Source organism: Cydia pomonella, chromosome 1 (genome assembly GCF_033807575.1).
Source record: "Cydia pomonella isolate Wapato2018A chromosome 1, ilCydPomo1, whole genome shotgun sequence".
Classification (NCBI taxonomy): Eukaryota; Metazoa; Arthropoda; class Insecta; order Lepidoptera; family Tortricidae; genus Cydia; species Cydia pomonella.
This window is the reverse complement of record NC_084703.1, coordinates 15711003-15770003: the sequence shown is the minus strand read 5'-3', so window position 1 is coordinate 15770003 and position 59001 is coordinate 15711003. Positions and strand designations below refer to the sequence as shown.

General features: G+C 37.4%; 1 protein-coding gene across 3 annotated transcripts; it reads right to left on the bottom strand.

The window, feature by feature from the left end:
- Window positions 1–762: 762 nt before the first annotated feature.
- Window positions 763–58682, bottom strand: LOC133516593 (multidrug resistance protein homolog 49-like). 3 transcript variants are annotated; one of them, XM_061849604.1, is made up of 26 exons: window positions 58360–58682; window positions 39445–39484; window positions 38815–39011; window positions 37830–37974; window positions 36588–36688; window positions 33227–33398; window positions 33012–33136; window positions 32473–32671; window positions 32174–32398; window positions 26795–26981; window positions 26563–26705; window positions 25185–25393; window positions 23644–23738; window positions 23230–23397; window positions 22857–22972; window positions 21991–22131; window positions 21356–21538; window positions 20731–20934; window positions 17966–18095; window positions 11917–12112; window positions 9474–9636; window positions 5882–6076; window positions 5327–5536; window positions 3003–3149; window positions 1378–1486; window positions 763–1267 (listed from the first exon to the last, which is right to left on the bottom strand). In XM_061849604.1, the coding sequence occupies exons 1-26, from the start codon at window positions 58383–58385 to the stop codon at window positions 1179–1181; spliced, it is 3915 nt and encodes a 1304-aa protein (XP_061705588.1). In that variant the 5' UTR covers window positions 58386–58682; the 3' UTR covers window positions 763–1178. The 3 variants fall into 3 exon arrangements, with proteins under 3 accessions (XP_061705588.1, XP_061705596.1, XP_061705604.1); XM_061849612.1 differs by lacking the exon at window positions 58360–58682 and adding an exon at window positions 53927–54401; XM_061849620.1 differs by lacking the exons at window positions 36588–36688; window positions 37830–37974; window positions 38815–39011; window positions 39445–39484; window positions 58360–58682 and adding an exon at window positions 33910–36585.
- Between the last annotated feature and the right edge of the window lie 319 nt (window positions 58683–59001).

Here is a 59001-nt window from a genome sequence, read left to right as displayed (position 1 = left end):
ATTACAAAGTCTCTACCTTACCACACTGGTGATTTTCCGACATTGAACAGCCCTGAAGATATTAATATCCTGATGAGTCGCAGCAAGCCAGATTCTCTCTCTGAGTGTTCCACCTAGCATGCTTGTATAAATAGGTATGTTGATGGGTAAATTGTACCCCCTTAGTTAGAAAGTGCCAATCGGCACCTGAAAATGTTTACTTCACGTTGGTAGATAGACTACATACTACTTAGAGGATTTAACAACTGGAGTGACCTTTAAGAGCTTACCCCTCTGTCGAAAACCACGGCCAATGGTCATATGTATTGTGTGGACTGACGTTTATCTGACATGGCGTCTCCAATTGTTAAATCCTCCAAGACATACTAGGATATGCTCTTGATTGTTATAGTCTTACTTTTAAAACATATTCAGATACTCTGGATAAGTTAGAATCACTGCAAATTAGTTTTTTACAAATTATTATTTCTAATAAAATTAAAAACGTGTATAATATTATCGGAAACTATTGAAAATCTGTTAAATCCCCCCCTGATAAAGCGTTTTCACCTTGTCCGATCCGAAATCGGATGTAGGATCTTACAGCTAACTGGATGCTTCGAAATGGCTGAAATTATCGGAAGCGCCTTTTTTATCGTTTTTAGTAATTTATTATCCTGCCTGTCACTGTAAAACTTTTTCTATGTATTCTTTTTCCCGCCTGAATATTCAATATCCAGACACCTCGATTTTAACCCAAGGTAAGAAATAAAAACTCTCAAATAAAATAAAACTTTTTAAATAAATTTTAAAACTTAACTAAAGCAGTTTTTCGTTTTAGTATCAATAATTGACAAAGTTAAATTTTGTTTTTTTGTTACCAATAATTTAAAAAATGAAATGTACCTACCCAATAAATTTTGTTTTAAAAATCTACAATAATAACAATTGATTTTTAACTGAAGAAACTTTACTTTATTAAAACATTAGAAAAAAATGTAAGTACAAATATTTGTATTCAAATTTTCGAAAACTATTGCTAACACTCCTCCTACTGCAACTTAAACTTTCTAAATTTAATAACATATAATGTAAAACAAAGTAAAATAAAATAAATTATTTTGTACGTATATAAAATCTATAATTATATCACTTATTTATGTACATAGGTATTCATCTATTTTTAAATGATGCGGCAATCAGGCGAGCTGTTGTCCTTTTTCCATTCGGAAGTAGAAGCCTTGCATGTCCATAAGTTCAGTGTGAGTGCCTTTTTCAATGATTTTACCTTTTAAAAGCAATATAAACATATTTTTAATGTAATGATATATATAACCTTATATTTAAATACATATGTTAAAATAGGAAATTCAGCGATATAACCCAAAGTGTCCTTACCCTTGTCCAATACACAGATGAGATCGGCATCCTTGATAGTGGAAAGCCGATGTGCGATGGTTATGCAAGTTCGTCCTTTCGCGGCCTTTTCCAAAGCTTCAGTTACAGCCTAAAGTATAAATTGAAAAAGTTAGCGGGATCATTCGATGGAGAGGAATTAAAAATAAATTGTCAAGAAGTTGCATGTTTTACAAATAGAGACTAGTGTGTAAGAAAACGCCGAACTATACATCAGTTGAATTGAAAGGAAGTAACAAGTTTATGGGAGACAGAGAGGATATTGGATGTAAACACAATGCTGAATGTCCGCCGACTCCCAGTACTTAAACGTGGGTCATAAGGATTATTATATGTATATATATAAATGCATGCGTCCAGAATCGTCGAAAATACAAAAGATAGAAAGTTGAAATTTGTACACTAGATTGCATTTATAAAGCGTACAAGAGATGAGAAGCGAACGTAAAAGAAATCTAACCCCTAAAGGGGTTAAAAAGGGTTTGTATGGCGTTCAAGTTTTATTTTAAGCTAGAAACTTAAACTTCGTGAAAAGGTATTATATTAAAATACAAAAAAAGATATTTCAGCGTTTTGGAAATTCATCCCCTAAGGGCGTTAAAAGGGTTTGTATGGGGATCAAGTTTTATTTTAAGTTAGGAACTTGAAACTTCATCAAAAGGTATTATATTAAAATAGAAGAAAAGTAAAGCGTTTTTTGGAAATTCATTCACTAAAGAGCTTTTAAATTGGGGATGAAAGTTTGTATGAGGATCACTTGAAACTTCGCAATAGGACATTTTAATAAAATACAAGAAAAGTAATTTCAGCGTTGTTGAAAATTCGTTCTCTAATAGAGTTAAAAAGGGGCTAAAAGTATGGGAAAGTACGATCTGAGTAGGGATTAGAAATTAGTAGAAAGAATGAGTATCCAAAAGTACGAAAAACAATTTTAATGCTTATGAAAATTCAGCCAGCCTGTATAGGCCCCTGTAAATCATGTCATTCACGACACGTGCCTTGACTCGTAATATCATGTTATTGAAGGTTAGATTTGACAAATCTGCACGTTATCGTGGATGACACGAACTATAATAGGGTTAAAAAGGGGTTGAAAATGTGTGTTGGGGAAATAAATTCACGCGAACGAAGTCGTCGGCAACTGCTAGTTTATTATATTTATAGTGTTCTGACTTCAGAGTGTTTGCAAACAAGCATACGGCCCGCCTGATGGTAAGCAGTCACCGTAGCCTATGGACGCCGCATGCGCGTTGCCGACCCTTTAAAAACCTGTACACTCCTTTTTTTTAAAACCCCATACTGTATACCCTCGGGAAAACCTCATTCCACAGCCGGAGCGTCCGCGGTAGGAAATTCCTCTTAAACCGCACAGTGCGCGATCATTTAGGCTCTAAGGTATGAGGATGAACACCCACGACGGCGAGCGGTGCGGTGATGGAAAGTGGCCGTTGGCATCATGTCAAACAATTCTTCAGAGCACAGCCCATTGTACAAGCGGTAGAACACACACAAGGAGGCAGTCTTTCCTTGTGAGTTGTTGGCATATGTGTAGATATCATGCCAATCGACAGCGGCGGTCGCTGTCGGCTCAATAGCTCTGACGTTACCCGTTCGCTGTTGGCGTCGAGCGCGGAGGTGGCTTCATCCAGTAGCAGCAGGCGCGGGGCACGGATGAGCGCGCGAGCGATGCACACTCGCTGCTTCTGCCCGCCCGATAGCTGCGCGCCGCTCGCCCCAAGGTTCGTATCGTATCCCTGACACGAAATGTATATCAATCATACAAGCAAGACTTCGCATTTATTAGATACTTACATTTGTGACTACTTATTAATTCTTTAAGATATTTATACTCCAAATGCCAATTACAATAGGTAATTGGTATTTGGAGCAACGAAACATATTAGATGAACGTAGGTACCTAACTAAATAATGAGTTACACTTTACTTTTCATATCAATTGAAACAGGCAGTATCTTGAAGATATACCTACATTTACATATCATTGTTGGTGGGTAGGTAAACATAGTTGTTTTTTGCTTTATTTTTGCAGATTTGAACTAAGGGAACAAGTTATGCCATTTTTGACTCGAAATGTATAAAAGACGATGAAAGGTATTAATAAGAGTGATAGAAATTGAAACTTGGGGTGGTCATGGGGTTGGTCATCGGGTTGGCCATAGGGTTGGATATGGAGGTGGTCATATCAGCTCAAACAAATATTACCCAGTATTTAATTAAGCTGCTTAGTTTTTAACTTACAAGATTTAGTCTACATAAACATGAAAATATATCAAAAGCCTAAACATAAATTGTTCGAGAACTATTTATAGTCATCATAGTGAGTGATATTGACGACCGGTTTGGCCTAGTGGGTAGTGACCCTGTCTACGAAGCTGATGGTCCCGGGTTCAAATCCTGGTAAGGGCATTTATTCGTGTGATGAGCATGGATATTTGTTCCTGAGTCATGGGTGTTTTCTATGTATTTAAGTATTTATAAATATTTATATATTATATATATATATCGTTGTCTAAGTACCCTCAACACAAGCTTTATTGAGCTTACTGTGGGACTTAGTCAATTTGTGTAATAATGTCCTATAATATTTATTTATTTATTTATTAGTTGTATTGCTTTTAGGTAATCTAATTACTATAGGTAAGGAAGAACGGTTTCTATACTTAAAAAAAACGGTCAATCGCGAGTTCGTTTTACACGCACCGAGGGTTCCGTACAAACAAACTTGAATTATCTCGTGTAACTAAGTCTATACTATACTAAGTCTTATTCTGTACAGCGCCATCTATCGGCAAATTGTCTAACTAATTTCCGCGATGTAATGCACGTATGATGGTTTGTCGAAAATAATTCACTATAATTTCGAAAATTGTTCTTTTATTTGGAAAAAGGCAATATAATCTTATAGAAATTTCATATTCAATTTTTTTTCACTATGAAAAAAAAAATAAAAAAAATGGTTTAGAATGTACAATGTAGAAATTTTGCCCCCTCTTCATATTGGACATTTTCCATAGTTAATAAAAATAAAATATAAAGATAATACTTTGAATGTATCCGTGTTAGCGTTGTTCATAACTATTCCAAATTTCAAATCGATAGCTTAAGTGGTTCTCGAGATATTTAGCGATGTGACAGACAGACAGACAGACAGACAGACAGACGGATGGACGGACATGAGTCGGACCATAAGGGTTCCTTTTGTACCTTTTTGGTACGGAAGTACGGAACCCTGCAGGGCTAAGATGGTCAGCTCTTTAACATTTCTCACTAAGCCTGTCACGTTCTAACAAGTAAGTAAGAGCGAAAGTGACGGGCATAGTGATAAGTGATAAAAATGGAACCATGCTGCCACCGCTGAAAAGGACAACAACTTGTATTCTGATAAAAATGCTTGTTACTGAATAAATCATTTTCATTTTTCATTTCATTACGTTATTCCATACATTTGTTAATGAGTAAAGTACCTACGTATCGATTTAACCAGCGCTTATCGGGATAATCCTGATAAATATGTACATCCAAATCTAGCCATAATGTGTAAATCCAACATGTAAAACGCGCGTAACAAATTAATAATATGGACAATAAAGACCAACACGCCGGAAACTCACTTAGTTTAGGTAAACGACCAAGTACGGCTCTTGTGCTAATTCGTGATTTGTTTTATTATCTTGCCTACATAAACAGAATCCTTAATCATCAAAACTATACTGTACTTGATACAACGAGACTTGTTAGCAAAGCGCCCTCTCTTTTGCACTTTGTTCAAAGGAAACGGACAAAAGAAGGCCTGCAGTTGTAAACGATTGTACCTACCTGAATATTATGACAGGTTTCAATGCCTGTGTAGATTTTTTATTTTATTTTATTTGATATTTTATTTTAGGTATAAAGATGAAGGCAGACTAACCTGTGGTAAAGAGATGATGAAGTTGTGTATGTTGGCTTGCTTGGCGGCGGCGACGATCTCGTCCATGGAGGGCTGGCGTGAGTTGTCCCCGTAGGCGATGTTCTCGGCCAGTGTGCGGTCGAACAGCACGGGTTCTTGTTGAACCACGCCTAGCTGCTGCCGCAGCCGCGGAAGCGTCAGCGACCGACGGATATCTTGCCCATCCAGCTCCTGGCGTAAAAAGGGTTTAACACATTGAACCTATCATAATTTGTTTGTGGCCTCTAGTTGGTAGAAGAGTAAAAAATTTAATGTCGGGGCTATTTGAAAAGTTAAGATTACTAGTGGGTACAGTTATAGCCTATTTAAAAATGTTGTGTAGTACTTAAAAACCATCAATCATATCAGTTGGTGCAACCGGCCCGAAATCGTGTATTATTATTATCTTCACGTAAGACTGGGCATAACACAATGGTTTGTCAAGAATATCCCTAAATAATATTAAAGATGGCATAGGTACCGTAGTTACAGCAATCGCAATTTCTATTGCGCAACCTTCATGTGAAGTAAACTTACGATAGTGCCAGAGTCTGGATCGTAGAACCGCTGCAACAGTTGCAGCACGGTGGACTTGCCGCAGCCTGAGGCGCCCACCAGCGCCACCGTCTTTCCCGCCTCCACCTGCAGGTCCAGCCCCCGCAGCACACGTATGTGTGGCCGCGTCGGGTAACTGAACTCTGCCTCTTTGATACCGAATTTACCGGTAGCAGACTATTGAAAACCAACACATATCCATATTAGGTATTCATTGTTACACATGCACTAACAGTGCCTACATTATTGTCGAGGCTAGGAAGTATGTAGGGACGAAGAGATGGGTCATGGCCCATGGGTCACCCAATCTACCCACTCAGGTAAATATCGGGTAAATACGTACGGAATCTACCCATCAAATGATTCATTTCATTTTAGACTTGTCAATTTGGGTAATAGTGGAGATATCTACCGTAGTTTTAATTAAGGTCTTTCTTCTAAAATGAAACGGTTTAGTGAAATCAGACGCAACTGGTGCTAGATGGCCAGCAGTTATAATAAAGGAATCACATATACCTAATTATAACAAATGAGAAATAAATTACTTTACTTTAACAAGTTATAATACCTATATTTTGCACAAAAACTAAAAATATGAAAAGTATTTCTAAAAATGAGCAATATCATGCTTGAGGGAACTCACTGATTAGGTACTTTTCATTGTTAATAAAACACAAAATAAATTAAAATTAAAAAACATGATGTCCACGGCCCAAATACGCAAATCCATCTCGCTTACGCTAAGTGAGAGTGAGAGAAGAACTTCCGTACCCTACCCTACTGAAGCTTAAGCTGTGGTGGCCGAATAGATCTGATGTCCTACTTTCAATCCGGAGGTTGCGGGTTCAAATCCTGGCTTATACCAATGACTTTTTCGGAACGCATGTATGAAATTATTATTGCGCCTCTATCGTGTCCCACCAAAGGCAATTGATTGTAATAGATAGGTAAAGTCTAAGAAAAATACGTGGTAGTGTGATTTCAAAATAGATGGCGCTGTACTGCGCCATCTAGTTTACCTGTCAAATTCGCAACACGAAATTGTCTCGGACTTTACGCATCTTAATTAATGTATATTTGGACCTGATTTGGATCCACCAGGCAAAGGCCTCCCCCCTCTTTTTTAACTCCTCCCGGTTTTGAACTACATCTGGCGACTCTCAAAAAGGAGTTCATGTTATCCCGCCATCGCCGACGAGGTCTGCTGTACGAAATATCAGTGTTGGCCAAACGTTAATTGCACCCTAAACCGTAATCGCTCGTTACGGTTTACGGTTCACTTTGTAATGGTTAATGGTCAATTGCATTAACGTTTCGGCCAACACTGCGAAATATCATTTGATATTTAGGTACCACTAGCTTTTCGGTGAAGGAAAACATCGTGAGGAAACCTTCCTAACTACATCCGCGAAGAAATTCAAAACTGTTTGTGAAGTCCCCAATCCGGATTGGACTAGGGTGGAGAGTTGGAGACCATACCCCAAGCCCTGAGAGGTGGCCTGTGGCCAGCAGTGGGACGTCAATAATTATGTAGGTATAATCTCGGTCCGCGGGGGTCTGCTTGTTGGTTTCTAGGAATCTGTGATTAATCTACTCATATCGAGAAAATTTGTATGTACAAACCGCTGGCATAAATGTACTAGACAGGCTATCGAGAACAAATTGTGTCCGCCATTTTCGGCGTTTGACGTCTGTCACTAAGCTAAAGAATAGCGTAGCTAGCCAGAGGCGAAACTATTATGACTCATTTTCTGCATACATATGCACTGTAAAGAATCTAGATAAAATGTGTTTATTTCCTTACAAGTGTATTGAAATTGTTTTACATAAGTGACAAATCTGCAAAATGTATTTTGTGCGCCAAATAAAATGGGGTACCACCGCGAGTGTTAAAAGTAACGTTTCAAAATAATCTAAATGAGCTTAAAACAAGAGATTTTTTGCAGTAAATTGTTATTATATTGCGTTTACTATGTTTCTTGATATTATTAGAATACATTTTCATAACGCACAAAGGCACTTTGATTTTCATTATTTTTTTAAATTTTCGTTACATGTGTGCGAGATGCCAGTAGTGGGAGACGTACTAATCATATCATATCAGCCTTTTATCGCCCACTGCTGAGCATAGGCCTATCTTCCTGTACGCCACTTATCCCGGCCCTGAGCCAATCTCATCCAGAAGTGACCCGCAATCTTCCGAATGTCGTCCACCCAACGAGGCAACGGACGCCAGGCACTCCTTTCGTCTGAAAGCGGCCACCATTCCGTTAACATTTTGGCCCACCTGCCATTACTCTGCCTGGCAACATGTCCCGCCCAGCTCCATTTTAATTTGGTAATGACGTGTCCGACGTCTTGCACCTTGGTGCGACGTCGGATCTCGACATTCCTCACTCGGTCTTGAAGTTTGATGCCGAGCATGGCGCGCTCCATGGCTCTCGAATTTTATGCACAGAGGGAGCGTCCATGTCTCGGCACCGTAGGTCATGGTGGGCAGGACACATTGGTTAAATAGGCCAGTTTTCAGGCATTGTGGAATGTTAACGGGTTTGAGGATGTTCGCCATTTTATTTAGACGTACTAAACGCAATGAAGTGCCGGCACTTCATTGAAGTGTGGAAACATTTTGTTAGAGATGCTAACTCTAGTAGATCTCAATGGTACAAACTAAAGTAGACATTTTTTTTACAAAGGTTATATATAATTTTTTATTATGAAACTAACTATTTTTAACTGAGCTTCCCAAGTTTTGACACTACACTTTTTTATTCTCATTTACTGTGCCCTTCATTTTGATCCATCTAATGTATACATATCTACTATAAATGTTTTAAACCATTTCCGGAGCTCAGAGATACTTATAAACGTATTGCGTAATTTGACTGATGTATTTAATTCGAACTGACCGCATCACAATCTTTTGCTTATGAATATAAAGTATAAACATATACTTACTTTACTCTTTGGTATAAACCTAACTTATTCTTAATTAAACTCACACTGTATAAATACATCAAAAAGAAGAAAAACGAAAGTACCAGCATATTTACCCTGGTACCCATAATACCTAATGCAGGTACCCATATTACCAAATGAAACCTTTTTAAGCTTATAATAAATTTAAAAGTGGATAGTGGTAGCATCGAACGCAGACGTTTCTGCTTGTTAAAAATTGAAACCTTTTTCTCTAAGTTCACTTCCTCAATTGACGGTGCGAAGCGTTTAAGTTTGGTGCGGATGCGGAAGAGCGCCCTGCTTCGACTTCGCACCGCAAAATAAGATAGCGGCAGTGATATAAATCTAAACACGGGCCTTACGGGCTATAAGAATGGGTTACCTACACGAATTCGAGCCAATCGTACTGTTTAAGGCCACAACGCGATTGGTTGACAAGTTCACATCACGCGTGCAATTGCTCGCAACTACGAGTAGTTGCGTTGGACTACACGATTGGTTCGAATTCGTGAGTGACACCGCTGATCTAGCACCATTTTAGTGCCCGTAAGGCCGATCCTTAAATATATGTCAATGGATATTAGCCTAATTTGTAACTAGGTATTATGTTACTAACCCAGTGCGGGGAGTCCACGACGCCGGGCTCCGTGGTGACGTGCGGTTGGCGTTGGATGACGGACAAGATTCGCGCTCCGCAGTCTTTGGCTGCCTGGAAGCTAGGCGCGTACACCAACGACTGTCCCAGCATGTACGCTCCGTACATTACTGCCTCTGTCACCCTGCCATCGTTGAGTTACGATACATTAGGAAAATCTACTATACACTAAACTAAGAGACTGCCATCCTAAGAAACTGTGTATTTTCAGCAGAGCGAAGGACCGTGATCGCGATATCCGAAGTGATCTATGATTTCACAAAACACCGTTGGTATTAGACACACTTTTGATATGAACGTCAAATGATTTAATTATTTATAGTTAATGATGAAGTTATTTAACTTAAGCGGCCCGCATCGATATTCAGCAGCGCGATGTAAATAACTTGTTAAGTTAATTAACTTCATGCGGCCAATTTGCCGTAAATACGACAATTTATTAGGGTTCCGTACCCAAAGGGTCAAACTGGACCCTATTACTGAGACTTCGCTGTCCGTCCATCCGTTTGTCACCAGGCTGTATCTCATGCACCGTGATAGTTAGCCAGTTGAAATTTCTACAGATTATGTATTTCTGTTGCCGATATAACAACAAATACTAAAAACCCGGACAAGTGCGAGTCGGACTCGCCCACCGAGGGTTCCGTACTTTTTAGTATTTGTTGTTATAGCGGCAACAGAAATACATCATCTTTGAAAATTTCATCACGGTTCATGAGATACAGCCTGGTGACAGACGGAAGGACGCACGGACGCACGGACAGCGGAGTCTTAGTAATAGGGTCCCGTTTTACCCTTTGGGTACGGAAACCTAAAAACAGAATTTAAAAAAAATATTTAAGGGGGCTCCCATACAACAAACATATTTTTTTTGCCGTTTTTATAAATAATTGGACGGAACCCTTCGTGCGCGAGTACGACTCGCACTTGGCCGGTTTTTCATATATTTGAAATATCTGTATATTGAAATTGCATGGGGAATTATGTTACATGTACTCACATGAATGTTGTAGGTACATATTTTAGTAATTAGGGTAGTGGCACCAAAAGATGACTGACTCCATGAAGAAGAACGTTTAGCTTTAAAATCAATTAATAATTATCTCCTGACGTACTTTACACTCTTAATAGTATTTTTTACTAAAATTGTGATTCTTCCCCGAGGCTAACATTTTAGTTCTAAAACAATAAATCTACTATGCGGTCGTGAGCGGCCACCGCGTACAAGTTTCGCGCCCGCCCCATAAACATCGTTTGTATGGAAATCTTATTAAGATGGCCGATTCAAAACAAGCCTTTAGTTGCGTTAAAAAAGAATAATACATATATTGATATGAATTTGCTTCGTATATATTCTAGACTATTTTTTTATTATTTTTTTTTTTTGATTTATAAAAATATGAAGCTGTTCAAATTATGGTTCCAATATAGTGCGTATAAACCGATAGATGAACGGTGTTCAATTTTTAGGCAAAACCTAGTTTTTACATATGCCGTTATTTTCCGCAAAAAAGGTAGATAACATTTTCATGTCTGTGAACGTTTGATTGTTGAGTTGAATTTTAACCCAAAAAAGTAACATTTTATATCTAAAACGGTTATATAAATCTTTATTTTAGTTGGTTCACCTACTTCTACAGAACATGAAAGAAAAAAATTAGTAGTTCAACTTTTGACTTTTATTCCTAAAACATGAACACCCAAAGATTTAGTTAGTTCATTTACCGAAATCAAGACCAAAAGTTGAACCAACTGTTTTATTGGTTCATGTTTTAGGTAGTAATCTATAAGATGAAAGTTTTGACTTAATTTTACTTTAAGTTATATTGCTTTATTTAGGCAATTGAAACCATTCGTTTCTAATCTCAACTTCATTATATGTTAAATTGTTGAATCATATAAAGAAATAAAAATTACTGTAAAAGCGTTCTAACATATAGAAAAAAAAACTCTAAAGTTGTGGTAGTGGCTTAGTTGTTCATCTATTGGTGTCACTATCCTGACTCGGTTCAACTTCAAACATTTACTGACCTCGGATAAATTTGTGAAGGTATTCATTGGCAATATAGGGGTTGCAAAAGCGAATTAGGAAGGAAATTGGTGCTTGGTTGAATTTTTCAGTGGTCATGCGCCAATATATAGCCAATCTGCAATAATTGAAGAAACATGTGACGTATTTTAATAAGTGTTTACTAATACTACCTAAACCTATCTACTGATTTTCTCTATTCTAAAACTATAAAAAATTCCCGGAGTACTATTTTGACTCAAGCAATTATAAATAAGTACCTTTAATTATAATTTTGCTTTAACTTTGCTTTCATATTACTGAGGTGCTAAGTTTGGGACAGTTTAGCACATAACCACTTATATTTGAGGAATATAATAAAGTACAGTATATTACAAGAAGACGCTGGAGTAAGGAAGGCCCTCGTGCACGACGAGCGTACAGCCGTACACCACGACGATGCAGAAGGCCATGAACGGCACGTACACGCCCAGCCCCAGCACCAGTCCGCGCCACCGGCTCTTCCGGGCTATGGCGGAGCATGACACCTCCAGCTCTGCCTCGAACTTCTTGATGAAAATTTTCTCAATGCCTATTAGGACAAAATAAAACTTCAAGTATCGTCTTTGCATTGCTCGTTCTCAATATTTTCGTTTATAACAGGGTCAAATATTATGATTAAATATGTCAAGCGAGCTGTCCGGCCTAAATTAGATCCATGGCCGTTTCACTTGTGTCGGCGCCCGCACGCACCATCGATGGAGTTGCGGTAGCGGTATCGACGGTTGTTTTATTAGTATTAGCGAAAAATAAAAGTACTAACTTTGTCAATTATTACTACATTATAAAATGAGCAAAGTAGGTAAAATAGGTACTAATAATAGGAGAAAAGCAAATAAAAAACGATAAAACACAACAGTCTAATCTACGAGGGTTGGTCTGAAAGTTACTAGATGATCTAACTATACTCGTGGGATTTGAATAATATTTATAACATTATGAGGGATATATCAGTCAGTACTTATTGAAGTGGTGTAAAATGATTTTAAGAAAACGCTTAGTTTATTTTTACTTCAACGTATCGAAGCCTCACCGAGAGTCATGGAGATCGGTTCTCAAGACTATAATTTTATAAACAGTATTTGTTTTAAAAATGATTAGATTTTGTAGGTGCTGCTTGTGAATCTCGATCGTTTTTATGTCTAAATCGAAGGCGCTTTGCACTGTTCATTACAGTTTGCCCGTCTCTTTTTGTATGAGTGCACCGAATGTAGTTTATAAAACATTTATTTAAATTTTTCTTGTTCACACCCCAAAAATTCCCCTTATATTCAAAATTCATTAGTTTAAGCAGCGGTGCAATGGAGACGCACTCCGACGGCGCCGGGCGCGCCCGCTGCGCCCGCGCCCGCGACTCAGCGCCGAGTGCTAGATAATCGGCTCGTAAGGGGAGGTTAGGACTTTGAACATTTATTTATTATCCATTGAATGTCCTCAGAAATTATATATTACTCGTAGCACTTAGAGATATATTTAATAACATATATAATAGCTGTTACAAGACTGTTACGACTAAATAGTAAAGTTAATAGGAATAACAAGAGTTGGATTAATAATAATATTAAATTTATGATTAAAGAGAGGGATAGATTATTTGTGATTTGGAGCAACGATCCAAAGAATATGGTTAAATGCTTAGCGTATACGAGGTATAGAAATAAATGTACAAAAGCTATAGCTAAAAAAAGGAATGACTTTGATAAGCAGAGTATTCTAGATTGCAATAATAATATAAAGAGGATATTTGATTATGAATAAATAGTACATTTCGATGCTAGTGCGGAAAGTATGTCATTACTTCACGAGTACCGAGATATCTTGCCATGAGCCGTAGGCGAGTGGAAACTCAGGTAAGACTCGGGACGAGTGAAGAATGACATTTCCGCCACGTGTATCGAACGACGTTTTTTAATACAGTTGCGAAAAAATAAGAAAAACAACAAGTACTTTTTTTATGCATGTTCTATAAGACAGAAACAATTGTTAATATAAAATATTATACTATAAGTATCGTTATTTACGATTATTTGTGTATCGTATATTTAAATTGTATGAAAACAATATCGAATGTTGCCTTTGGAAACTTAAAACATTCTTGCAGTAAGAAAAATTGCCTCTGCTTTGACAGGCGTTTCGGCAGCTATTCCGGTCCATTCAGACAACTTATTCAGAACGGTTTTTCAATATTCAATATTAAAAAATAAACGTCTTATAATGATGAAGAGGTAAGTAATAATATATGAAATATGCTTATATTTATTATTTTTACTTTAACAGTAGGTTTTTATGTTGATTACGACTTTTAAAGGAAACTGACATTAACACTCATCAATAAGTAGTAATGAATAGGAACAAGTGGAAAAGTAAAAAGCACTAGTTCGCGAAATCCAACATTCCGCACGCTAAACAGCTACGTAAAGTAGCACTTTTTGAGCAACTGTATTAAAAAATGATTTTAAAAATGGGTTACGCAGAAATTACTTCCCAATCTAAGTGAACCCACATGTATAGTTATGGATAATGCCCGATACCATTCCTTTCGCATTAATAAACCACCAACATCTGGCGACAGAAAGCATGTCATTGCAGAGTGGCTGCGTTCGAATAAAATTTCATTTCCACAAAAAGCATCCAAAGCTAGATTGGTGGAGATTTTGAGACGTCACAAACCTGAACCAATATATGAAATAGACACGATTCTCTCCACATACGGACATAAAGTGATAAGATTACCGCCATATCACTGTGATTTAAATCCTATTGAGATGATTTGGGGCATTGTAAAGTGGCAACTAAAAATGTGTCTATCGATAATAAGGCTTTTCTAAAGCTTGTTGAAGATAGTTTTCAGGTATAAAACTTATTTTAATGTTGAGAATTTAGTTAAGTTATGTAAATTATTTAGAATTCAGTCTATATCATTAATGATTAAAATTTTTAATAAATGATTATCGTATAGGAAGTATCTCAAGAAAATTGGAGCAATTGCTGTGACCATGTTAAAAAAATTGAAGACGATTATAGAAATAAAGGTCCTATAATCGAATTGGAGACTGAACGTTTTATAATCGAGGTTGGTGGTCCTGAAAGCGACACAACATCTGATGAAAATCAGAATTCGTCAGAGTCAGAAAACTAAGAATATATAAATATTGAATATTTAGAAACAGATTTTGACGAATAGGTAAATTGAAAGAACCGAATTCTCTGTAAGCAATGTTTTGACATTATACGAGTATCAACATGAAGCCAATGCCCACTACCCCGACCATACATGACGTACGCACATTAATTATTGCCATACGTAAGCTGTTTGCAGCAGAGACATGTCAAAAGCTTCGCTTGACAGACAGATGAAGTGTGCGAAAGGGAAGCCATCACGTATATGAACAAGCCATGAGTGCGAAAGAGGCAGACTATATATGAGAAAACGTAACCATTTTTGAGTTCGAAGTCGGCCGAGTCGGCCAAGATCATATTGCCGTATGTTTTGACGTGAAAAATATAAGAGAATCAAAAAGAAAAATATATATTAAGTAATTTAGTGAAGATGGTGTCATGTTGTGTGCCGGGTTGTAGTGTTTCAGGACCAAAAAACCCATGAAAATACTCATTTTACAGGTAATTATGATATTCCTAGCGCAATTTTCATAACAATATTTTATAAAATTATCGGCATAAAAAGTGTAAAAAGGCAATTTATACAGTTCATTATAAGTTTTTCTTCAATTGTGTATTAATATTTCATCATATTAGTCAATAATTTAGAATATTTTGTGTAAAAACCTAAACTGTTACTTTACGCTAGGGCTTGACAAAATGTTCATATGACTGTATCGGTATTTCGTCGGTATATTAGTAGGTATGGAATTAGTTATTCACAAGACATCATTATGATATTAAACTTTATAACCGACTTAAAATAATAACGATTGTTATAATACCTTATTTGAAGGTGCACATGTTTAGCGATAAATTTAAACTTCACTTTCCAACACAGTACTTACATTTTGACCACAGGAATAGGTTCGAAATTCAAATTTTCTTTTGGTAAGTCAACTCTTTGCGCCTACTGTTAACACTTAGCATATGCTTGTGTTAACGACATTGCACATGTTACACCACTCACACCCGCATACGACAGAAACCTGCTTTATCAACGCGAGTCACTGCTTGCTTTACCGACAGCGCCGCGTTCCTTAATGCTTGTTCGGACTAACTACGTTAGTAATTTAGTCAAGTAGCGAGTATCTTAGTTACTAAATGTCCCAGATCACCACACCAGGTGCGAAAAAAAAAAATCGCAATGAGTGGCGATACGATTTTAAGTCGACATGAGTTGCGAATTACCTATTAAATGTATCGTACAACGTTTTAAAACGTTGCTAATTATCGCACTATCACTATCAGTATTGTTATTTACTATGCGTCTGCTGTAAAAGAAAATTAAAGGTACTATAGGCGCTAATAGGGTCTAATAGTATTAATAATACTTATACCTATAACATTTTTTATAAAAACAAACACATTTGAAAAAGTAGTCGATAAAGCAGTTAAACATCGATAGATTATTAATATGTTGTAACATGACATCACTATTTTTGTTCGCACATAGACAATTTACTCACACACTTGCATTTCATTTTTGGTCACACTTTTGAAGTTTGACAGTCGTTCTATACTATCTTATTTCTATGGTTTGCAGCGACACTATCTCAGGGTTAAATAAACTGTTGTCAGGCTTTACATAATGTTTACTGAACGGAGACGGTAAGTAAATATGCATTAGGCATGCATTAAGGGGAAAAAGGATGATTCTTCCTTTATTTGTGTGTTTGTGTACATAAAAGGGATTGTAAGATGAAGGGCCAGGTGCGTCTTTAAGAGAAAAGAGGACGGCCGATTCTCCATACAAACGTAGTCTCCATTTTCCTCTCTGGATACTGACATTTTGGAAAATATTTTTACTTTTACGTTAGACTTTTTTGATTTTTGTATTATTCTAATAATTAGGACCGAAAAACAGATTACATACAAAATATTAAATGCTTCTAACTCCTATCATAATTAAAAAATCGAAAAAATCTAACGTAGGGGCATAGTGGTTGATATACAACAAATGGTATCAATAATATTAATATCCAGAGGGAAAAATGAGGACTACGTTTGTATGAAAAGGTGACATCGCGAGCGCCCTCCACTTTCGTCTTAAGTTTGTCACACTAAAGAGGTCGACACTCTGTGGTGTGTAGGGCATATTTATTTGGTGTTACGTAGTTATTCGGTGATAGCCAGTTTTATTGTATTTTAGCCGAGTCACCCGGTAATTTTATTGCTTAAAACAATGATTAAGAGATTAATCCATGGGCCAACAAGCCAAATTTAAGAAAAATGGTATAATTACTCTCTAGATCTACTAGCTAAAATATCTCTAGACAATACTGCAATATCATTTGGTTAAATCCCTCCCTTCCTCATGAAATCCATCATCAGAACCAGCTTGACAAGATTATGACTTCAAAACCTAATTTTCTTAACAAACATAAGTAGAAGAGAACAAATAGTCCTAAATGTGAGCTATGCGTCGTTAAAGAGTTCCGTTCTGTTCATCATCAGCAGTTTCACTTCATCGAATGCCACTTTATTTAATGTAAATGCTTGATTTGGTGATGATAATACAACAATCACTATATGTAACTATCCTTATAAGATTCGAGGAGTTCCCTTGATTCCTGTTGGATCCCATCATTAGAACTCGTGCTTGTCAAAAATATGGCTCAAAAATCTAACTTGCTTAGCAAACATAACGAAGAGGACCAACAAAACAGATATTTGGTTAAATCTCTATGTTGATCATTTCCCTGCGACATGTTTAAATAATTTGTTATTGTCCCGTGTGTACGTGTCACGGTCAAATTACCTACTCTTTATAGTTCTGTCCGATTTATTAAGGGTCAGAGAGCAGAGTTTCTGAAAAATCGTACCGCTTTTTAAGATCACAATACGATTGCCAACTTAATGATTGAAAACCTGATTTTTTGACTTTCACTCGATAGAAAAAAAATCACGCACATAGGTCTAAAATGCACTTTTAAATATTGTCGCAATTTTCAAACAAGAGCTGAAAATACGAGGGAACTCATTGATTACTTTTCTTTTGTTACAACAAATTAAAATTCAAAAACATGGTATCCAGCGCGGTCCCGAGCACGCACGTCCATCTGGCTGACGCTTACACTCAGTGAATGTGAGAAAAGAACACGAACCTACGGGGTCTTCAATAAAAATAGTGTCTTCTGATAATTATCTGGTGCTTTATTTCATGCATGGTGTGAAATATATATATTTTTTAAACCATCTACATCACTATAACGTAGTTAGTTACCCAAGCTTTGGACGGTCCTGATGCTGACGACCGCCTCGGTGGCGACAGATGTAGCGGACTCCATGGCGTCGCGCTCCTGCTGCACGGACTTCTGGGCCACGATGCCTTCCAGCCAGATACTTCCCACCATCTGTTATGTAACGGTTGGATAATATAATATGCCAGTATATCCCTTGCCTGTTACATATATGAACATATTATTGATCTATTTTAAGTCGGTTAAATAAAATATCTTGTTTGGGTCTCACGGTAAAAAATCTGAAGTAGGTCATATCCTCTGAAATATTAAACGCTAATTTGGAGGGCTTAGTGATGAATAGTAAACCAATATATTAAGAAACTTGTTTATAAAATAATTTGAACTCTATTTCAATGTCATAAAGCTTTTGCATTATAAAACTTTGTACAAACAATATACTGGAACCATGATATTTAAAACTAACACTTGAACTAAAGTGTTAGTTTTAAATATCAGCTCGAACTTTACGTCATCATAAAATGAAATGAAATATGTTTGTTATGGATAAATTCATTCTTACTTACTACTACTTTACTGGTACTTTTACAACGTTAAAAGAAGAAAACTAGAAGACCACATATAGGTCGGTATTTTTTTTTTATAAAAGATTTATTATTTGAGTTTAAATGGGTCCATAAAAATACGAGCTTGTGGTGCCATGATATGATACTATAAAATAAAATAAAAACTAAACAGTACGTTGTGGTCATTCTCATTACCGACTTACGGGTCGTTGGTAGGTGCTACAACTAAACGAAATGAATGACTATTTTTTAATACATTGTCATAGAAAATCATAAATTTACAATTGAACGAATACATTTAGTAATGAAAAGTAAAGACTAGTAATCATTTATTGTTAAAATAAATGCCCTTAACAGATAAGTCATGTACTTGCTTGAAAGTACCTAGTTGGTTACTAAGTTCTGTTACTCGATTTGCAACCTCTTTATTTCCGTTAAAACAAATGCTACCGAAAAAAATAAAAAAAATACATTATGTGGTGGATTTGTGAGCTATAATTATATACCACACATAACGCTTATCTCGTCGTATCTATAATGAATTTGGGCCTAAAAGAGAATCGTATCGCAGTAATTGCGTTGCACAAATGTGGGCACTCGCCAAACATGATTTTGAAGTTGCTTGAAAACCTAAAAATCAACAAACAATTTGTTTATCGTACAATTAATAGATACAATAGTACTCAGAGTTTTGATGACCGCAAGAGGTCTGGAAGACCACGCACCGTTCGGACCCCAGCTCTAATAAAGGCAGTGAAGGCGATGATTGCAAGAAACCCCGTCCGGAAGAAAAGTTGTTGGCAATACAGATGTCTCTGAAGAGAAGCTCCCTAAAAAAGTTATCAATGAAGACCTTGGACTACACGCTAACCGCAGACAAAAAGGTCATTTGCTTAATGGACGATTAAAAACTAAGAGGCTAGAAAGAAGTCGCGTGCTATTGAAGCGGTATGCACAAAATAGCCACCGAAAACGACTATTTACAGATGAAATTTTTTTTACCATTGAAGAATGTTGTAACCGCCAGAATGACAGAGTGTATTCAAAAAACAGTCAAGACGCGATTGCGGCTGTTCCGAGAGTGTAACGAGGCCATTATCCCTCTAAATGTGATGATTTGGCTGGGTGTGTCATACTCAGGGCTAACACAGGTTCATTTCTGTGAAAAAGGTGTGAAAACTGGGGCCAAAGTTTACCAGGAAACCGTTTTCGAACCAATAGTGAAGCCCTTAAGACACACCCTATTTCAAAATCAGCCATGGGTCTTTCAACAGGACTCAGCTCCTGCACATAAGGCAAAAACAACTCAAGCCTGGTTTTGAAGGAACAAAATTGACTTTATTGCCCACGGAGACTGGCCGTCCTCCAGCCCGGACCTTAAACCCCTGGATTATGCCATATGGCAGGTTATTGAGGAGATAGCATGTGCTTAACCCCACACAAATCTTGACTCCCTCAAGCGGGCCATAGTTAAGACATGACAGTCGTGCGTGCCGCTATTGATGACTGGCCTCGTCGTTTGAGGGTCTGTGTCAAGGCCAGAGGAGGCCATTTTGAATGATATTGTCATATGTAATTCCTGATTTTGTGTACTTCATTTTAATAAATAGTTTATTCAACTTTCGTTCGTATATTTTATGTAGACAAAGATTATTGCAGTAACACAATTTAGTAACCAACTAGTAGGTACAAGCGCAAGTATGAGAATGAACAGCGTCCACGCCACCCGCGCCTTGATTGGCGATTTTTATCTTTTTTCGAAATACCACTGAAACTAACGCAAAAGTACCCGATACTCAAGTAATAAACGCTTGTGGAAGATTAACAACCTACGTCTAAAATGGTACTGCCACCAAAATATATCTAATCACTTTAATAGATCGGTAATATCTGCTGATTTTCGATGGGTCGTTAACAGCTGCGTTTATCTTATTCAAAATTAAGTATGAATATTGGTATCTGGACGTGTAGCCAACGTGCCAATCGTTAACTCTCCGTAGTGAACGAAACGCAACGGTCACTGTCGCACTAATATGGAAGAGTGGTAGAGAGAGATGACTACGCTACGCTACGGAGCGTTAACGAATGACATGTTGGCTAAGCGCCCTGCAATTCATTAAAAGTCAAAACTATTAGAGCTGGCACGAGATTAATAATATGGAGATATTTAAGTGTTCGCAGCTCTTCGATAAAACATAGGTAAAAAAATTAAAAGAACGTACTATAGGCAAGAACGCCGCACCGACAAAAGTGAGCTTCCAGTTAAAGCAGACCGCCACCAGGAAGCCGATGACGACGGAGCTGACGCCTTGCAGGATGAGCCCGATGCGCAGCCCCGTGGCGCCCTGCACCTCCGCCGTGTCGCCGCTCAGCCGCGCGCAAAGGGCGCCGACCGTATTGCTTTCGCGATCGTAGTACCCTATTTCCTGGTGACCAAATAAATAAATACTTTTTGTTTGTGTGTGTGCTGTTAATGATTCGTGTTTAAAAAATTGAGTTTGACAGCTGGTTGCGGTGGTGGTGGTTTCAAAGGTTAATGTTTAAAAAATTAGTTACCGCAAAACATATGGAGCCATACAGCGCCATCTCCTTCAGTTGTTAAATTTAGGGGCATGATTTTTCTTAGACTTTACCTAATCCTCTTTACAATCGTAATCAACACCGCTTCACTAGCAAAAAAAAACATTATATTCGGTTAAATTACCGTCCAGAAACGAGAAGGTAGAGGTCATGATGTAGGCAGTTAGACCCGGGATCGTAATCTGTCTGTACTTGTTTGTTCTACTGTAGCAAAGGCTTAAGCGTGAAACAAACTTGTATATTTCAATAATGTTTTAAAGATTTAACCTGCATGAGTAAACTGGAGAAGTACTGCTGGCGTAGTCTAGTAGTCATCCTCAAGCCTGAGTTGGTGAAGGTGACGCTTTGCAGACACATTGTCACGCCCGCCACTGCCGCCACCACCACGAACAGGCCCGAGTACAAATCCGCCATGTGGACCATGTAAGCGGGGTCAGAGGACGCAAAAATCTGAAGAACAAAAAGTGCATGTAAATAACATTTACAGTACATATTTGCGTGCATATGTCGAAACTTCAAAGAGCCATGTGTACTTTAAAACGTTGTACGATACACGTGCGAATAGGTAATTCGCAACTCGTGTCGGTTTAAAACACTCCCTTCGGTCGTGTTTTAATTTATCACCACTCGTTGCCAATTTCCTGTTTTCTGCTCTTGTATCGTAAATAACTATTTATTGTCATAATATTTTTATTATTCTATCTATTTGCATTCACCGCTGGTGTGCAGCATTATGTCAGCGGGAGTTAATGTTTAGGAATACGAATAACAAAAGCGAAAAGGCCAAGCCGTAATATTTGAGTTCGAGCTTGTAAACTTAGAAATTGCAGAATACCTAAAAGTCGTGTTTTTAGATTTCAGTTGTTGTAGATAACTTGTTTAACGCGTGTGCGTGTATTTACCGCAGAAGTAAAACCGAAAAGTACGGAAAACGCCGGGAAGCAGGCTCCCTGGATGGTAGCGGCGATGGCTCCGATGGTAAGGAGCGGCCATTCGGGTGCGTTCAGCTTCAGCAACTCCCAATCACTCACTGGTTTCACTTCCTGTCACACGAGAATTGCAAATTACTTTTTCACCTCAGCAGCTCGAACAAGGGTACTGTGCTGCTTAAAAGCAGTGATCAAAATCGCATTTTGCTCACTGAGTGAGACAAAATGACATTCAAATGACCTTTATGTTCGAATGTCATTTCAACGTGCGGGGGCCTACTACAAGTTCGAAATACTTCCATTCTATTCCCTATATCTCTTTAACGCCATTAGCAAAAATAAAGAGCCAAAAAAGTTCAAACGTTACCCCCCGAAATCAGTCAGAACGCATATCAAGAAGACTGACTAGTGACAATGTCTAGGTATACAAAATCGCGTTCTTTCAACTTTCGCTATAATCCACTGAACGGAAGTTGAGTTATTTTGCCCCGAGCTCCAAAGCACAGTTGTGCCTTTCTCGAGGACGTTCTGTTTTGTATGGAAAATATTCTCGATCGAAAACGGTTGACTAGTTGTACAACTCCAAGCGCCGCGAACAGAGACAAGCTTCAAAATAACTAAACTTCTGTTAATGATGCTAGAGCGCAACCCGAACTCGAAACCAGAGGTCAAAGATAGGTCTAGCTGGATGAAACCGAGACCTGTTGCGTCAGTGACACCATCACCATCTGATACGAGTAATAACCTACACGGAGGAACGCAATTGTGCATAGACATTAGAGACATAGATTTTAAGTAATCTACTGAATTTTAATTTAGGTTCTACATGAAGGAGTTACTTCTTGGTCATCCTCTGCTTCTTCTATTTCACCTCCGTATCTATGCGAAAAGTGTTGCAAACCATTGGATACTACTGAGCTAATGGAGCTGCGAGGAGTCATCCAGTCGCAAGGCTCTGTAATGGAAATACATTAGGGTATAAAAATATACAATCAGTTTCATTGGTCGATAGGGTCCATATCCGGGGTGCGGGAGATTTCCAAAACGCATGCCATTATGAATTTCACTAGTTGTTATACCACCTTACCGCCAGCCGGGAGTCACCCGCACGCTTTATATCGACCAAGTTATCGACCAATGAAACTGAGCCATAATAGATGTTTATCATCTAGATATCTTGAATGGCATTTACACGGAATTATGGTTACCTACCTTTTCTACTAGAATACTGCCTGACTGTTCTTTTGGTAGATCGCCTTTTAATTTCATGGCGGACTTTATTCTCCAGTAGCTCAGAGTTGTTTTCTCTTTCTTTGGGTAAAGATTCTATTACATCTTCTTTTACATCTTTACCAGCTGAGACTAGCTTATAATAAAATCCTGAAACGAAAAAACGTGTTTAAATATTAATTTACAGGACACCGCAAACATTATAACAACTTACTCAGTCGCATATACCGCATGACAAAGTTAGCGTATATGCAATTATGCACCTGCCTATTACTTATAGGTTGCATGTTTTAACTTTGACCACTGATGAAAGCGAAAAAACACAGCGAAGGGAAATTTAGAAAAAAACGACTTACTTATGTATATATAGTAATTTAAATTTTTTTGTCAGCGTACCCTTGGCTTTCATGAGGTCTTCATGTGTGCCCGACTCTACTATAGCACCCTGGTCCATGCATATTATACGATCAGCATTGATAATCGTTGACAACCTGTGAAAATTATGTGACAGTCGAGATCTAAAATACCAACACGGATAAAGCGCCAAAAATGTCTATATATACACTACCTGATTGCCTAGACATTATAGTGTAAAGCGATACAGATATGATTGTACCGATTTAGCAGCACTAACGCATACGATAGCGGCTTATTTTTATTACACGGGTGCCTGCTTCGCACGGGGGACACAAAACCTTAACAAATTATATACTTAAACCTTCCTCAAGAATCACTTTATTGATAGGCGAAAACCGCATGAAAATACGTTCAGTAGTTTTTAAGTGTATAGTCAAAACTATATTACTTATTATATTATAATAAGTAATATAGTTACTTATTATATTATTATTATATTGCTTTTTAGCGATAAGACCGCCTGTTGTTTACCTCTTCTTTATGTGTTGTATTATTTGTACTGTTTCTGTATTGAGGTGTGCAATAAAGTATATTTGTATTGTATTGTATTGTATTGTACTTAGTGAAAACTAGATTTCACTAAAGCACTTTGCGAAAGTTGCAAGTTTTGTTTGAAATATCCAAAGTTTACGTTTTCCTCGAGCTGAAAGGCCCTTGCGAACCATGTAATTATCCTTAAAAACCAGCATTATCTATTTTGTCAATTTTTCCCAACGTATTACGAATAGTAATAGTTTAACGTAACCAAAAGTAATGTGTTCAATGACTGCTTTCTCAATGAGGCAATGGAGTGGAGAAGCAAGTTGAGACTCTTAAAACTTATTAAATATAAATTGGGTTGTATTCCTGTATGGAGTAGGGCTTCCAATCCCGCAGCCTGGTTTAATCTCGGTATCTGCGAGACTGCATATCTTCAAACCCGGTAATTGGGGGATCTCGCCAGGAGACAGGATCCTCAGCCTCTAGCTTGCCTTAGCCAGCCGATAGCCTAGTTCATTTTAGATTCTATCGATGTTCAATAGTCCTTATACTCTTGTGGATCAGGCAAGGACAGCAATCGCTCGGTACACCCCTTACATGTCATTAAAGTGTCCATATGGCATCTACGTGTTGGCTTCGGTTCCGCGTACGCCTCCCAAATGCCCAGAACACCATTGTTCCGTGATGGATAAAGATTTATACGAGTAAGTGAAGCACGAATAATTACCTTCCATTTACCCTCCAGATTATTAAAAACTCATCACTTTATTGATGATAGACTGAAGTGTGTTAGCCCGAGACCGGAGACGATATAGAGGACCTAGTGCCCAAATTCCACGGGATCTTGCGCTCGTAATCCCGCAACAAGTGGGACTAAAAATGCGCGGGATCCGGGGATAACGGGATTGGGAGCCCTAGTATAGAGTGAATATTGTAAGCGTATAGATCCTGTCATTGACGAAGAAGCGTGCCTTGACTCGTAATGTCATGTTGGCAATTTCATCAATAACATCTGTGAATGTGCTTAAGGTGAATGAAACCTGTGAGAGACGGTGAGAGTGGTCCTGCCAACGCTGGCGTGGTCTAGAGCCGCTTGCACCTGCCGCTCGGACTGCGGGTCCAGCGCGGATGTCGCCTCGTCCAGCAGCAGCACGCTTGGCTTACGCAGCAGCGAGCGCGCAATGGCGATGCGCTGCTTCTGCCCGCCTGACAGCGAAGCGCCGCGCTCTCCGATCATCGTATCATAACCCTGGAAATATGAATTGTTCACTAAAATCAACAGTTCCTTTAGAACAGTACCTTACGATATGTACTCTTTTATTACTTAAATAATATCAATATAGCTTTTTTTAGTTTTTTTTTTATAAATTAAATTTGGAGTTTAATAAGAAACTAAACCGATGTGGTCGCCTCTAAAATAAGACTGCGGGACAGAGGTCCACAGAGAGTTGACCACTGGAAAGGAGGCCCTTTCTTGTGAAAAATAATTACTTACAAATTTTTTAAAAGAGGAATTTGGTGTAGGTACTTGTGTGTAAAGAAGATTATAAAGAACCGTGTCCCGATTTGCTCCATGGTGCGTCCATTAATGAATCGCATACTACTAACAGGTAGGGGTTTACGAGTGCATTCACGAGAAAACAGTTTCATTGTTATTCGAAATGGGCATATGATTATAGGCAACCCAACACTGATGGTGACTTAATTGACGTTCATATCTGTGAAGATTCTCCATCGATACTGTCAAATCCGTCAAATCTTATAAAAATGTCTCCCATGTGTGTTGATGGAGGTTTTATTGGTGTGTCAGATGCCTTGCATACCCTAAATACCAGTTCCTAAAATGAGAACCAGTTAAAGCATATTTTCTTATAGCTTTCTTGTGTCTTGTCAGTGTCATTGCTGACGAACAACATTTCAGATTTTTATGGATGCCAGTTGCATCTACGGATTGATCCCGTACCAAGGGGCGGCATGAACCCCTCAGTACATCCGTCGCTCACATGTCTTCCCCTCCAAGATGGACTCCAGAGGCATCAGAACGCATTAAATCACTAAATCTCCTTGCCATGTCATATTTCCAGAGACTTGGCCGGTCAAAGTATAGACTTTGACCGCTACCACCGTCACCACGAGGAGATGCTCTGGTTGCAAGGAGAATTACAGTGCCCTATAATATTTCACAGATAAATAATAGGCGATACTTTTACAAATGAAATGGGTTTCTGTTACCCTAATATAACGCAGTTGACTTTTTTTGCTAACAAGGTATGACCACCAAATACGCTCGTAAGGACGATATATTCTATCGATACAGGCTATACACTATCTAATGATATATGTATAAGTTACTTCGGGACTCGTTATGGCCCAGCACCCATACTGTACGGTTCTTTTTGAATTAAATCATGTACTTACATTAGGTAGTCGACTTATGAAGTCATGAGCATATGCCATTGTTGCTACTTTGATAATTTCTTTATCAGTCGCTTCTGGATGACTAATAGCTATGTTGTCGCGAATTGTACCTCGAAACAGCACAGGTTCTTGGCCAACCACACCTAAAAAGTTATAACACGTAAATATATGGCCCGATACATGCATTAAGTTTTGATAAAATCATGTCTTTCCGAGATAATGATTGACTGACCTAAAGAAGACCTCAAGTAGCCAACATTTAAGGATTTCACATCGTAGTTATCAATTTTAACCACGCCAGTGGCTGGATCATACAATCTCTGTAAGAGTTGTAGTATCGTAGATTTTCCGCAACCGGACGACCCCACCAAAGCTACGCTTTCCCCAGGGTTTACGCGAAGAGAAAATCCTTTTAAGACCTGTTAATACAATAGTTATACGGCTATATACTTTAATAGAAACATTCTTATTCTTAGTTTAATAGTTGTACAGACAATGGTGTTTTTCCGAACTCGATCAAATATAGTGAAGTAGTTCCCATTTTAAATTCAGGCCATATAGATAATCCTTTTGATTATCGTCCTGGGTGAAACACAAAACTGTGTTCACGTCTTTCCTGTAGGCATATCCATAAGATAAGGGCTATAAAGGTAGTACAACAACAACAAATCATAAGAGTATCTACCTTTTGATGTGGCTAAGGGTTAAATAGGTTAAATAAGAAAATTAACCTTTATAGCCCTTTTGGATATGTCTATAGAAAGACGTGAACACAGTTTTGTGTTTGACCTTCCTTTTTCCATGCTACCAGCGTTTATCAAAATATTCGAAAAAATTACGTTAAATCTGTTGATTTCCCACTTTATTTTGAACAAAATTTTACACCCACAGCAGTTTGGCTTCACAAAAAGCAAGTCTACTACTGATATATAACAAATGGTGGAAAGTAAACCATATCACCCGAGATATTTTTATATAAAATTAATAGTTCGAGAGTGAGATGGTTACTTTTACCCGAGTTAAACACTCTACTTATCATTTCGACTAATTGGAAAGTCAAACACAAACAAGAAATGTAAGTTATGAGTTAAGACTGCAAGAATTGGCGCCAGTTACATTTGGTTCGGAAAAAAAATCTAAAACCATACACAATCCGATCTTAGATTGGGATGTGTCTGAAATGGCCTTAATGTATACGCGCCTTAAAAAAAGGGGAATTTAATGAATGAATTAATGAATTTAATGTAGTGATAATATTTTACACATTCATCGTGATTTAAATTGATTTATTAACAAATATTTATGTTTATTTCATTCATTTAAATATTAATAACAAGTAGAAGCGGTGGTAGTCGTGTGGATATGACGTCCGACTTTCAATCCGGAGGTCGCGGGTTCAAATCCTGGCTCGGACCAATGAGTTTTTCGGAACTTATGTACGAAATATCATTTGATATTTACCACTAGCTTTTCGGTGAAGGAAAACATCGTGAGGAAACCTGCATACATCTGCGAAGAAATTCAAAGGTGTATATGAAGTCCCCAATCCGCATTGGGCTAGCGTGGGGACTATAGCCCGAGCCCTCTCGCACATGAGAGGAGGCCTGTGGGACTTATATAGGGTGAATTATTATTATATTATACTTTTTAATAATGCAGTGCAATTGTCATTTAAAATCGATAATACTTGGTATGAAAATGCGCAAGCTAATATGAGAACTTTTAACTGAATAATATGGCATATATGGCTGTTAGCCGTTGCACGAAGTACAAGTAAAAAAATTACTATTCACCCTAGGGTAGGAAATGCAATTTTTCACCCGGCTATCGGCCTATGAAAGGTGAACTTTCCGATTAGGAGAGATGAAAATTAATTTTGGAGGCATAGGAGGAGTCACATGACGCAATTGGTGTATTTTGCGACCTCTCTAAAGCTTTTGATTGTGTATGCCACGAGAAATTGTGTACTCTAATTAGCAAAAGACTTGAATTAGATCCTATAAATCATATCTAGCACAGATTAATCAAAAGGTAGCAATTAATGGAGTAATTCGTAACACTTTGGGGTATACGCCCAGTGTTTTAAACGAGTAAATGTAGTAATAAATAGATATTTTATAGATTAGATAGTAGGGTATTCGTGTGGCGAGAATTTAGTAGTTAATATACGTTGAAAGCGGTTGGTATGGTAAATAATTCATAGGTGGAGATTTAATTTAGTGACCGGTGTTCCGAGTGTAAAAATACAAACATTCTAAAGACTCATCCTGCGGAGGGAACCTTTCTAACACTGATTTTTTTACCGGAGAACCTGTAATCACTAATATAGATCTAAGTATCTATACTAGCTTATTAAAACTTTAATATTGTGGTATTACAAGCATGAGAGTGCCTAAAGTGTCATTACTTTAAATTTAACTTATTTTTATTGCATGGTGTATTGGAATAGTTTATTAAGTTTACTTTTTGGATAACGTGATGCATCACTTAGGTTTGTGATTGAGCCGTTTCGGATTACTTACCAATAAGATAGAATAGTGGCTATCTGTATTTTCCGCAAAGCTAGAATTAATGGTGTGTGTTAATTAAATAAGTACTTGTTTTCATTTGGATCTGTCATACGTTTTCCGAGATTCCATATCCTGGCGACCTATTTTAAATTATGGATATAAATTCTTGCTCCATAGTGGCCGAAACCACGACCCATTTTTTACCATTTGTAAGCCGTGAGCATTTCTTGAATTTTCGGGTGATTTAATTCCGGGAAAACCCAGGTCTCCTCAGATTTAAATTCAGTAATTTTAAGTACTGGTGGCTCCTGCCGTATTCTAATGTGCTAGGGTGTTACCCATAGTATTTCTCTTCAAAAAAAACTGGAGCCCACTCAAGAGTTTTACAAATTAGTTCCGAAATAGCAGTGTAGATGGGGGCACCCCAAGGATCTACTTTAGGCCCATTTTTATTCATTGTCAATGACCTGCCATATATGGCAAGCCAAAGATCAGGCAATTCAGGCATTGTTATGTTTGCTGACGATGCTTCTTTATTGTTCAAAGTTAATAGGAAAGATAGGATAGGGATAGGTTGACGACTGGTCTGGTCTAGTGGGTAGTAGTCTTGCCTATGAAGCCGATGGTCCCGGGTTCATATCCTGGTAAGGGCATTTATTTGTGTGATGAACACAGATATTTGTTCCTGAGTCATGGGTGTTTTCTATGTGTTTAAGTATTTATAAATATTTATGTATTATATATATCGTTGTCTAGGTACCCACAACATAAGCCTTAATGAGCTTACTGTGGGACTTAGTCAATTTGTGTAATAAAATAATGTCATAATATCAAAATCGTTAGAGCCGTTTCCGAAATCCCCAAAATACATATATATATATATATATGTATATATATGTATATAGTTATATAATATATATATATATAGGTATACATACAGGATGACCTTAGCCATTGGACAAACCCTGAAATCCCACGTAGGGTTACTTCTCAGGAATGCTCTGACGTTAATATTTTTTAAATTAGAACAAAAGATAAAAAAATAAATTTTTCGAACAAAAGTTATTTGCAATAATCGACAACAAAAAGAAACGCACTGTGTTAATCTTTGGCAGACTTTTTGATAGTTTGTTCAAAATATTTGATAATGATGACATTTTTCAAAAGTCAGAAGCTTATTAGATAAATCAAAAGGGTCGAAGAAGGTTCCATACTATTCTTTTAGGATATTACCTCAGGAGCTACTAACACATACAGGTTGCTCCAAAATAAAATATGGTAATTTGTTAATTTCTTCGAAACCGCTGCACCTGTTGTTATGATACTTTGTACACTGGTTCTAAATACCCTAATGCATACGTACATTTTCAGCTTTGTCCAATGGCTAGGGACACTCACTGTATATACAAGAATTGATCGTTTAAAGGTATAAGATAATATTATATGAGTATATTATTATTAATATTAAGATACTGAGCTTGTTCAACCAAACAACTATCCATCATATCCGACTGGTTTGATATATTGGCCATTAATATACTGCTTAATCAGAGTAAAAAAGTGTATATGGTTCTCACTACATTTTCAGTTGGGTTCATCAACTGAAAATGTAGTCTCTAATATAAAATTGAAAGGACAAAATGTACAATTGTTAAGACTACTGTTTTTCTAGGAGTTACTTTAGACTCCAAAGTATAGTGGGACTCCCATGTAACTTCATTAACTATCAGGTTGAGCTCGGCTGCGTTTTCAGTATGGAAAATCCTATCAAAAACATTTTCATGTAAAATGTTGCCAAGACGAAACCATAAGGCTCGCACTGTCAAAATGTTTTCAGATCTCTTGGAAAGTCAAGCTTCTAACTCTACAAGCCCTAACTTCACGAACTCTACACCTTACCTAAAATATACGGCTTGGCCGTCTGACACAGCCTATTTACTCCGAAACTACTGGACCAATTAAGTTGAAATTTGGTACACAAGTCTGTGACCGAAAGACGGGTATTTCCTAAACATATAAATTTCACAATTTTAGGGGGTAGAAGAGAAAATTAAAAACAAAGTTTTGTAAACTAAACTGTGTTACATATCGAATGAAAGAACTCATTGTGAGGATTGCAAATATATATTTCTTTGATAGTTTTAAAATAAATAATTTAGAAGTTATTCAAGAAAATGGGCAAAAAATTACCACCCCCCCCCCCACCCCCTTTTTCTCCAAAAGTACTGGGTCTAAAATTTAAAAACCTGAAATAGTTCTATACCTAAATATGTCAGGAAAACCTATTAAAAATCTACAGCCAAGCGTGAATCGGACTTGAGAACAAAAATGCTTTTAGTCTGTTTTAGGGACACAGCCGCAATGGTTTACGTGCAACGTGGTAAGGACAGCTATTGCGAAGGCCGATGGCCGAGATTCGCTTAAAGACGAAGGCCCGTAACGTTCTCAAGAAGAGTGGCTACACGCGAGACTGAAGGCCGAGCTGAGGGAGTTTAGTGCTTGACTGTGTTTGAACATAGAACAATTAGTACAAGTGGCTATGTGCATACTTTCTGCAAATGTATCTTGAATGCGAAGGCCGATGGTCGAGCTCCACGTAAGGCCGAAGGGCCGAGGCCTTCGTGTGAGGCACACCTACTTGCGGGGCCGAAGGCCGAACTGCGGGAGATTAGTGCTTAAATATAGAATAATGGTCTAAGTATGTTAATTACGAAGGCCGAAGACCGAGCACCGAGGGTCGAAGTCCCAAAGCGTCTGAGAATGACACGCCTTTAGTGTTCAAGCGTAACTATTTCTAAATGCCTCCATGGACTGATACGATCACTAAGTAAACACTGCACATAAGCCTTATTTTAGCACCGAATGCGTGGTTTCTAGCGCAAAATCATCGCCATCTCTGTCAGCGGTACAATCATTCCAAGGACATAATAGCTTCTTTAATAATATGCCTACTTAAATAATAAACTATGTCTTAGAAACTCCGTATGAAATTTGAGTGATGTGCTGTGCTCTGCGAGTATCTAAGCAATACCCTTCAAGTACTTACTATTTATTTAGAGAACATATTTCAGAATGTTAAATACATTTAGTGCAATACTCACTTTAACGTCGGGCCTTGAAGGATAACTGAATGTTACGTTGTCCAGGGTTATTGCACCATCAAATTTACCAGGTTTAAGTCCCTTAGGGCTCATACTATCTATCTTTGGCATGCGGTCTAATATACTGAACACTCCGGCAGCAGCGGCGCGCGCCGCTGCAAAAGCCTCCGCATGAGGTACTATAAATGTTATAGACTGAGTTGCCATGTAGACGCCAAACATTATCTGCAACAAATCGTCAGTAAATTATGCGTGTATTTAGGTGCACATTCCATAATAAAAATCAACTAGTATCTTACAGAAATTATTTTGCCCATGACGTATCGTTGCGTGTCTAAGTCTTCGGTATCCATATTCTGAATGACGAGGCGAGTGCCGTAGGAGAGGCCGATGGCATTGAGCGAGTAGGTGAGCACCCAATTGAAGCCGGTGCCCAGTCCCGTGTACAGCCCGCGCTTGCGTCCGTACCGCTCCGCGGGCGCCAACAACGCTTTGTATCTACAAGCGTAGCAAACTATTCTTATTTATTAAACAGTGCAACATATTTTAGAACTAAGTAATACAAATAACTGCACAGCATCAGGAAAGAACAAAATTACGAAAGCCATGTTGATTTAATGAAAAAGTGCTTAGTGATAAGAGTGCCAGTTATATAACAATAGATATTTAATCTTAAGCAAATGCAATAAAGATAATGAATACCGTAATAAATAAAATGTGTGCTTAACATTTTCTTTCGTAGACATAATATACACATTATAACCTTACAGAATAAACACACAATCTTTTCATTAGTTTTTATTTAATCAATCTTAAACGATCTGATACAACTACAAACCTGTCGATTTCCTTGGTTTCACCGGCAAATGCCACAACTGTTTTAAAGGATTTAAACATTTCTTCTGCATGTTTTCCAGCTTTGCTGTACGACATCATCTCACGTACTGAAGATGTGGATTGATACTAAAATTGATAAGCATCCATATAGATTTATGCAGCAATATTGATAGGCTAAATTACAACTATATTGAAAAATACAAAGCAGATATTTACATCGGATAATATTATGGACGCAGCTAACGAAAACGGGAGCACTGTCAGACACGCAAGAGTAAGTTCCCAACCGAGAGGAAAGGACTGGCAGATGCTAATGATCGCGGTGCCCAGCAAGTTGGAGACCACCGCCAGCTTCTCGCCCAAGCCTTCCTTTATCTTCGTCATGTCTCTGTAATCATTGGTCCCAACGTCATACATATACACTCGAATAACTATGTTTGTTAAAAACTACTTTGATTTACTTAGATGATGAGTGAGTAACGGGTTATAACAAAAAACTTAGAATGATTTTCTGTAGACTTATAAACAAAACTATCTACATAAACAAAAAATGCTGTTAATAAAGTTGTTGCTAGTTCTTTTGAGATTCTTGAATTTCAAATGTTTTATTTTTTCAAACCTTTGTTTTTGTTAGAATGGAGTCGACACAAGAAACTCTGCGGAAACGTATTGTACATTTTAAAAATTCTATCTCAAACATGGGTCATTTTAGTACAGAAAATGTACCAGTTTCTACTATATATAGAATTCTTGCATCCTTGACTATAAATCACAAAAGTGGTAGTGGCTGGCCAGCGAAGATAATAACCAAGCCAAGCCTGAATTGACTCCAAAGCACTTTTAATTATAGAAATCCCATGAGCCAACGAGATGCCACCAAAATTTCAAGTATTACCAACCGTAAATTTGTCGATCATTAAAAAAGATAGATCTGGAATGCTGCTAGAAGGTAAGAGCCCCGGAATACACTGATCAGTAAACATCGACAATCATGTCTCGGTGTCGCTAGATGACTCGAAATTACAAAGGGAAATCATTCAGTTTGGATGATATAAGTTATTTTCCTTTTAGAAAAACTGATATACCTGGAAAAGGTTGATACTATACTAGCAATAATTCTACAATACCAGGCAATATATATAATAACATCATATAGTGTCATGAACAATACATAACAACATTTATAAATACAACAGCCAATACCAGGGTAAACATTACATTATCTATAATAATCTTAAAATGCTTAGGTACTGACAAAACATAATACACACAGCTATATTATTATTACAGCAAATAGGAAAATACCTTAACAATAATATACTTACCCTTAATACTGATAAAACCAATTATATATGTTTTGGCATCTACAATGATTCTCAGCCAAATGAAGACTTTACCATCAAAATCCACAGCTGTTGCAATACCCCTAGCATAGGAAACTGTACCTGTCCTATTATCATCAAAAAGGTAACGACCACCAAATATCTAGGTATATTTCTAGACCAGCGCCTCTCCTGGTATCCACACCTCGAACATGTTTCTGGACGACTACGTAAACTGACTTGGATTTTCAAAACATTAAGAGAGGTTGTACCAAGAACGAACTCTGAATAAAAGATATCCAGTAGAGACCTTTTAAAAGAAATTTATATATCTTTGGTTCAATCAGTATTGAGATATTGCATACCGGTTTGGGGAGGGGCAGCAAAAACCAAATATATTCAGGTAGAACGATCACAGCGTGGCTTGATTAAAGTAATGTATTTTAAAAAACGAAGATTCTCCACAGAAAGACTGTACACCATATCTAACCTCCTAACTGTTAGGCAACTATATATAATGTCCACAGTTTTAAAAGTACATAGATCCTTGCCATATGATTCTAGTACAGAAAATAGAAGAAGGAAAGATGTTGTTGTGAATAATAAGACTAGAACCATATTTGCAAGAAGACAATTTTACAAATTATCAAATCACCTGTATAATGTAATAAATAGGTATCTCAACATATATGGAAAAAATTACCATCACTGTAAAACAGTTATTCCAAAATGGCTTCAGGCAAAAAATTATCATGAGACGGAGCGACTACTCCAACTGTAAAGAGTGTATTCCCAAGCGCACGCACGATTACACACACACACACACACACACACACACACACACACACACACACACATGAACACACTCCTATCCTAAACATTAAAAATATATGTAATAAATATACATAAATACCTAAAAAAAAAAAAAAACTGTAATTTTGTAATATAATGCAACTACAAGTAATTACGGTTGTGGAAGAGCGGGACGTCTCAACACTCTCAACACAGGCTTTGTAAGCCTAAAGAGAGGCCCCAGCAAATGCTTACTATATGTTTGTAAATAGATAATAAAGATATTTTTCATTTTTTTTCATTTTTCATTTTTTCACACAATACAAAGTACATTCTTACCTACACCACATATCTACATACCAGCCCCACATACCCATATACGCAAACTAATACACTATAGTACAGGCACACACAAATACACATAAAAATGTAAATATAGAGCTGTACCTAAGAAAGGTTCATTATGCTAGTAGTGACCGACCCCAATCTCTCCCGGGACCCTCTGGCACTGCACATGCTGAGATTGGGATAATTATTATGTTAAGTTGATAAGTTTAGGTTATTTTGTATTTTTTAGCCTTCGAAATACCCATATTTTCATGGAAATTGTAAATTTTGTTTGTGTGGCAATAAAGATTTTATTTCATTTTTATAAAAAAAAGCTGACCACGGGCCCTATTCTAACATCCATTAATGTTATTGTAAATAATTATCATATATATATTGCCTAATAATAACAAAGTATCGTAAAAAGTTAGGTATATGAGTATTTTTTCACAGCTCTGAAATAATTCTAAACTTTTTGTTATCACCCGTTAGAAAAAAATAATACGATTTTAATTTTCACCTACTTACGTAAGCAAGTCGATAAAACCAGTAGCAAATTGAACTTCCGCAACGCATCTACTGTGTGCTCCCATATAAATAGACGATTTGCACACAAATGAGGCAAAAAGTCTCAACTTTTGTTGTTATTATGTATGTTGCATTACGTCTATAAAATTAGCATGTACAAGTGTTAGTGTTTTAACTCTGGAGGAGAGCCCATTGTAAAAATAACTCAACTCTAAATTCTGTAATAATATGTAATAGTTATTAAGTTCGCTTGGTTTTGTATCATGTGCGAGTAAGGTGAGGCATAACAAAAGCAGATTGATAATATTCTATACTTTAGCCTCGTTCCTGAGTAATATTATACGAGTAAATGTGAAAGTAAGTTTGTTTGGATTTATTAACACGCAAAAACGGTTGAATGGATTCGACTAAACACGTACATAGGTGGAAATTGAGATAAGGACACTTTTTATTGCGGAATTCAATCCCTAAGGAATTGAAAAGCGAGTTTCAATTTAGGAAGAGAGAACTAAGGGGGAGTATTGGGCGTCAAATGAGCGACATATGCCAACAAAGATGAGAGTACAACCTGGATAATTACACTATTTATAGCATAAAAGTAAACTCACTCAGACATCTTAGAAGCTAGATTGAACTCGGAATCAGTATCGAACCATTCCATATCTTGACCCAATACAGCAATAAGAAATTTTTTTCTAACTCTTGTGATCTGAAAAAATAAAACTTACGCTTTATTGTACTTCAGGGTAAAAAAAATACAATGAAGTATATATCATTCATTGAAGTGAGGCGCATAATTTTTTTTTATGATAGAGGAGACAAACGAGCAGACGGATCACCTGATGGTATCATGTCATAATTGCACAGTCCGTCGTCGAATAATACTACATTATAACATGTAGACGACATTTTCTGTTAAGTGGTTTCAATGTGTCATTAATGGCCCTCACTTAATCTCTCAAACAGTCGACGTATTATATTCACAATCCTTATCTTTGTTTGTGTCGCTTACATATCTAGTCTAAACGAGACATTTCTATTGCATTGTATCTACTCGCGTAATTGACTATAAGTAATGTTTAATAGTTATTTACGATACAAGTGCGAATTACCTATTCGCACGTGTATCGTACAAAGTTTTACAGTACATATGGCTCTACTACTACTACTATTTAGTTTCGACATAGTTACATAATGTGCTAATTTAAGAAACTAGTGCGGAAAAGTAGCACCATATGTACTGTAATAATTTACCGCACTAGTGCGAAAATTAGCATATTACGTTACTGTATCAAACATTTAAAGGGCCATATGTACTGTAAAAAGTTGTACGATACATGTGCGAATAGGTAATTCGCAACTTGTGTCGATTTAAAACACTCCCTTCGGTCATGTTTTAATTTATCGCCACACGTTTCGAATTTCCTATTATTCGCACTTGTATCGTAATGTACTATTATAATACAAGTGTCGAAACTAACCAATCCCAATGAAGTGTTGAGTCAATGCAAGTTTTTTACAACAACACAGAACTGTCTTTCTGCACGTATAACACCAGAAATCGTTAATTTTGCATGCAGCGTACTTGAACTAAAGCAATTGCTAAAAATCAACATCATTTAAAAAAAAAAATGATATAATCAATTCCTAAACAAATGATAATTTTTCTTCCTTAAGTTATAAAATGTATTATGGTTACTAACCACAACATAATATGTATTTAAATGTCTAAATTATAAAACCTAAATCTAAAAATAAGTAAAACTAATGTTACATTAAATAAATTAATATCTTCGCTTGTGATTTCCTCACCACGCTTTTCGAACTTATGAAAACGGCGTAATACTAACCTGTCTCAAAGCACTCCAATTGATCAGAGCCACGGACAGTATACAAAATAGTATGGAGATAAATATAGTTATGAACATTCCTATGCAAACTGCTTCGGCGTCTTGGATAAGGGCGTGCATATTTTCTTCATATGATGCATTTACGCTGAAAATTAAAAATGAGGATTATAATTTTATAATATTAAAATTTTAGTACATAGTAAAGTGTTACACTGCTTCCTACAAATATTATATATTATATGACAATGAAGTAGTCATAATTCGCAATGAAGAACATACATCCAAAAGAGTTTTAGACATAACTCATCAGACAAGTCACACATCAAGCGCGCCAGTCGAGCCGCAGAAGAGCGGACCGATTCGAAGAATGAGATACGATAATGATAAGTTCTAGGTTTAGATAAGTTAATTGACAGAAGCAGCTCGATTCGGGCAACTAATGTCAGTTTGACGTTAGAAATATCGTAGATAGATCTTATTGGTGTTAAAAGAGGGTGGAAATTTGTATGGGGACTTGGCTATTAAGACCCACCCTGAACCGATTATAATGAAATTTGGTATAAATATAGTTTGAATCCCGGGGAAGAACATAGGATAGTTTTTATTCCAAAAAAACCCTTAAAAGTGAAAATAGAGGTGTGGGTTTGTAAGAGGAATCAATAACCACTCAACCGATTTCGATGAAATCTACGTCTACATTTTTGATTTACTTGAAAATGATACCAAACTTGACTTAGAACCTAACTTAAACAATTATTAACCTCAGACGTCGCCGACGCTGAAATCCTTCCCCCCCCCCTCCCAGCTGCATCAAAAATCTGGGAGGCTCCACTTCTTAAATACATCTTAAGAACACGGATTAATTCTGACAAAGGAAATATTATGTTCAGACAAAGCCTTATTATTTTGCAATGATCACTGTTTAGAAAAAAATATTCAATGTAGGTAAGTTTAACACTCGTTTAAATCTTAGCATTTAGCTCACAGTCGCTTTCCGCCGCCAAAGAGCTGTGTGAGCGGCAAGTAGCTGGACAGGCGGTCCGTCAGCACGGTGCGCTCCACGAACGAGGTGCTCAGCTCGCCGAACTGCACCAGGTTGTAGCATACGCCGCCGCCGCTCAGCAACCCTAGCAGCACGCCCACCAGCGTGGCACTGATCTCCAGCCGGCTCGCGTATCGGAACTAATCAACATAATACAGCTAAAATACTACCACTATAACGTCATTTTGGTTCAATTTAACTACTTGATTGATTGTAGAAGTATTTGAGATTGTAATTCGTCGCAGTTTACATGATAATATATGATACGTTTTAGCTAAGGCTGTCCAACAATCACTGTACGGGAATATAAAGTGGCAACGTTAGGTAGTGAAAAATAGTAGTTGTACAGTTGAATGAAACAAGCTTAAAATATTTGTCTGTCAAAGTTACTGCAGCTATCTGCTTTAGGATAAATACTTTTAATTTTTGCTAGCATTAGTTAGTTTTAAGTCTTAGTAAGTCCCTGGGAAATAGAATGAACTTGTTTTGTGATTCATGATACAAATGAAGGTTATTTTCAACTTATATCAAGGTAAGTAGAGAGTAGAATGTGCTTGCTTCTGTTGTACTTACAATTTGGAAGTATGAAACTCTATTAGGTAATTCAGCTTCCCTGGAATAAGAATGAAAATGTAAATTTTAAAACTAAATAAAAAAATAAATAAAAATTATAGGGACATTCTTACACAAACTGCCTAAGTCCCACGTTAAGCCAAGAAGGCTTGTGTTGTGGGTACTCAGGCAACGTATATATACATAATATATTACATAATTTACAAGTACTTAAATACACAAAGCAAATATCCATGACTCAGGAATAAATATCTGTGCTCATCACACATAAATGCCCTTGTTGGGATTCGAACCCAGGATCATCGGCTTCACAGGCTGGGTCACTACCCACTAGGCCGGACCGGTCAGAAACCCGATAAGTGCAACAAAAAATCACGAAATTAGTAAAAGAAATAATGGAAATTGTAGGAATCAAGCAATAGTAGGTAACCAAGGGATGAAAGGCACCCATTGTTGTCGAGGTGGTTTGTCGCTCGAACACAGTGAGAGCGCTAGTAGTCCGTGACTGAAGTGGTCATAAGTGGTGCCCAAAAGGTAGCCGAAAAAACCCCGCGTGATTTGTGCACAAGCCCAAAGTACAATGCTTTAAAGCAGAAATGTATAATTTTCTGCACACTTTTTAGAACAACAATGACCCACTTTCAGAGCATGAGAAATGAAAAATACATATAACAAAATGAAGGTAACAAAACTTGAATGGAGTAGGTATGTGTGATAATTCAAGTTCGTAGGTATTGTAATGGTATGGTAGACAGGGTTGGCCAAAAAGTTATTGAATTACAAATTGAAATTTTATTGTAAATTGAATTTTGAAACTAATTACTTTACTCAATTTGAATCACTTTTATTGAATACAAGTTTTCATTTCAATTATCTTTATTTCCAAAATTAGAAGAAAATTTTGAATGAGCTTAAAATAGTGAATGTTTGACTTTATAAATAAAATAAAAAATGCAAATAAGTATTATTGCAAGATTTTGTACAAGGAAAAATAATGTAATGGGAAATACCTAACCCTAACCTACCTACCAGGTACCTAATAGGTAGTTGGTTTCAAAAAATGTATTACTCGACCAAATTCAGAAGTCTCAGTTTCCATACATATTATTAGCAATTAGTTACCTACTTAACTCAGTCGGATAATATAATGAAAAAGCACGAGTGTTATAATATACTGAAAAAGCACGCGTATTTAATATCTACGATTATGAGCCAAAAATCGGTGGAATAAAAACGTCGTTTTGAGTTTACATACACATACATACACATATATACATACAGAAAGAAGCAGCTGCCACAGCCTTCCGACTGCACAACCTAAACTTGTGGACAACCATCAGTGCATCGCACAAGAAGATCTATGGAAATATGATCTCCCAACTGTCCACACAGGAAGCACCAATTGACAAAATACCAAAAACTATGCCGTATCGCTAACGGAGGATCCAAAAGAAGGATTAAACCAAACTAACCTAAGAATTTTCACAGACGGCTCGAAAACAGATGAGGGGACAGGATGTGGTGTCTTCTCGGAGGATCTAAATATACACATCTCAAAGCCCCTCGGTGAACACAACACGGTATTCCAAGCTGAATGTATAGACATAAGCATAATAGATGCTTGCAATGCGATAAAAAGACGACAAGTAAAACATACTAATCCTGTCAGACAGTAAATCGGTACTACAAGGTCTATCCAGCGACAAATTTACCTCAGCACTCATACTAGAATGTCATCAAAGTCTCACAGAAGTGAGCAAGGAAGGCAACAGAGTAACGGTACAATGGATAAAGGGGCACAGTGGATCAAGAGGAAACGATGCAGCGGATGAACTGGCCAAGAAAGGTTCAGGAACACCGGCATACGGACCCGAACCCATAGTACCTCTACCAGTATCCTACATAATAAACCAACTTGACCAACACGACAAACAACTACACAATAAATACACTCGCGTGCAAAAGTATTGCATCACTTTGCATTTTTTCAACTGCACCCAATATCTTTGTAATTCTAGAGCCGATTCTAAAAATTTTGGTATCAACTGAAAGCTTATAATCTAACGCATTAGAAAATTGGGAAATTTAATGAAATTTCAAATCTGAAGACTGAAAAAAATCAGAAACCGAAAGTAGCGACATAATGGTCGAGAAATAAATTTAGGAAAGTTAAGAATAAAAGTCATTTATTTAATACAAAATAAATTATTATTATTAAATTAATACCTGGTGTTGCCACCCCTAGCCCTCCTCACACAAATCAAGCGGTTTTTCATAGACCTAATTAATTTTCTAATGAAATCTTGTGGAATAGCGTCCCACTCCCCCAGCAAGGCTCCCTTCAGCTCCTCAACATTGGCCGGGGCAGGATTCCGCTTCCGAATCCTCCTTTTCAGGTAGTCCCACACGTGTTCAATGGGGTTAAGGTCCGGGCTCATCGCTGGCCAGTCCATGGTGTCGATGCCCACTTCGAGAAGGTAGGCTGTGGTGGCCCTAGCGGTATGACACGGGGCATTATCCTGCATTAGGATGAACCCCTCATCAAAAATACCGGCATAAGGAACAACATGTTCCTCCAGGATGTCAGTAATGTATTTTGCAGCGGTCAATCCACCGCCACGGCCCCCGCCAGGCACGAAAACCAGCTCTGTTCGCGCGTCGTAGGAAACGCCGCCCCAGAACATCACGGATCCACCGCCATAGGCGACCCTTTCGGAGAAGCAACATTGGGCGAACCGTTCTTCTGGCCTTCTGTAGACTCTTCCTCTTCGGTCACATCCATTCAAACATATTCTGCACTCGTCCGAGAAGAGAACTGGGGTCCATTGCTCAATGGTCCAGTCCATATGATTTTCTGCAAACTCTCTTCGGGCTGTACGGTGTCGCGCCAGCAATCTGGGCCCCGTTGCAGGCCTCCTGGGTGTCAAGTTCGCTTTCTTGAGTCTTCTTCTTATTGTCCACTCACTGGCAGCCACTCCTCGTATCTCACGCAGACGCTGCTGGATGGCAACGCTTGTCAGGTGTCGATCTCGGAGAGATGTTGTGACAATGAAGCGGTCGTCCCTCTCTGATGTACACTTTTTGCGGCCGCTTCTTGGTCTTGAAGTAAAGGATCCAGTCCGTTGGAACCTCTGGTAAACTCTGCAAACTGTAGATTGACTTAAATTCAGCGTGGCAGCTACTGAACGTTGGCTACGCCCCTCTTGCAGGAGCTGGACGACTTGGCGGACTTCAGCTTCAGTGGTTTCCATTTTTCACAGGTCTTCTTCACGGGAAAATATGCGGAGATGTGTACCGGTCAACTTTTGATAAGCGACTGATAACAACCCCTCCCCTACCCCCCGTTTTATAGGGGTCAAGGGTAGCGCAACTCGTGCGCGTGATAACGCGAAACCGCTCACAAATCGGGAAAATGCCGATAATTTGAAAAATACTGGGCCGTTTTCCATGTTTTTTAACTTTTCGTAAAGCTAAAACTTCAAGGGACATGATCCCATTAAAATAATTAATCGAAAATAACCGGTTTACAAAATTATTGGGTGCAGTTGAAAAAATGCAAAGTGATGCAATACTTTTGCACGCGAGTGTAGTGAGAGTCAGAATGGCGGGTGTACCTAAATAAAATCAAATGAAAAGCATACCATATTTTTGTACCTAATTTGTACTATTTAGTACCTCGTTTAAAAAAAATTGTACCTCACGGTACGTAAAGTTATGATCAAAAAAAAACCGGCCAAGAGCATGTCGGGCCATGCTCAGTGTAGGGTTCCGTAGTTACTCTTCCGTCACAATAAGCTAAACTGGAGCTTAAAGTGTAGTAAATGGTACCTTTCACCCGAGTTAAATAAATAGGCAAATTTGCATAATCAGTACCTAATTAAAGTAAGTCTTTTTACTATGAAGGGAAAACTTTTTGCGATAACTCAAAAACAGCTAAACTGATCATGTCCGCTATAGTTTTCATTTAATGTCTTTCTTAAGCTCTACGTCCACGATTTTTTTCATATTTTTTGGACCTATGGTTCAAAAGTTAGAGGGGGGGGACACATTTTTTTTTTCTTTCGGAGCGATTATCTCCGAATGTATTCACTTTATCAAAAAATGTTTCTTGAAAACCCCTATTAGTTTTGAAAGACCTTTCCAACGATACCCCACACTCTAGGGTTGAAGCGAAAAAAAAAATTCACCCCCACTTTACGTGTTGGGGAGGTACCCTAAAAAAAATTAAATTTTTAGATTTTATTGTACGACTTTGTCGGCTTTATTGATTTATATATGCATGCCAAATTTCAGCTTTCTAGCACTAACGACCACGGAGCAAAGCCTCGGACAGACAGACAGACGGACATGGCGAAACTATAAGGGTTCCGTTTTATGCCATTTGGCTACGGAACCCTAAAAACAGGTCACCCGCCATCCTGACAGTCAGAATGGCGGGTGTACTTTATTACGCTATGTTCCCGTGGTTATTGATAAATTCTATAAAAGCCAAATTTTTGTACCTTTTTTGTAACTTCATTTTCAATTATAATATGAGTCATTTTATTTGTGCTTTCCAAGTTTTACTCATTTTATATTTTGCTTGCTATTACAATTTTGCAGGCGTTATAATTTTACAAGTTATCGATTTAATTTTTAAGAAAAAACGCTAAGGTACAATTATTTTTATTAGGCCAGGATTTAGTACCTTTAATGTTTAATCTGTTAAGTTCAAATAACTCAGAAAATCATGTCTTAAAAATGATTTTTCTTAGGAAGATTTCTTTGAATTTGCGCCTAGCCTTTTTTAACGCTAAGGTACAATTATTTTTATTACGCCAGGATTTAGTACCTTTAATGTTTAATCTGTTAAGTTCTAATAGCTCAGAAAATCATGTCTTAAAAATGATTTTTCTTAGGAAGATTTCTTTGAATTGGCGCCTAACCTTTTTTAAGACATGATTTACTGAGTTATTTGAACTTAACAGATTAAACATTAAAGGTACTAAATCCTGGCGTAATAAAAATAATTGTACCTTAGCGTTTTTTTTTTAAATGAAATCGATAATTTGAAAAATTATAACGCCTGCAAAATTGTAATAGCAAGCAAAATATAAAATGAGTAAAACTTGGAAACTAAAAATAAAATGACTCGTATTATAATTGAATATGAAGGTACAAAAAAGGTACAAAAATTTGGCTTTTATAGAATTTATCAATAACCACGGGAACATAGCGTAATAAAGTACACCCGCCATTCTGACTGTCAGGATGGCGGGTGACCTGTTTTTTGGTGATAACTTTAAGTACCGTGAGGTACAATTTTTTTTAAAGGAGGTACTAAATAGTACAAATTAGGTGCAAAAATATGGTATGGTTTTCATTTAATTTTATTTAGGTACACCCGTCATTCTGACTCTCACAATAAATACTGTTATAAATTGCACACATGTAGGTGAAAGAAACTCTCCCGGAACTGAACTACAAGCTCACCAAAACACTACTGAAAACACCCAGACAACAACTACGCAAACATTTAAACACAAATAGCTGTTTGCGATGAATTTTGATATTGAATTTCAGTTTTGCTCTTACTGGTCTATGGTCAGCACTACATTTGAATTTGTTCATAGTGGATACCAAAGAGTAAAGTAAGTATGTGGATACATTTGTCAATTCAATCATCAATTCAGTTTTTGACGTTTCCATGTGGTGCGATCTAGGTTCAGCGACGTTGAGGTTTTTCGAGTAAAAAGGTATTACTAATGCTCATGCTTTGTCCAAAGGCGAATTGGATGAGCCGAGCGCCACGATCATTTCTGCTACCAAGGCCATGTGGTCCAACTATGTCGGTGTTATCCAATTCATTCCTTACTCCGACTTTGGCGTTGAACTCACCGAGGACCATGGTCCATGTTCCTCGGTTTTCAACGCAAGCTCTATTTAGGAGGTCGTAATACTCTTCTAACTCGTCATCGCAAAGATTTCGGTGCGTAGGCCTGGATTAGAGTCATAATGTGATTTTGGGATAAATTTAATTTCAAAACAGCCACCCTTTCGGAATAGCCTAAGAATTCTACAATGTTGTTCTTCCACTTGTTTTTAACGAGAAAACCAAACCCCGTACAGTCCGCCGGCTGTACCAAAGTGGTAGAATACTTTGTCTTCGCGCTCTATTGTTTGTTCACCGTTTCTTCGAACTTCTGACAAGCCTACAACGTCCCACTTAACTTCTTTCAAAGCATGTTCTAATTCAATGAGACGCTCTTCCTTTAACAAAGGTCGAACATTGTAGGTTAACCATTAAGCGTATCGGTATCCGTTTTCCTTGCATGGGTCGTTATATTAATTTTGTGGAAAATCTCCGCCCGGGGATTTTTAGCACCCCTTTTGCCGGGCACTCGGGGCATTATACTATTAAGTAATTGAATTTTTTTTGCTGGATATCTTGAAAACGCGAAGTTTAATACCTAAATCGACAAATTTTTCGAACGTTTTCAGTTAAATGCCTACAATCCGAAAAAAGTTTCACTTGCATCGTGGTTTCATAAAACCACACAGTTACTTTCTTGAAATTGGCAGTTAACGAGTTGAATAGGACAAAAAATATATTCCAACCCGCATAATAATTAAGTATGTTTTGGTAGCGCTCATAATTGGTGCCATGGTACTTACGAAGGGACGGTACGCCGTGACTATAAGTGCTGCCAACATCGGGATGGCTTCCAACCACTATCTTCGACTTAAAACGTTAAAATATATTTAAAATTATCAAAACGCTACCTCAATGGTAGTTACAGTTTTAAAATGTTCTATTCATAAAAAACTTATGCGGTACCTATCCGAAGACAAAATTGTTTACCATATTCTAAATAGCTTAGTATGAAACAAGGTCACAAAGTAAATTTGTGGCGAACCCGTAGCAGACGTTATTGTTAATTTGTTCCATTGCGCACACGGAAACAAGGCTGACTGATTAATTTGCCTAATTTCTATTATATGGTTGCTTTATATCTTTCTACTTCTTTGCAATTTTTGTGTATTTTCCCCATTCCTTTTTGTGTAATACATGATTATCCTATAAATTATGAATGTATTTATATCCTTTGTCTTTCTCCTAGACTGCAAACAGGTAGAAGTATACAGGAACAAATACCTAGGGAATCCGTGCACACTAGGAGAGGCAATTAGCAACCTGAAAACTATGCTAGGCTTCGTGGAGGAGCTGGGGTGGTTAGAGTAGCGCTACCTCGTTTCACGCAAAATAGGCACAATGGTTGTCGATTTGCGGAAAATGCCCAGAAGCACTAACTAACTAACTAACTATCCTTTGTCTTTCTGGTACCTTGTTGTAAATTTTGTGCCCATGTGGCAGAGAGATAAGAAACAGGTTACTGCAGGTGCAAGCGTAAAGCAGAACGAAACAAATAATTTAGAACAGCAAATTGTAAATATTCAGAATGCCAATATTGGCTACTCAAATATTGACAAGTTTAAAATGGTGACAAATAGAAATACTACTTTTAAAAATACGTATAATACCTCATTGTATTCGAAATGATGTATATAAAAATGTACTCAAAGGCACAACGCACACAAAAAAATTCAAAAGTCACAGACAAAAATTATATTTATTTTTTCGCCAAAATCTCAAGAAGTATCATATTTAATTAATGTGAATATAATATTATTAGAGAAAAGTAAATAGAGTATTATTTAAGAATAGGAAATTTTTAATTAAGAAGTTTTTACTTGCAGAACTGTATTAATTTACACTTTTTATTTAACACTGAACATCCTCCACGCCTCATTTAAGGGGCGCGTGCGCGGCGTGAAAAATCGAGTACGTAACATTAAATATTGTATTAAAGTATTGTACACTTAAAATTTTGGACAAAAAATATGGTGTATTTTAAACATATCAAAGAATGTACTACTGTTACAAATTTATCTTTATTAATTAACCCATTTTTGTCAAACTTGTCTGTATTGTAAATCTATTTTTTTTTATTTGGCGTAAAAATATTTCGCCTCGTGGAGCGCTTCTTATATCCATACTTAACAAGATCACGTCATACATAAAAGTTTTAATAAAATTAATGATAATGGTGAATACTAACCAAAAATGAAAAATCAAGGTAAAATTGTAAAATATAAAACAATATTATAACCAAACTACCTATTAGTTATTTCAAAACCATTATAACGGGATCTTGTTTAGCATGTATATATAAAGGGCTCTGCTGAGCGAAATATTTTCCAATCATTATTTTGAAAAAAAAAAATTTCGTTTACAATAAAGTAGGAAATTCGAGAAAATTTTGTTAATTAACAATTGCCCAACTTGTTGAAAAAATAACTTTAAAATATCTTTCCAACGGCAATAAATTATCTTATGTATTCCGAATATGCCTTAATTTATTAAATTTTTTAAATTAACAATGAATACTTTAAAAAATGTCTGATATGACGTACTTGCATTTTAAGTAGTGGTAATCATGCGTTGCTACATTTCAAACTAAGTTAGTTAGCATTTCAAGCTAGGTTTGAAGCCACTATGGATTGAGGTAGAGAAAAGAGCCACTGAACGGTGGTATAGAATGAATGCATGTAAGGAATGGAGAGGAAGCTGCGTGGACAAGAGACACGCGCTGATACAAAGAGAGGCACTATCAAAACTTGAGATGCTGATGGCCAACAACGACCTTATAAAAAGGCAGGCGATATTTGACAAGAAGTACAGGGTACACATAGGAGAGAGAGAGATAACTGGAAGGTGAAAGTTAGACACCCAACGACTATCTGCTTAACGGATGGCTCTAGGAAAAGCTCTACGAAACTAGCAGGAGCCCCCTATCCCTAAACTGGGAGAGAAAGCATCAATACCACTGGGTAGATATGCTAACGTGTTCCAAGCAGAGGTATGTGCAATAACGCGATGTACACGTATGGTCAAAGAGAGTGTGCAACAAGAGGGTGCTGTGGTAATATATACAGATAGCCAGGCAGCACTGAAAGCACTAAAGAAAATATCGGTCACCTCCTCTCTCATGAGAGAATGTCGAGAGGAGCTAACTCGATAGGCAAGCAAAGATGTTTCACGGTACCAGGACACCAGGCATGGGTACCAGGACACCAGGGAGTGACAGGAAATGAGAGATCGGACGAGTTGGTGAGGATGGGGCCGGAGACGGAATATATGGGTCCGGAACCGGCTCTACCCATGTCAGCGGATGTCACGAAGGGAGTCATAGAAAAGGTAAAAGAAATGGAAGCACCGAGTGATTGGGAAGAAGAGACTGGATGCAGACAGTCGAAGATGATGATTAAAGGCATCACAGGAGAACCAGGTATCTTCTGAAACTAGGTAAGAGCAGTCTGAGACTACTGACGGGTATCATTACTGGTCACAACACTCTTAACAGACATCTTAAGATAATGGAAACCAGTAGAGATGCCTCCTGTCCACACTGTGGTAAGGAGGACACTAGCTTACACTTACTAGCTGAATGTATTATGTATACGGCACCGCGATATAATATATTCGGTAGAGACATTTTGGAAGAAAACGAACTAAAGGATGTCGAACTTAAAGATGTCCTTCTGTTCTGCAGGAAAACAAGAAGATTTGAGGAGAATAGTGTGGGAATGCCGCCGGGATAGTAACCTGCAGCTCCAACCTCAGGGAATTGGGCTGAATGAACGCGACACGTGATCGACAGCCTGCCTGTATCCGGCCGGGCGTCCCTACACTACATCTACATCTGCATTTTAAGTTGCACGTTAATAATAAAAATAAAAATAAAAAATAAAATTTGTTTATTTCAGACCATCAGATCCATATTTTGTTAGTAAATCAAAACAACTTACTTCCTATATTAGTACTTACATAAAAACACATATACACCAACACTTATAACTATTTATTACTACAATACATCCCTGCGTGTAGAGAGGACCACGGGGCAAGATGGTTTATTTGGCCCTGCCTATCACCACCTCAACCCAGTACTTTGTGAGGCGGCAATCGGCACGTTCGGACAATGTCCTCAGGAGGCTGTTGCTACTGCCACGCACGCGCTTCAGCAGAGACGCTATTCTTTTACGCCTAATGGCGTAAAAGTCATCTATTCGCGCCTCTGCAAACATGCCCGAAGCACTACAGTGCTTCGGCAGTTTCAACAGCATCCTCAGAATGTTGTTGTACTGAACTCTCAGCGTGTTATAGGCCCTTTGTGTAAATGTTGCCCACAGACTGCACGTGTAAAAAGTTTGACAGTATGCCCTAAAGAGCGTTAACTTTACTTCTGTGTTACAACGTGCAAATCTGCGGGCAACCATAATACCCAAAATCAGGCGCGGAGACCTATGTTATGTTCAACGTTGAATAAAAAGTTTAAAAAATTGAGATACAGTTCTGCAAGTAACGACTTCGTGATTGAAAAATTCCTCCTCTTAAATAACATTCTCTTCTGATTTTTAAATATTAATACTTTTTGAGATATTGGCGAAAAAGGATATGTCTTCTTTTTTCAGCCTTTTTCTGTCTACCATTTTGATTTTTTTTTGTGCTAATTACCGCTTCGAATACATCATTCCAAAACCAATGACGTATCACACGATTTTTTTAGGAGTACACTCGGGTGTAAAGAAATCGGACCACCCCAGCACTTTTTTAAATTTCTGTAAAAACTGTAAGCTCGATCAAGCAAATAATTTTCTGCCTTATCAAATGACGCATATTGTGCAAAATATGGGCCTGGAAATCACCACCACCATCTCCAACTGACCACTTATCATTAAGTTTAAAACCAGTCATTATCATTGTTTATGCATCATTCGTGATTGCTACGTCTTCCTGCACACTACTCTCATCGACTGAACCTGGAAAAACTAAAGAATAACGGATAAATAATGTTAATTGTAAATAATGTTGTTAATGTCCAAAATTGTTAATAGTTATTCAAAATTGCTTATACTTGTCATCTTTTCTGAATTATTTTTCTCACTGCACCCACATTCGAGAATCTCTGTTTTGTCTTATGGTGGATTGGTAGAGAATGCCTAAAGGAATTAAGTCCGCCATGTGCACTTATTTTTATTGTTAATATTAATATAGCAATTAAGTTTAAATAAATACTACCCCGACTGAAGCCAGCCAAGCAGCCATTGCCATATTGAAGGGAGGGCTTAGTCAACGTGCCGTGGCTCGACAACTGAACCTATCGAAGTCATCGGTTCAACGTGTCTTCCAGAGGTTCTGCAATGATCAGGCATTTTCCAGAAGACCCGGAACTGGCAGAACTCGCAGTACTTCTGGTAGAGGTGACTGTTTCATCGTAGTTACCTCGCTACGAAATCGTTGACTGAATGCTGTTCAGCTTGAGCAGAAACTCCTATAGACCAGGAATGTGTATATCAGTCGATGGACAGTTAGAAGACGACTGAAGGAGAAGAAATTGACAGCCCACAAAGCTGCACATGGTCCAAATACCCCAATACACCGAGGAGCAGGAACGCTCGTAACCATGAAGAATGAACCCTTCAGCAATGGAGTTCCGTACTTTTTTCCGACGAGTGTAGGAAAACAATGACGGGCGGGCGCACGTCGACTGAAGGCCTGGGAAGCGGTTCTCACTATGCTGCATCGAGGAACGTGTTGCTTATGGTGGGGGTTAATCATGGTCTAGGCTGGCATTTCTCTTGAAGCGAAGACGGACATTGTGTTCATCACATGTCCAGGTACCAGGCCGAATTCAGGCGGTTTGACTGCACGTCGGTACGTGGAGGAAATTCTGGCTGATCATGTCGTCCCATTTGCGGGTTATAATTTTATTGGCTATGATTCCTACTCATGCAAGATAACGCTCAATCGCATACAGACCGGATCACTAAGGATACCTGGAGGAGGTCGGCATCAGAGTCATGGAGTGGCCTACTACCTACTCTTTGAGCCAGCCCGAAGTCCTGACCAAAACCGTGACGATGATGACGTTGATATCGCGTGACAAGGCGTTTTTAATATTTTGCTGAATGTTTAAGTGCGATATATACTACGTTATTAACGATAATAGTGATGTGCAAGCTGTCTATGTAACAGGAGACTAATGCACGCCGAAATGAAAGTTTCTACCGCGAATTAATGGATTTCTGTAAGGAACAAATGTGGATATGCGCCGATATTGAGAAATTAGGTCTTAGTTTTGACTCGTAGTCGTAAATAATTGACTAAAGTGCCACAGTAAGCTCAATAAGGCTTGTGTTGTGGATACTTAGACAACGATATATATAATATAATATATAAATACTTAAATACATAGAAAACAGCCAAGACTCAGGAATAAGTATCTGTGCTCTTTGTAAATGCCCTTAGCAGGATTTGAACCTGAGACCATCGGCTTCATAGGCAGGGTTACTACCCACTAGGCCAGACAGGTTGTCAAATATGCATTAGCTTAGCTATAATTATATTTATTTTAGTTAACATAATTTATTATTATGAACCTACAGGTTTTCTTGTTGTATTTTCCTCTTGTTGCGGTACATTTTTTGTATTGCATTTTTAGGGTCCCGTAGCCAAATGGCAAAAAACGGAACCCTTATAGATTCGTCATGTCCGTCTGTCTGTCCGATTCTGTCACAGCCACTTTTTTCCGAAACTATAAAAGCTATACTGTTCAAACTTGGTAAGTAGATGTATTCTATGAACCGCATTATAATGTTTACACAAAAATAGAAAAAAAAACAATAAATTTTGGGGGTTCCCCATACTTAGAACTGAAACTCAAAAAATCTTTTTTCATCAAACCCATACGTGTGGGGTAACTATGGATAGGTCCTTAAAAATGATATTGAGGTTTCTAATATCATTTTTTTCTAAACTGAATAGTTTGCGCGAGAGACACTGCCAAAGTGGTAAAAAGTGTCCCCCCCCCCCCGTAACTTCTAAAATAACAGAATGAAAAATCTAAAAAAAATATATGATATACATTGCCATGCAAACTTCCACCGAAAATTGGTTCGAACGAGATCTAGTAAGTAGTTTTTTTTTAATACGTCATAAAAATTAAAAAAAAAATTTTTTTTTCATCAAACCCATACGTGTGGGGTATCTAAGGATAGGTCTTCAAAAATGATATTGAGGTTTCTAATATCATTTTTTTCTAAACTGAATAGTTTGCGCGAGAGACACTTCCAAAGTGAAAAAATGTGTGTCCCCCCCCCCCCCCTGTAACTTCTAAAATAACAGAATGAAAAATCTAAAAAAAATATATGATATGCATTACCATGCAAACTTCCAACGAAAATTGGTTTGAACCAGATCTAGTAAGTAGTTTTTTTTTAATACGTCATAAATGGTACGGAACCCTTCATGGGCGAGTCCGACTCGCACTTGGCCGCTTTTTGATATCTTTATATGACTGTTTAGTTTTTAAATAAATAAATAAAAAAACAACCGTTACTTGTAATTAAACATAAGTACAGTTGTAATCTTTAGATATAGGTAATCACAAAACGGTAATAACTAATAAATCAACAAAAATAATCAACTTCGTGTTTATATACTTTGGTGTAAACTGAGAGAAACAGGTATGCCGGCTGAATGTATTAAAATACTTGAAAATTGGTACTTGAATCAGTCAAATAAGGTGAGATGAGCCGATGAGCTTGCCGCTGAGCATAAGCTGGAGTATGGGGTACGGCAGGGTGGAATTTGGTCTCCCAAGCTGCGCAATTTGTAAATTGACGAGCTAATAGCCGGCCTTAGCAGCATGCATGCGGCGTAAGTTTAAGTGACAACAACATTAGTTACGCCAACGATACGGTGTTGCTAGAGCCGGATGTCGGCGCGCTTGAACAGCTGTTGGGCAGATGTACGAGTAAATCGTATGCAAACTCCCATGGCCTTGAATACAACGGTACGAAAAGTGAGGTAATGGTATTTAAGGCTGAGAAAATAACATCACACCGTGTGCCTCCTGCGCTTGCGCATGCCCGTGAGATGAAATGCCGCGGGTGCGTTTTTGAAGCGCACACCGATGGGCTTCCCGCTATAATGAGGAAGTGTATTTGCTGGGACGAATCAGACAGAGCTCCAACGGTATTCTAAACATCATTGCGGACAAATATGACTGCCCTATATTCCGTTTCTGGACTCAACCAGTCAAAGGGGTAGCGTATTTATTACATTAAGAGTAATTTTAGTATTTTTTCTACTCGTCGGCTGTAATGGTTGAATTAAGATCTCGTATACCAAACTGTAATTGGGTACTTTTCGCGTATGGGCTCCCAACTCAACTATAATATTCATTTCGAAACGGTTTAGTCAACTATAATAAAATGGACTAATCACAGCTCGCCGCGGTCAAGAGAACGAAACAAAACGATAGCTCAAATTAATTATTTATTTTAGGTTGTATAGGAGAAACAATTGCTTCATAAGTCATAAACGCACATGTCATAAGTTAAACGCACGCACACGCAGACTACGAAAATCGCTTACCATTGCTTGTTAGTCTCCATAGGCTACAGTGGCGAAAATCGAGAAAAAACTGTCTAAAAATTTAATTTAGCAAGGAGCAAGTACTAGGGCCTCATGAGTTACGAGGTGTCGTTGACCAGCCAGCCGGGTCCCGGCGGCCGGGGCGCGTACGAGTATGAAGGTATCGCGGCTGCTCGCTTATCTTAAATAGCTTTATACTTTTGGCTTGTTTACCTGTACCCCTAGTGGAAATTTTATCGACGTCATAACGTGACGAACGCGTTTGCGTTAAGTCTCATTTTGTATAGGATTTTGAGTTTTCAAAACGTCCCGCTTGGCGCGCTCTTTCTAAATCACATACAAAATGAGACTAAACGAAAACGCGTACGTCACGTTTCGAAATCGAATTTATTTACACTAGGGTTACAGTATGCTTTTAGTTTAAAGTATTATTTTTATTGACTCGTAGAAAAAGTATTGTATACAATAGTGATATAATCAAGCTCTCTATTATATCACGATTGTATAAAATACTATAGGGTAACTATTTCGTTTTGTAATTGTATTGTTTATAACCTAGGCTTAAGTATGCAACTAACACATCTATGGAGTCCTGGTACTCTGAAATAAAGATATTGTATTGTATGTATTGCATTTTTCACCCTCTATTCACTCTCAAAGGTCAACTGGAAAATATCCCTCAAAGGAATAAGTTTGCCTTTGTACTTCTTACTGATTGTATATTACTGTACATACAAGTAATATATTTACAATCAGTAAGAATTAGTCTTGCGATACAGCGAGGAAATGCTGCTAGCATCTACGGCACCATGCCGCAGGGGGATAGTTTTATTTTATTTTAAGTCTAGTTTTATTTATTTTTAGATCTAGGTTTTTAAGTTTTGTAGTTTAGTTTTTAGTATATTTACCAAATAAACGTTTTCTTTACTGAATAAAAAAAAATCAGTAAGAAGTACTTTCTTATAAATTCGGAAATACAATTCGATTAAAAGATAAGACAAATAATTGTATTTTTCACCTGTTTATACATATTGTCATTAAAATATTACTATTTAATAGCAAAAGGTATCTAAATATCCATCACTGACAGTGACAGGTAATTATTGTTCTTTTAAAGTAGCGAATTATTTACAAAACAAGACAATAGTTATTTGTACAACAAAAGAGCAAAGTTTGATATTTCTTCGAGTGCTTGTTTTGAGTCCCGTGCAAGCGACTCAAAGCGCACGAGATGTAAATAACTTTGATCTCGTGTAGTACACAACATTTTTCACGTCAGTCAGCCATCAAAAAATACAACCTGAAAAAATGTAATCCGTCTTAATCACTATTTCACTCCTGTTTTCTGAAGGTATTCTAACAATTAAGTTTAATTACCGCAATAAAACAAAAGGAAAGAAATTTCAATAAAATAATACGAAAATAATGATATTTTTTGTAAAAAAAAAACTTTGTAAGATACGGTCCGAATTGCAGATACTTACTATTTGTCAACTATAGTAGAGATCGTTAAATGTAGTTAAGTAGAGTTATTTACTGCGTAACAATTGCGTAAATTTGTATAAGTTCATTGTTTTGATTGTATAATAAAATACGTAAAATATAAAAAATAAATAAAAATCGTTTATTAAAAGAAAGAAGATAAAGTTACATAACTAGCTCAGTGGTCCCACACTAGGCTAGGCCTGTATCGTGGTGACCGCTCTACAGAATTACTACATACATTTTTGGGGTATCCTCTAAACTAAAATACAATCCTATCTTGGATAATTGATGAAAAACATGTGCTGAATTAAATACATGCAAAGAGAATACTAACTAATACTCAGCTAATACTACCTATATTACATTTACAATTTTGAGTAAAAATTAACCATATCAGAAATAAAAATCATGATGTGTGTGTGTGTGTGTGTGTGTGTGTGTGTGTGTGTGTGTGTGTACGTGTGTGTGTGTGTGTGTAAATGAATATGATGTGATGATTTTGTGAGTAAGAGCGACCTTAAGTTGGGTAGACCTGTGTTGGGTAGGGAGTAGGATTTAGACAACCCATTTCATAATTTGCTCTGTTTCATGGTAGTTAAGCCTATTCAACCAGTTGAAAAGTTTCCTCTTGGCTTCAGGCAGGGATGCACTCTTGATGTCACAATATTTTGTAACCGCATTGTATATGTATGGATGGAGGTGACTGGGGAAACGTTTTGCGAAAGTGGTTTTGGTGTTCTGAACTGGGATTTTGTACACTCTTCTACTTAGCAGGTACGGATAGTTATGTGAAGCAATGGTGTCACGATGTACCATGAGCGTAACCCTTTGAAACATAAGTTGCCGAACTGTTAAAACCTTCCACTCTTTATACAGAGAAACAGTAGGAAATAGCCGGGGCTTTCTAAGCATCACTTTTATTATGAAACGCTGAGCTCTTTCTAGGGATATAAGGTTTGAGCTCCTCCCCAAATCGTGATGCAATAAGCGACGACTGGTTGGCAAATGGCTGTGTAAACTACTTTAAGTATATCTTTACCAGCAGCATTTCTCAGTAGTTTCATGATATATATTAACTTTCTAACCCTAGCAGACACAGAATTTATATGGTCTTTAAAATTAAGTTTTTCATCAAGGGTGATGCCTAAGTATTTTATTGTGCGACAGTTATTGACACTATTGTTATTATTATTCCCAGGGTCACTCGATGAAGGGTCCATGACTAATTTAATTTCAGGGCGGTGGCTTGGAGATGAAGCTGCAGTTTTGTGAAAACAGAGGTATTTGGTTTTTGAGATATTTAAAGTAAGTAAATTGTTTGCATGCCAGTTTGTTACTAAAGCAACCCCCCTCTCGCTAACTGCGAAACATTTTTCCCAAGAAGATTCGTGAAAAATGAGGGCGGTGTCGTCTGCATAACAGATGACTTCGGCGCCTATGGAAATATCTAATAAATCATTGATGTAAATCAAAAATAGCGTTGGACCGAGAATACTTCCCTGAGGAGCCCCATAAGGAATATTTCTTTTAGATATGGTGTTTTTATTAAATTTTAAACTTATTTAATTAATTATTATGAATGAAGACTCGTAGGGTGTTTTGGAACGATGCGGTCTGACTTATTTCGGGGGCCTATTATAAACCGTCAACATAACGTTGAATTGCGTATGTACTTTTTTTGTCTGTTTCCTTTTGCTAATGACGTGAAAAAGACAAAGACAATAGAATTGGTTGACTGGTAGAGAATGCCTTAGGGCATTAAGTCCGCCATTTGTACCTTCATGTATTGTGCAATAAAGATTAAATAAATAAATAAATCCAAATACTTCGAACTTGTATTAGGCCCCGCACGTTGAAATGACATTAGAATATGAAGGTCACTTGAATGCTATTTTGTCTCACTCAGTGAGCAAAATGCGATTTTGCTCACTGTTTTTAAGCAGCAAATTACCCTTGTTCCAGCTGCTGACGTGAAAAAGCATTTTTTACTTAATTAGTTATTAGATTGACATATTTGATGTAAAAAATACGCTAAACTACTCAAAAAATGAGCATACGTACTTACAAATGTAAAAAATAACTCTCCCTCCTTCATTAGTCGGGTTAAAATTAAAATCAGTAAAACAAACCAGATTACATTAGATTTACCCTTTTGCATGTGTGTGGTGTGGGTCACTAAAGTCGCGAATTTGTATCTCATTCGTGTCATATAAGCATACAGGTAATAAATAACATTTTAAATAAAAATGCTAAAACATACTGGTTGAAATATGTGAGCAGGATCCTTACCATTTTAAACACAAACGAAAAGTTAAAGGCTATGGTTGAGACTTCTATAAAGAGTACATATTAATCAAGTATTTATATTATTATATTTGTTGTTAGAGTTTTGTCCATTCACTTGAAAATCTCACCTTTGTTAGTTTCGTTTCAGATTTAAATTTTCGCGTTTTGAAGACATTAAATTACATTTATACCTGTGAAGAAACGTCGGTAAAGAAATGTAATTAAATAAATTCGCTATGATACATAACCGGGTCTTTATAAATGTTATTTAATATACTCGTACTTTCTGATTTTTAAATAAGGTGTATTCGTGTAATTCCGAATAGGTACGTCGGGTTAGTCGGGTATCTAATATGATGGAATTAAGGGTACCTACTTATGTACGAGTAAGTATTCGGAATTATCTGAGTACCTAGACCTTACGGTCACTTTTAACGCATTCAGCGCCAGCGTGAGCTACGCGGTACAAGCGTAGCCGATAACACGGGAAAAACCGTATGTAGCGAAAGCACCTACGAATAGAAAACCCGCCTAACGGGTCGCTGGCAGTGAATGTGTTAAAGAAATATTAATAAATAAAGTTAAAAATCGTATGTTCGCGTAGCATATTATTATCTGAATGCAGGTCTGATGAAGACTATGTGAATATCGGAAGAACTTACTTTTCCTCCGGTTTTCCCGCACCCATTTTTTGAGTAGGTAAACAAGGAGCACGAGCGACGAGAAGCTGCAATCGGTGTGTCTTCTGCGGGGGCTCGCAGATACTACTAGCGAAGTGTCGCGCGTCCTTTTATTTATACACATGTACCATGCGTGTTTAGCCTTAACCAAAGATAATTTGAAATAGAGGTGGATTGTCAAAGAAAACTTTGTAGCCACAGTAAATTTACTGCCATTTTTCGACACATGATTTAAACTTTTATAGCGCCATTTGACTTTGATCATTATTTTTTCACTGATATGTGTTAAATTTGTTAAATATCTAAAAGTGGCACCATCTAATAGATCAAAGGCCAAAGGTATGGCGGCATCGTTTCGAGCGATGGTGCCACAACCTTTAGCTGATGCCTGGTAAAATGGTGCCACTTTTTGATATTTAACAAATTTAACACATATCAGTGAAAGAATAAGGATCAAAGTCAAATGGCGTTCTAAAAGTTTTAATAATGTGTCGAAAGAAAGCAGTAAATTTAGTGTGGCTACAAAATTTTCTTTGACAATCCACCTCTATTTCAAATTCTCTTTGTCTTAACGTAACATACAAACACATACTGGTAGTAGGTATTTCGTTTACCATCTAGGCA

Coding starts and splice junctions, on each gene's coding strand:
- LOC133516593 (XM_061849604.1), bottom strand. CDS start 58,385: ATGGGTGCGGGAAAACCGGAGGAAAA. Junction 33,137..33,226: donor CGTCCATAATATTATCCGAT/GTAAATATCTGC, acceptor TATCAATTTTAG/TATCAATCCACATCTTCAGT. Junction 21,539..21,990: donor TTTTCGGTTTTACTTCTGCG/GTAAATACACGC, acceptor TTTGTTCTTCAG/ATTTTTGCGTCCTCTGACCC.